At 40.2% G+C, this 72,089-nt stretch overlaps 1 protein-coding gene, 1 non-coding gene and 1 pseudogene across 2 annotated transcripts; 1 reads left to right on the top strand and 2 right to left on the bottom strand.

Annotated features, from left to right (window-relative positions):
- The first annotated feature begins 27,074 nt into the window (after positions 1–27,074).
- Positions 27,075–57,459, top strand: HAS2 (hyaluronan synthase 2). The gene is made up of 4 exons (XM_032415844.1): positions 27,075–27,693; positions 40,333–40,959; positions 53,041–53,142; positions 54,652–57,459. The coding sequence occupies exons 2-4, from the start codon at positions 40,333–40,335 to the stop codon at positions 55,579–55,581; spliced, it is 1,659 nt and encodes a 552-aa protein (XP_032271735.1). The 5' UTR covers positions 27,075–27,693; the 3' UTR covers positions 55,582–57,459.
- On the bottom strand, positions 49,831–49,933 carry LOC116639637. The gene has a single exon (XR_004300887.1). It is a non-coding gene; the product is annotated as a U6 spliceosomal RNA (small nuclear RNA).
- A 5,417-nt stretch (positions 57,460–62,876) lies between the features above and the next one.
- LOC116639345 lies at positions 62,877–63,052 on the bottom strand (annotated as a pseudogene).
- Between the last annotated feature and the right edge of the window lie 9,037 nt (positions 63,053–72,089).

Below are 72,089 nucleotides of genomic sequence, written 5' to 3'. Positions count from 1 at the left end.
GATATGGAGAGTCATGTTGGAATGCGGATTTCCGAGGATCCCTAAGATGTGCTCTTAAGTGCTCTTCAACAGATGAGCTTCTTAGAACTTTTTCTTATCTCTTAGGAAAAAGAGATAATTTTCTCTGTTACGTTTCCGGTTTTCACATGTGATGACTTGTGAAGAAGCTATAAAGCCATGAGGTCCAACTTACTGTTTAGGACAGTAGTACTGTCGAAGAGGGCAAATTGATAAGCTCATGAAGTTTGGGAGCATAAAGATAACCAGGAACGTTCATTCTGCTCTTGAGCCTGAGAAGCACTTTAAGCACAGAGTCTCAAGGAAGAAAGGAGAAAAACCACCCTTGCAAACAGGAAAATGCTCCTTTATTTAGTTAAGTCTACAGAAATCTCAAAAATCCAGAACACCCGATGGGTTGAAATGTTTGGTCCTGCGGACAATGGAATATGGGAAGCAAAGAGTCAAAATATCACAGAGCTGTGGCATACCTTAGATTTCAAATCCAACACTCCTGTGTTCCAGATGGTGAAGCCAAGACCTGGAGAGGTGGAGTCTGTGACTTCAAACCTAGTTCCAGTATAATGACATGCTCACAAATCTAACACCTATCTTAGCATCTCAGTAAACTTAGTTGTTTATGGCCATCATTAACAGAAATAAGACTGCATGTTAACTAATTTATTTGCTTTTGACTGGAATTACATCAGCTCAGTGTGGTCCACTGGTTTCCCATGCTAAAATGAAATAATAATGTCTGATGAATTCAAGATGGCCTAATGGAAAGAGTATGAGTTTAATCCTGGCTCTATTAATCTGTCGTGAATTGAAGAAGTTACTTAAACTCTCCAAGCCACAGCTTTTTCATCTATAAAACAGAGATAATTCTCACCTGCAGGGTTAACAAAAAGATTTCAGATAATGTATGGAAAGGATCCAATATGGTGTTTGGCAGTGTTTGTGCTCAACAAATAGCAATTATTATTATTGTCGTCATTAAATAATAGGAAGGCAAATTCCCGACTTGAAGAAGAGAGGACAGCTCATTGAATCATATCTCTACAAACAGTCAAACGACTCGTTGCCAACTTTTACAGAGAAACTTCTTTTCTGTGTATAAAAACCTTAGCTTTTTCACCTGGCAATTCATAGTCAAGCCTCCACTTAATCCCCCAACTCCCTGGAGGAGGTGCCCCTCAAACCTTCTTGTCCTAAATTACCCAGTGTTCTTGGATATACTTCCATCCCACATACATTTGTTGTGTTCCAAATATTTCTGCGGTTGCCATGGTTTCTAAATACTCATTTCTAATCTGCAGCAGAATGTTTGAACTGAGAGGTTACCAGTTAAGGTAGGGACAAGGCAGGCAGGGGCTTGTCACACTTTTTAGGTTATTCAATACAACGTGGTCTCAAATTACCAGTCGATCCTTGTATTTTCCTTTTTTATAAAATGGGATCATTATACCTATTTCACAAGTTTACTGGAGGAATTACATGGACAAATGCATGTTAAAACATGTAGCTGGCAATATATCCCGTGTTTATTCTTTATGCCCAGGCTGTCCCATCATAAAGACGGCAATCCTACCAGTCTGGTAGGCAAACCTGTCCTTGGCACGCAGACATCTTTTCCTCTTTCTTCTACTCTCCTCTCAAGCAGCTAGTCCTCCCCTTTTTTTGAACCACAGAATTATATGTAATTGTAGCAAAGAATAAGGGGGCCTTTTATAACTGGCTTTTATTATTACTGGCTTTTTTGCTCCATCTAAACGAAGCTACCGAAAAGCTTTGAGGAACAAGAAGAGGTCCCAGAGAGCACGGACCGTGTCGCTTAGTCAAGTCTATAACTCCAGAGCCGGGCCAACAGTCTAGCATTCAGTGGGCACTTCATATGTGTCAGGAGTCGGCATGTGGCTCTAGAATCTGAATTTGCAATCTTAAACTTTTCTTGCTACCCTTGGACTTGAGGCAAGTCACTTAACCCTTGTCCATTCTGTTTCTTCATCTGTAAAGTGGAGATAATAGTAGCACTTTCCTCTGTATTCTGTTGAGGATAAAATGTAAAATGCCTATATTAAGTGGTCAATATATTTTACCTATTTATTGACAGTTATAATTAAATAACTATTAAAATAGCACAAGGAGATAAAATAACTGACAAGCAATGCACAAGTAATTTGATATCATTTAACCTGTAGATCGAGAGTTAGATGAGCAAGGGCCTTGGGGACCCTTTGACTCTTTTATCAAAGGACACCCCAGCCAAATGACATTCTTCTTTGTCCCCACAAAGTCTCCCTTGTGCTGCCATGACATTACCTTTGTTCCTGTATTTCATTCCACTTTGAATGCCTCTTCCTTTCCGGCCTTTAGAAATTATATCCTCCTTTCAAGATACAAACTTGCATGCAGAGACCCGCATGATGTCTTCTTGGATTCCCCCACCAACCGCCTTCCACGTCCTTCTCTCCCATTCCTTCCAAATACAACAGGTCATGGGTCTCCCCATCCTCTGTTACTCCCAGGCAACCCGCCCACACTTCTCTCACAGCATTGCATGGACTTGCCGGATTGGCTTCGATGGCTTATCTCTATTAGAGTATGAACTTCTTGCCAGCAGGGTTGGCTTCATTTTTTATCTCCCAGAGTAGGGAACCTGGCAGACCTCCGTCCCATTTGGTGGGATCACATTGGATTGATTTAGTTGGAACTAACAGCAGTTTGTGAAGTCATTTGCTTCTGCTGCTTCTTATGTTCTTGTGGATGCTTTACTCTAATTACCTCTTACTGGAACTATATTGTCAGTTTAGTGTCTTTAGATGGGAAATTAAAACAACAAACACGATCCAGTGGGGGTGGGGTTGCCTTAAGGGTGATTAGAAAGGATTTGAAAGCAGTACTATAGAGACATGCAAATCAGTACCAAGAACCCACCCCACTTCATTCTCAGAGTTTTGTAGTTTGTAGCCTTTTCTTTAGGGAGGAATCAGTCTGGTGCATTGAGCACAAGGGTTGGTCTAACAACAAGTGGACTGGAAACATGTGTGAACTCTCTAACTCTTTGGATGACTTTAATTGTGAAAGTGTCTTCTGGGAGAGCCCAGCCTTATCCATAGGTTTGGTTTTGAAAACAAGTGGGAGGACGAGAAAGCCGTATTGTTCACATGTGTTTGAGTTTATGTGAGCTTAAAAGGTATTTTTTTAAAGCATTTTATAAAGGAGATTTTAAGAAGATAATCATTTTTTGTAAAAGAATACTTAAAAAGGAAATGCTTAATGATTAAGAAAAGCTTAGGAAGGGGTGTCTGGCTGGCGCAGTTGGTGGAACGTGTGACTCTTGATCTTGGGGTTATGAGTTCAAGCTCCATGTTGGGTGTAGAGATTACTTTGAAAAATTAAAAAAAAAAGGGGGGGGGAGCGCCTGGGTGGCTCAGCCGTTGAACGTCTGCCTTCAGCTCAGGTCGTGATCCCAGTGTCCTGGGATCGCGTCTCACATCAGCCTCCCTGCTCAGCAGGGAGTCTGTTTCTCCCTCTCCCTCTCTGCCTGCTTGTGCTCTCTCAAATAAATAAATAAAATCTTAAAAAAAACCCCAAAATCTTAAGGAAAAAAAATTAAGGGGCACCTGGGTGGCTTAGTCGGTTGGGATTCTGCTTTCAGTTCAGGTTGTGATCTTGGGGTCCTGGGATCAAGCCGCACATCAGGCTCTCTGCTCAGCGGGGAGTCTGCTTATCCCTCTCCCTTTGTGCTCTCCCTCACTCTCAAGTAAATAAATAAAATCTTTAAAAAAAATAAAAAAAACACCAAAAAAGCTTAGGAAAAAGACTCCCCTATTTCTAAAAAATATCTGTACATTAAAAATATCTCAGTGTACACTGGTACCATATTTTTAATTTTTTTCCTTGAAAAACATTTTGAACGCTTCCTGATTTTTAAACTATCTTTAAAATAAATAAATACCTTTTTTCATCCATTACAAAGTGGCATTTTAAAATTATATAAAAATTCTCATAAAATATTTTTTACTTTGGGAAAATTATGAGCCATATTTAAATTATGCAAATAATTGTAATGAATTCATCACACCTTGAAGATGCCACAGGTTTTGAAGGCAGGGGACCACATGACCCTGGACCCCTTCCATCACTGTGGGTCCTTGATGCTATAAAGACAAGAAAAGGGTCCTGTCCTTACTCTCACTCTATTTAGAAGAAACCAAGGAAAGTGAAAGAATTAAAACTACCTTCTAACTACTGACAGCCAGGAAACAGGGAGCATTGGAAGCAAATAAAAATCTTTGTTTCAGGGGCACCTGGGTGGCTCAGTCGGTTAAGCGGCTGCCTTCGGCTCAGGTCATGATCCCAGGGTCCTGGGATTGAGCCTCACATCAGGCTCCTTGCTCAGCAGGGAGCCTGCTTCTCCCTCTTCCTCTGCCTGCCTGCCTGCCTACTTGTGATCTCTTGCTCTCTGTCAAATAAATAAATAAATAAAATCTTAAAAAAAATAAAAAATCTTAGTTTCAGAAACTCCAGCTGACCAAAACATTTTATTGATTTTGCTATTTAAAAGGCCAGAGATTCTAGGGATGCCTCGGTGATTCAGTCGGTTAAGCATCTGCCTTCAGCTCAGATCGTGATCCCAGGGTCCTGGGATCTAGTCCTGCATCGGGCTCCTTGCTCAGCGGGGAGCCTGCTTCTCCCTCTGCCTGCCATTCCCCCTCTTGTGCTCTCTGTCTTTGTCTTTCTCTCTCTCTGACAAAATAAGTAAATACAATTTAAAAAATAAAAAATAAATAAAAGGCCAGAGATTCTAATGGCCAAATGGAGTTTACAGTCTTCCACTAATCACATAACTTCCAGTTGGAGCTCAGGTGGCGTGACGTTTATCAACAAGGAGAGGACACAGTTTCTTTCTTTGAGCGTGCTGTCCTGGGTCAGTGACTTAACACGCAGTTGTCTCAGCCTCAGTTGGCTTTCTTCTTCGTTTTCAGAGTAATTCCTGTTTATCCTTCAAGAACCAGCTCAAAAGTTACCTCCTCTCTGTTTTTTCTATTTGCCCCCACACTCCCAACAGTATTACACACATTATCCTCAAGGATTCTAGTACACTCCAGCATGTATCTTTATTTTTTTTAAGACTTTTATTTATTTATTTTTTAGAGAGACAGAGAGTGAGTGGGGAGGGGGGAGCAGGGGGAGAGGGACAAGCAGATTCTGCGCTGAGCGTGGAGCCTGACATGGGGCTTGATCTCACCACCCTGAGATCATGACCTGAGCCGAAATCAAGAGCCAGACACCCAACAGCCTGAGCCACCCAGGTGCCCCTAGCATGTATCTTTATTATAATACATAGTATCAGATAACTAAAGGTTGGGAGTACCTGGCTGGCTCAGTCAGTAGAGCATGGAATGCTTGACCTTGGGATCTTGATCAAAGAAAAGGGGAAAATGCTTACTAGAAATTAAAAATAATTAAAGGGATGCCTGGGTGGCTCGGTTGGTTAAGCGTCTGCCTTTGGCTCAGGTCAGGATCCCAGGGTCCTGGGATCGAGTCCTGCGTCAGGCTCCCTGCTCAGTGGGGAGCCTGCTTCACCCTCTGCCTGCCATTCCCCCTGCTTGTGCTCTCTCTCTCTGACAAATAAATAAATCATTAAAAATAAATAAATAGAAATAATTAAAGGTTAATGTGTTACTTATTCTGTAAATATGCAATTTGGGGTATGTCTGACTATATTAATACATGTATCGTTATTATATATCTTGTTTGGCATTCACTAAGGATTGCCTCTTGAGGAACCAGAAGGCCAGGTTTTAGGTCTGTCACTAATTATGTGACCCTGGGTATGTTGCTTAATCTCTAGAATTTAGTTTCTTTAGCTACAAAATGCTAATTTGACTATATAACTACAAAGATCCTTTTGGGCTCCCAAATTCTGAGTTTATAACATCATGTAAATTAAAATATGTGGTTTTGTTCTCTCTTTATTTCATTTCATTTCATTTATTTATTTATTTATTTATTTATTTATTTATTTATTTTTTAAAGATTTTATTTATTTGACAGAGAGAGACACAGCGAGAGAGGGAACACAAGCAGGGGGAGTGGGAGAGGGAGAAGCAGGCTTCCCGCTGAGCAGGGAGCCCGATGCGGGGCTCGATCCCAGGACCCTGGGATCATGACCTGAGCCGAAGGCAGACGCTTAACGACTGAGCCACCCAGGCGCCCTGTTCATTTCATTTATTTTTAAAGTAAGCTCTAGGCCCAACATGGGGCTTGAACTCATGACCCTGAGATCAAAAGTCAGGTGTTCTACCACCTGAGCCAGCCAGCCACCCCGACTTCCCTTTATTTCAAAAATTAGAAAAGCAGAGCTCAGAGAGCATTAGCACTATTCATGGTATTTAGGAAATAAAGCTTGGTGTTTCAAAGAACAGGCTCTAGAGATGGAATGCCTGGGTTTGAATATCACTTCCACTGCTTGCTTGCTCTGTGATTTTAGGCAAGTTGTTTGAACATTCTGTGCTTCTTTTCTTATCTATAAAGTGGGAGATGATGATGACATCTATAAGATAAAGGTTGATATAAAAATTTGTTAGTTAGCATATCTAAAGTGCTAAGAACAGTGCCTGATTCATCAGAAGTATTAAAGGTCAGTTCCCACCCTTACCCAACATCTCACAACAGTTAACAAAACAGAGGGTCTAGGAACCAAGTCTCCTGGCCACACAAACAGTGCATTTTACACTGTATCACATGCCCTCTAAAAGAGTGCTTTAATTAAGTACCAACATACACACACACGGAGACTGAGTTCGCTATGTATTCTGTGTTGTGCTAAGCACTTTACTACCTTTTCTCTTTATTTCTCACAGTGATCCTATAAGGTGAGTGTTTTCAGTCCACAATACCTTACCTGCAATTCCAAAATGAGAGAAACTCTGAACACTGAAAGTGTTTCATTATTCATTGGATGACTTGACTTGAACTCCTTTAGAGGCAAAAATATGACTTGAGTTGACATAAAGCTATGAATAGGCTTTATTCCACTTAGTGTGAACATGAGTATGATTCACTATATTTAATATTTTTTTTAATGGAGTGCTGTCTCAAATCCCCTGAGAATGTTAACATACATTATTAGGTTGTTAGATAATATATAGTGTTTGCACTGCATTGCCTTTTATTATTCTAAACTTCTTCTTCTTTTTTTAATTTATTTGACAGAGATAGAGAGAGAGAGCACAAGTAGGGGGAGTGGCAGGCAGAGGGAGAGGGAGAAGCAGGCTCCCTGCTTAGCAGGGAGCCCAACACGGGGCTCGATCCCAGGACCCTGGGATCATGACCCAAGCCGAAGGCAGCCTGTTAATGGACTGAGCCCCCCAGGCGTACCCCAAAACTTCTAAATTGTATCTTTTTAGGATGATGGAAATGTTTTATAACTGGATTGTGAGGACAGTTGTACAATTCCATCAATTTCCTTAAAAAATCATTGAATTGGGTATGCCTGGCTGGCTCAGCCAGTGGAGCATGCGACTACTGATCTTGGGGTTTTAAGTTCGAGCACCACATTGGGTGTAGAGATTACTTAAAAATAAAATCTGAAAAAAAAAATCATTGCATTGGGCACATAAAATAGATCAATGTATATAATATATAAATCGTATTAATAAAAAAATAAAAATAAAATACTTTAATAAAGCTATGTTCGAAAGGCCATTACAAAAAGAAAAACATGTTTCATTACTAGGAAGTTAATTAAGGAACACCTGTAACAACTGATCATGGTGTTTGGGGTTTTAGACTGAAGCTGGACCTAGCTGATAAAAGTACTTGAGTGCTATTTACACAGGATTTGAATCTGTAGTGATGTGAGTGAGTAGTGTAGCAGTTTTCACAAAAGAGAAGGAAACCACACACACATACACAAAATGAACTAGAGTAGTAAAAATAATTAATGAAAAGTTAATGAAATTGAAGAATAAGTCCAAATACAACCTCTTTTTCTAATTTTTCTTGAGTCACCCCATTCCATCAGAATTCATTTTCTCCCTCTGAGCTTCCATAGACTCTATAAGGAAACTTAATAATGCATTCTAGTCATCTGCATTTGTTATACAGAACTGTAAGCCGCTAGACAGAGAGGATAGTTTTATCCATTTTTGTATTACTCATGGTGTATGAAAAATGCTTAACTAGGAGTCTAATGAATATCCAAATTATATTGAACCACCTTCTCAATAAAACTTTCTACATAAAGGGGCACCTGGGTGGCTCAGGCAGTTAAGTGTCTGCCTTCAGCTCAGGTCATGATCTCGGGGTCCTGGGATCAAGCCCCCTGTAGGGGTTCCCTGCTCAGCAGGGAGACTGCTTCTCCCTCTCCCTCTGCCGCTCCCCCTGCTTGTGCTCTCTCTCTGTCAAATAAATAAATAATTTTTTTTAAGTTTATACATAAAAACTATATATTTTACTTCTAAATTCCAAAACACAGCTGATCCCGAGTTTTGATTAAGAGATTATAGGCCATTATCACCACAACAGTTTTACAAAAACAAAAGGTTGGTAATGTCAAGTTCCTTGCCCAAGATGACACAGCTGTTAAATGGTGGAGCTGGTATTCCAATCTGTGTCTGGTAAACTTAGAACCCAAACCTTCATCTGCTTCTCTTGAAGAAATTTGTAACTGTGGGTACAAAACTAACAAATAAGTAATCTCTTGATATAAAAAAAAAAATCCCCTGTAATATATCAGTCAGTGTTATAGAAATTTAGAATTTCTAATTTTCTTAATTTTTTTGGTTAGAACAGTAATCAACCTACTTTCTACTCTTCAGGACCTACAGACTATCAGAATACTCAAAACTATTGAGTTTTTATTCTTTTCTTTGTCTACTCTCTTCAAACTGTAAGCATTACCTGAGCTAACCTCAACAGCCAGAATTAGATAAGATAGTACAGGAAAAAAAAAAAAAGGAACATTTATCACCAATTGGGTTTTCTTTTTTATCCAACTCTTTAACAAATTATCTCCCCAGACCCATCTTCTCCTCATACATTTGGGTCCCTTACCATGATGTGAGGCCACAGGATGAACTGTCAGATTTGAAAAGCAATAAATACAGTACAGTCCAGTTTCCTGGGAAAGATCAAATGTTTTGAGTTTGACTTCCTCTCTATCCCTAAAAAACATTTCAGAAGGAAAAGACTGATGGATTCCTCATTGGTCTTTTTCCTTTGTATGTTTTGTTAGATTTTTTTTTTTTTTTTAGCCAAGCTGTGAAAAGTTGTTGTTCATTAATGAAATGCAGAAAGTAGTCAAGGTCCTTTGAAGTTTAAAACAGCATCTGTTCCACTGTCCAAAGAGAGTAGAGAAATTAATATCTCCATCACATGGGTTTCAATGTAATTCAAGTTATTACCACCCAGAAGTTGCAGGTGCAAGGATATAGCCAGCTTTGTTTTATGATACATATTCGTGTGTGTGCATGCATGCGTGCGTACGTGCACCCCTGTGCAACATGAGGATCAGATCTCATAAAAGGAATATTTTAAAAGGTAAGTTACAAATACATTCATATTAAGTTAAAATTGCTCTTTGGATGGATTTTTCTCAGTTACCTGTCAAAGCCATTTACAGTTCAGTCAATAATGATCTAGGTCTTGTAAGAAAAGCAATAAATACAGTGCAGTCCAGTAGGAAGGAAAAAATCTAAATTTTGTAGGAAAAATCTAAAATTTTCTAAGGGACAACTTAACTTTTTCAGTCCAGCTAATTGAAAGGGATACATTTAAAGGTGGGAAATCAAATTTGAGCAGCATATAAAGAATTCTTATCTCACTTGTCCTTCCCAATCAAGATTTAAAAAGTTAGAGTATTAAAAAATTAAATAAATATTATATTTTAGTTTAACTTTGCATGTAAATGCACTTTAATTTGTCAGTCTTTTGATGTATAGTTATGGCATTTTGGAGAAGAGAAGAAGCATAAGTCAACTCATCTATGCCATCTACCTTTTCTGAGCCATATCAGTAATTCAACTTCTATAATTTCAGTTTTGGTTTCCATAGGGCGGAGTGAGAACTCTAGAAACACTTAGAACATCATCTCAATGCAGAAACCGTCAATATATTTAAAAGTTTCTCATCCATACCTAATTTGATAGCCATTATTTCAAACAACATTAGTTTTTATAGATCCATTTATTCCCCCGACACACACAATGTTCTATTAATTTATGTATCGTTTATTAAAGTAATCACAATAATAATGGCCAAAAAATAGGGTAAGCTTCTACTTCTAAGAAGACAGAGTAGATAAACTTTTCTTTATTTCTCCTACGAAGTACAACTAAAAACCTCGGAAATTATATATAAGATAAACAGAAGAAGACCTTGAAAAGTCTGTTTCTGGAAAACAGAAAGAATATAGACAGAAAAAATAAAAAGAACAGAGCCATAGCAACCTGTGGGACTGTCACAAAAGATCCAATATTTGTGAAGAGGACATTTTTATGACAATTATAAAAGGTGGAAGTTAAAGGGACACAAAGGGGAGGTAAGGTTTTTACATTTCACTCAAGCTGATAAAATTTCAACACCACTATTCTGTGATAAATTATATATATATATATATATATAATGTAGTATCTACAACAACCATTAAAAAAGTTATATAAAGATATGAACCTGGGTGCCTGGGTGGCTCAGTTGGTTAAGTGTCTGCCTTTGGCTCAGGTCAGGATCCCAGGGTCTTGGGATTGAATCCCACATGGGCCCCTTGCTCAGCGGGGAGCCTGCTTCTCCCTCTCCCTCTGCTGCTGCTCTGCGTCAAATAAATAAATAAAATCTTTAAAAAAGGATATAAACTGAAGGAATTATAAATGAATCAAAATGGAATTAAAAAAAATGTTTAAGCAATCCATAGGAAGGAAAGGAAAAAAGACAGAAGTGAAAAACAGAGAGAAGAAAAGAAAATTTCAAATGGTGGACTTTAAGCCCCAACATATCAATAACATTAAATGTAAATGTAAGTTACACCAATTATAAGATACAAATAAGCAGAGTAGGTTAAAAAAAAAAACACATGATGCAAGTATATGCACTCTATAAGAAACTTACTTCCAATATAATGATACAAGTAGGTTAAAAGTAAATGAATGGAAAAAGATAAATCTTATAAACAGTAAAAGAAAGTAGGGGCACCTGGCTGGCTCAGTTGATGGAGTATGCAATTCTGGATCTTGGTGTTGTGTATGAGCCCCGCATTGGGTAGAGATTACTTAAAAATAATCTTAAAAAAAAATTGAAAGAAAGCAGAAATAGCTGTATTAATATCAACTAAAGTAGATTTCAAAGCAATAAAAATTACCATGTAGTAAGAGGTATATTATATAATGATAGGATCATAGGGGAAGAGAAGAAAAAATAAAACAAGATGAAATCAGAGGGAGACAAACCATAAGAGACTCTTAAGCATAGGAAACAAACTGAGGGTTGCTGGAGGGGAGAAGGGTGGGGGGATGGGTTAACTGGGTGATGGACATTAAGGAGGGCACGTGATGTAATGAGTACTTGGTATTAAATAAGACTGATGAATCACTGACCTCTACCTCTGAAACCAATAATACATTATATGTTAATTGAATTTAAATAAAAATAAATAGATTTTTAAAAAAGAGGTATATTACATAATGATAAAAAGATCAATCTACAAAAAAAATTAATCCTAAATGTGTTTGCATCAAACAACAGAGCTTCTAAATCTGTGAAGGAAAAAATAATAGAATTGAAAGGAGAAACAGACAAATGCACACAGTTAGAAACTTCCAATATTGCTCTCCCAACAATTGGGAGAACCAGACAGAAAATCAGAAAAACAATACAACTCAACAACACCATCAACCAACACTATTCACACTCCATTCATCAAGAGTGGAATATATTCAAGTGTCCACAGAAAATACTGCTAGATGGATCGTATCATGGGCCATAAAACAAGTTTCAAAACATTTAAAAGAAATGAAATCATACAAAGTGTGTTTTCTGCCACAGTGGAATCAAACTAGAAATTGATAACAGAAAGGAAAGAAAACCACCAAACATGTGGAAACTAAACCACATACTTTTAAATAATCCATGGGTCAAAGAGGAACTTTCAAGGTAAATAAGAAAATATACCAAATGGAATGAAAATAAAAATACAGCACATCAAAGCATGTGGGGAGTAGTTAAAACAGTGTTGAGAGGGAAATTTATAGTTCTACATGCCTGCTTTAGAAAAGAAGAAATATCTAAATAAGTATGAGAGAAATTTTTTAAAAATTCTTACATACTAACTTAGATTCACTTATATGTTCTTAAAATCCCACATTTATTTTACTACCAATACTGATTTACAAATTTATATGACTAAGAGACAAAAAAGGATATTTTTAATTGCCACAATAAATAAAAAATATAGGAAACAGAAGTACCTACAATTTTACTACTAAATAGAATAAAGTAGCAACTGATATTAAATTGCTATTGTGGCTTTCATTTGGTGTGTATTATCCACCGTTTCCAAATTTCTATTCTTTCTTTCTTTCTTTCTTTCTTTCTTTCTTTCTTTCTTTCTTTCTTTCTTTCTTTCTTTCTTTCTTTCTTCTTTCTTTCCCTCTTTTTGGCTTGGCTTTTTTTGGTGTTGTTGAAAATATGTCTGTTTCGGGGAAAAAAGTGATAGAGTTCTGTGTGCGTTTGTGTGTGTGTGTGTGTGTGTGATAGGCAAAATGGAAATCTGGCTTTTTATCTAAGGAAACTTAATACATTTAGGTCTACTATATTGCTATTATAATTGGACTTCTAAAAATACAGTTGGACTTATTTTTACCTCTGGTTTCATATGTTCTATTTACCATACAATTGTATTTGTGAAAATAAACGACCTATTTTTATAACATTGATTTTTTTAAAAAGCTTTTACTAATTCCAGTTGATTTTTTAAAGTAAGCTCTATGTCCAATATGAGGCTTGAACTCATGACTCCACGATCAAGAGCCACAAACTCTACCAACTGAGCCAGCCATGTGCTCCAGAAAAATGACATTTTATTTATTTATTTATTTATTTATTTATTTATTTATTTATTTATTTGCCACAGAGAGAGAGAGGGGGAGACTACAAGCAGGGGGAGTGGCAGGCAGAGGGAGAAGCAGGCTCCTTGCTAAGCAAGGAGCCAGATGTGGGACTGGATCCCAGGACCCTGAGATCATGACCTGAGCGGAAGGCAGATGCTTAACCATCTGAGCCACCCAGGCGCCCCCCCCCCGCCTTTTTTTAAAAGATTTTATTTATTTATTTGCCAGAGAGAGAGAGGGTGAGAGAAAAATGACATTTTAGATCTGTGCACTCTGCATACTTCACAGTGGTGGCTATATATGGAATTAATCTATGATCGGAAGACCTGTATAAATACTGAGGACCTGAACAATGGACTGGTAGGTGAGTTACAGAGGGGAGATTAGATTTGAGAAGTGTATGAAATTAAAACAACTTGAGTGTTCATTGAAAGAGGCAAGTGGCAGACAAAAAGATGACTTCCTAAACTCTAGCTGGGAGGACGTACCAGCGGGTATCACTGCACAGCATAATAAATGCAGTATAGTTGCCATTCCTCTCCCTAGAGGTCCTATCCCTTGGGAAGGGTCCTCCCTGTGGAAGAATTAGACTTTCCACCCGCTTGATGTCAGTTTTGACCATGTGACTTGTTCAGACCAATGAACTATGAGCAGAAGCACTTCTGAGCACAAGCTTCCCGGATTCCAGCCTCCTCTACCACCTTCTCTTTTTCCTTTGAATGTCCCAGGCAGGAGCTGTTCTCTCAGCCTAGACACCAAAATAAAAGCCATGAAGCAGAGCCTCAGTCAATCACACAAATACAGTGAGAAAGAAACCTTTGCTTTCATAAGTCACTGTGATTTGGGGTCATTTTTTGTACTGTAGTAAAACAGTCTCAGCTGACTGATATATGCAAATAAGTTTCCTTATTATCCTGTAGGATCCCGTTATTTCTATTAGCTGTAGGCATTGATGCCACTTTTCTCCTAGACTCAAGACTTGCATGAATGGTATGATATATATTAAGTGAATAAAGCTTTAGAATATTTGAAGTCGGGACTGCCTAGTAAATTCTCCCTCTATGGTCAATTTATTTAAAGAATGTGGATACATGTGCGGGTGGGGAGAAAGAATTTATATATATCTGTATGTATTTCTTTATATGTTTATATTGTTATATAAATTTGTCTTATACATTATATATAATTATATTTATTTCAACTTGAGATTATTTTTATAGCAAAAGAAAACATTTTTATGTTAGTCTCTACAAAGAATAGGAGTACTTGTGAAAGAAGCACGATTTACACCAATTTGTTTAAACAATTATTTTTAAACCACAATCATTTTCCCCTACTGATCCTAATGACACCATTTCCCCCCAAAATAAAAACTCTTAGCCTTTAGATTAGAGCCCATATTTCAAAATATAAAAGGAGTATTTGGAGAGAGATAAAAGAACAAAGAACCTTTGAAGATTGATCTAATCTTACTTGGGTCAGTTAATGTGGATGTTTGGGATGATTAAAATTTCATCTATCAAAATAAAAATAAGCCAGTGACAGTTATTGTTAAAGAATAATATTTTGTAGAAGATATCAGCACTAGACTCCCTTTCTTCTTAGCTCCTTCCCTCCTTGTATATAAATATGTATACGTTTACGATCTAACACATACCGGGCAGTATGCTAGATACCAGGGATTAGTCAAAGAATAGGGCAGAATCTGGCCCTGCCTAAAATGAATTACACGTTTTTACTTAAAAACTATTGCCTACTTAGGCAGCACACATTGCTTCCTCATCGAAACAAGTGACAAGATTTTCAACAAACTTGCAATCTTCGCCAAATGAAAAAATGAATCGCCCTCAGGTGTCGCTGGTTTGTTAGAGGCCATTGAAGAAATAGAAGGTTGTTCTTCTCCCATTTGTGTTTTCCCACTGGCAAAAGGAGAGACCGCCTGCACAAACAGTGATTCTAAGAAGCCAATACCTGTGGCAGAATTCTTCATTAGGATGCAATGGTGGAAAACCATTATTTAGTTAAAAAGCAAAGTGGTGTATTTGAGAAAACACTAGACTGGAGGGAAAACAAAGTGTGGGGCTCCTTCCGTACGTCAGGTAACCTTGGGCAAATCGTTTCTTCTATCCGAGTTCTTCATCTGCAAAATAGAGGCAATGAGATCAGCTTTATCTTTTCATAGCTTTGGTAAGAATATCAAATCAACACAGGTAATGGGGGTCCCTGGGTGGCTCAGTGAGTTGAGCGTCTGACTCTTGGTTTCAGCTCAGGTCATGATCTCAGGTTTGTGAGATAGAGCCCCCCCTAGGCTCCCCGCTCAGCGGGGAGTCTGCTTCTCTCTCCTTCTGCCCCTCCCCACATTCTCCCCCCCCAGCCTATGTGCTCTCTCTCCCTCTCTCTCAAATAAATAAAATAAATCTAAAAAAAAAAAAACCCCAAAACTGCAGGTAATGAAGTGTGTCACTGCAAAGGTACCTCACTCTTTTGATTTTAAGCCTTATTATTTCCTTTTTTCTTTTCTTTCATAGGGTTTTTATTCAGGTAAACAAGTAGCATAAATCCAGATGGGCTCCTCCCAGAACTTCCAATTACAGTACTGCATTAGGTCAGTTATATAAATAGATATTAAGTAATCAATTGCTAATTTACTGATGAATTTATTTATGTAGCCAATATTTATTTAATATCTATTATTTTTAAGGTTTCACATCGGGCGCTCCAAGAGATACAAAAGTGAATGGCACAATTGCTTTGATAGGATAGAAACTCAGGGCGCCTGGGTGGCTCAGTCATGAAGCGTCTGCCTTCGGCTAAGTTCATGATCCCAGGATCCTGGGATCGAGCCCCACATTGGGCTCCCTGCTCCGCGGGGAGCCTGCTTCTCGCTCTCCCACTCCCCCTGCTTGTGTTCCCTTTCTCATTGTCTCTCTCTCTGTCAAATAAATAAATAAAATCTTTAAAAAAAAAAAAAGGATAGAAACTCAGTTTAAAGAATTTATCCCAAGGGGATAATTGTACATGACTGGAACTGTTTAAAGTGAAGAACATGTCTTACAATATTTTTTTATAATAGATAACAGAGAATAAAATAAACAGTGAAGAAAGAGAGATTGGTTAAATCAATTCTAAAGTAATGCTAGCGTAGAATAATAGTCATTTAAAAAGACTATGTAGATCTCTATATCAATAGAAAAAAAAGGTACAAAAGATCAATGTTCCTCTTTGTGTAACTTCTATACATCAATCCGTGAGTCTACATGAAAAAATTGGCAACATTTCTGAGTTTTTATTCTCTTTATGCCCTCTATTGCGGTGTGATTCCTTTACAACAAATAAGCATACTTTCTACAAAAATAAAAAAAGCTCTTTTCAAAGAACTGAAAGAAAGTGAATGGTACAGGACTAGTCTTCAAGACATCACAACCAAACTAGTTTAAACACATAACTAGAGACTTAGTAAGGGATAAGTCTGATAGAATAGCGTGGAGTTCCCTAAAGAATATCAAGCCAGGCAGAGACAGAAAAAATATTTTAGGCAGAAAGGACAAATAGAGTATAAGTTACTGAGATGGAAACAGGCTCTATCTTGTTTACCACGAGTACACTGGTGTTAAAGAACAAAAAGTCAACGAGTAAATTTAAAGATCTAATTGGTTTTATTAAGTGATTCATGAATGGGGCAGCATCCCATCTAGCAAGCAGAGGGGGGGTTCTGAGGAGGTGTACAAAATAGGTTTTTATAGGAAAGAGGTTGGGTGAGAAGTTATTAGCAAAAGAAAGTATTGTTCCAGGCAAGGTCACATTCCCTTAGGGAGAAGGGCAGGGGTTCTTATTAGGTGGGTTACCTCATTTTTGGGGGGGGGATGGAGAGGCCCCATGTGATAGATTACCTCATTGGTGTTGATCAGAAAATTCCTGACTGACTCGTTAAGATTTACATTTCTGGGGGAAGTTGAAACTGCATTGAGGTTAGTTAGGTATTAAGCCCAGGTTTGGTGACTTGGCCTCAGTGACACCATTTTGGACCTGTGGTTTTCTTTTTAACTCTATAAATGGAAAAGTGTGCTATCAGGTTGGAAAGTTTAAGGCCAGATCAGACTAAGAATTTGGGCCTTTGCTGAGTTGACAATGAAAAGTGGTGATATTTTAGAAAAACGATATACTCAGATAGCACAGTGGAAAATTTTAGTCTTGTATGGCTGCCCTGGTCTGGCTCCTGGCCATACCACCCTTAGACTCAAGCAGGAAAGGCCTTATTTCTGAGCCTACTTCCAGGGCTAGCAGAAGCTTCTACCCTAGTTTGGAGGGCAGAGGTCCAAAGAACGGTGCAGTGGTGCCTGATGTCCGGAACTGTGGATGCACTTGGATGTGTAAGCTGGTATTCAGTGCATGTGTTCAAGGCCCATTGTCACCATTTAGACCCCAAGACCTGACATTTACTGCCCACCTGCTTACACTTACTAATGTTTGTCCCACATTTTTCCTTAAGCTCTTCCTGCCAGCTTACCTCTTAACTCAGCCAAATGAAACCCCAAGCCACCCCTCAGGTGATGGTGACTACCCTGGCAAGACCTCGAGCCCCACCAGACCCCCCAGACTAGCGCCTGGGCGGATGGACCATGGAGTGACCTCTGGAATGACCCACCGTTACCTTTACTTCATTATAATACTAAAATCTCCACCCAAGGAGAAGCCTCAGCCTCATTTACATAATATACAACATAAGTGTAGGCACGTTTTCTTAAGGTGCATGGGCCCTCTTATGCTGGCCTCTACATGCTATGGCAAGGCTTCCCTATCTAAATATTCACCGGAACCCTAAACAAAAGGAACCCATTCATCCTCTTTTGGGGAGCCATGGCTTTGGAAACCATTCTGTGATCTCCTTATTTACTGCGAATAAAAGTTTTCTTTGTACAACTCAACCCAGTGCAGTTTTTGACTCACCAAGTAGTGAACTCACGTTGGTTCGGTTACACGTCACATTATAGAATGCAGCCAGGAGTGGGAAAAAAGAAGTCAGTTTGATTTATAAATATTAGGCATTTAGATGTATGGCGTGTGAGCCTTCCTTAGTACCCTTGTGTTGGGTCCTGCAAATGCTAGCGGCAAGACTGTAGGATAGCCCATAGTAGATAATCAATAAACTTTTGGGGAATGAATACTTGGCAACAATGGACACAATAACTCAAACTGAAGAGTGATGACAGAGAGTAGACCAAATTGGCCAGAATTTCCAAGAGAGAAACTCTTCTGCTATACTTCCAACTCAGTATAGTCAAACAGCATAAATTTAGTTATTTAGAAGGCAGTTGGGAAGCCATGTTTGAGTTATTATATTTAGAAATATGTTTTTTAATTTTATTTAGAAATTTAAATTTAATAAAGATGCAAAAAAATAGCAAATGTATCCCTTTTCTTTGCTCTAAAAACAGAAGTGTAAATATTTATCTCAGTTAACCATTTATTTATGGACACTCCTACCAAAGAAACTTGCCAGAAGCCCGGGCATAAAAATCCTTGGTTCAGTCAGGCCTGAATCACTGACTCATTGTGTGGGACCCAGGGCAAGAGGTCACTTGACCTCTCAGCACTGCAGAACATTCAGCGGGAAACATAGGTGTAAAGCAAGGGTGTGCTGAAAACCCGATGCTCCATCTAAATTGGCTTCTTTTGGTAAATATATCATGGGAGAAAAAGAACATTCAATTCTTTCAAAGAAGTATTTTAAATTTGGCTTTTAATTCTTAAATGTGGGGCTTCTTATAATGTAGGTGGACTTGGTGAATACTTCCATAGCAAATTCCTTATGAACTGCGTACTTGCTGCTGGAACTCAATTAGTCCCTTAAAAAGATTTTCTTCAGGAATTAAAAACCAAATCTGCAGCTTTTAAATCTTCAAGATTTGACCAGTTTTTAAACGTTTTGAATTCTGAGCAGATCTAGAAATATACAGGAGCAGGAAGCCTGCCAGAACAAGGGAGGGTGGACATCTCCACAGCAATGAAGGAACAAGTTCTTGGCTACTTGTCTTCCAACTTAACATTGTTTTCAATGACACCAATAATATGATTAACACTGTCTGCACACTTATCAGAGCCTAAGATGGATAATTTTATTTACTTCCCACATGAACTTCTAAGGTCAAGTTTTACTACTATGCCCGTTTTACATAAGAGAGAAACTGAGGCATAGAGAATTAAGCAGTTTGCCCGAGACTATATGGTTTTGCCCCAAACGGGTAATGCGAGGTTAGAGTTCTCACTTTCATACTTGCTATTGCCTCAGTGGTGGTAGAAATCACTGGATTCAGATGCAAGCAGACAACATACTGATGATATAAACCTCATCAAAACAAAAATGCTGTCATTAAAAGAGAAATTCTTTGGAATTCACAATTCAATAGCAGTTGTATTCTGCAAAAGAAGCATTTTTATTTTTATTTTTTAAGATTTTACTTATTTGACAGAGAGAGAGACAGTGAGAGAGGGAACACACGCAGGGGGAGTGGGAGAGGGAGAAGCAGGCTTCCCACTGAGCAGGGAGCCTGATGCGGGGCTCGATTCCAGGACCCCGGATCATGACCTGAGCCAAAGGCAGACGCTTAACTGACTGAGCCACCCAGGCGCCACTTTACTCTTGTTATCCAAGGAGAGTTAGGAACAAAAATCGAATCTTAAAGAACTATGTGTAAAAAGCCCAGGAAATGATCTCTCCATCTACAAACATCTCTAAAGCAGAAGTTTCCAAGCATCAGACTGCACAAGAATTACCTATGCAATTTTTCAAAATAGGCACGTTCCCAGGACTCGCTGCTATAGATTCGGATGAAGGAGGTCTGGGGTTTGGACACGGAATCTGTATTTTTAAAAGCAGCCAGGTAACTGCCATGGAGGCCACCCTCCATCCCCATGTGTAGAGAGTTTTTAAATTTTTTGTCACCTCATTTTTTGTCACCGGGTGCAGACACCCGGCTTTTCAAAACAAACAATAAGGCTACTTCCCAAATTGCTTAATTGGAAGCTTGACAAATTTGGTGCAAACAAACACCAGGTGCTATCTGCAAGAGGTGAGTCAGGACCCAAGTCAAAATGTGTCCTGGTTCGTGGTTTCAGCATAATACATAGATGGAACCCTGGCCCTACTAAGTTCTCAAAACCACAGAGATCTGGGTTGAACTTCGTAACTTTAAAACACTCGAAAGAAAATGCTGTGGGTGAGAACATTTGCATAATTCAGAAAAAAAATGTAATTCTTTCGAGTAGCAGCTCAGTTGCGTTTTATCCCCAAATTATCCTGATACCTACGGTAGGCAGGAAGTGACTAATGCAATGCGTGGAGTCACACCTCTTAATGGTATTTTTAGGCCTGATAGCGGCAGGACCAGCCCTCAGGTGCCATTGGAATGGTAATTCAGCTAATTGGGTCTTGGAGCTAACACCTCTCTTGGATAAAGGTAGGAAGTCTCACTTTACTGAATGGGTTCAGGGTTTTTCCTCCCAAAGATTTCAGCCACCTGTATTTGAAGGCAGGCTTCTTAACCCACAAAGTTTGCAATCACTTTGGGATGTTGTTGTTTTCCTAAAAATACAAAATCAGGTCTCAATGCCCGAGGACGGCTAAATGTAATGGATTCTTGAAAAACTTTGTATTTCCAAGTTCATATTCCCTTTGAAGGGCTTTCTCCCAAATGCCTAAGATTCCTTTAATTTGAGATTTCCCGTCCCCCAAATTTATGATTTAAAAAGAAAATTAGTGTGAATCATTAGAGAAAAGAAAAGGCTCACTTAGTTTTCCCCCCCCTTTGTCTTCTTTTTCAACCTTGAAGTATATGGTGTGGTTTACAATGAATTAGGAAGATGCAGTCTTTCCAAAGACTGAGTAATACTTCTTTGGAACAAGTGGATTTTCAGTTCCTCCATGAACAGGTTTTGGGGAAAGTAATCTATGAAACTCCTGAACTAGTATGAAAAATTTTGAGCAAGTAATTCACTTTTCTGGGAATAGAATCACTTTTTTTTTTTCATTACATAAAAAGGATCTCTCCACCAAGAAAACTGTAACAACTAGTAAGAAATAAATTAGTTTGTAATAAATAAGAATAAGAAATAAATTAGTTTCTAGAAATTAAGCATATCCTTTTTAAGATTTTTTTAAAAGGCTGGAAAGTTTGTTAATCTTCTCAGGAATAAGTTGAAATCTCCAAGGCAGATAATTTAAATATTGTGACTACTTACTCTAATTCCACAATTAAGACTATTAGCAACTGCTTGTGGACACCAGACATTATAACCTCTTCTCCTTAGTCATTATGATTAAGACTACTAAAATATCAAAGGACAATTAGACTACAGGCTTCCGCCTTGAGTAGCACTTTCTGCTTTTATTGATTTGTCATGTAAATTACAAACCCTTGTTGACAGAAATTGTTGGCATTTAAATCAAGGAGGTTAAATAGTTCTGTCCTTTTCTGTAATCTGAGTCAGAAAAATGCAAGTGATAAACGTGTCCTTTAGGCTGTGTAAAAGAACTTGTCTCCCCTCCAGTCTGAAATACATAGGAGTCTGGATGTAATTTTAAAAATTTAAATAATCCAATAATATGAAAGTAAAGCTCCCCTATATTCAGTGATTTAAGGTAAAGTTCCAAAATATAAAGCTTTTTTTAATTAAAAAAATTACATATAAACATATATTAAGTAAACTCTACACCCAATGTGGGGCTGGAAGTCGCATGCTCTACTGACTGAGCCAGCCAGGCACCCCTCTTTTTTTCTTTTTCTTTTCTTTTTTTTTCAAGATTTTATTTATTTATTTGACAGAGAGAGACACAGCGAGAGAGGGAACGCAAGCAGGGGGAGTGGGAGAGGGAGAAGCAGGCTTCCCGCGAAGCAGGGAGCCCGATGTGGGGCTCAATCCCAGGACTCTGGGATCATGACCTGAGCCGAAGGCAGACGCTTAACGACTGAGCCACGCATGCGCCCCATATTTTAAAGCTAGTTTCCTCACCCGTGGAAAGACATGCTAGAGAGCTGTGAATTGTGCAAGACAGTTGAATCACAGATCTGTACCTCTGAAACAAATAATGCAATATATGTTAGGAAAAAAAAAAAAGAAGATAGCAGGAGGGGAAGAATGAAGGGGGGGAAATCGGAGGGGGAGACGAACCATGAGAGATGATGAACTCTGAAAAACAAACTGAGGGTTCTAGAGGGGAGGGGGGTGGGAGGATGGGTTGGCCTAGTGATGGGTATTAAGGGGGGTATGTTCTGCATGGAGCACTGGGTGTTATGCACAAACAATATATCATGGAACACTGCATTAAAAACTAATGATGTAATGTACGGTGATTAACATAACAATAAAAAATTTAAAAAAATCAAAGAAAAGAACCATAAAAGTTCAACCTTAAAAAAAAAAAAGACAATTATAAATAGTGTCTGATGAGAAAGGAATTTTTGTCCCTTTTCTTTCATTTGCATAATCCCTAAAGCAAACCTCTAATAATACTCAGTATCTAATTTGAAATCATCAACAATTGATAATTTACTACTCTGATATAGTGAGATGTTCAAAAACTATAATTATAATAAGAAATAAAGTACCCTCTTCTACCTATATCAATGAATCAATAAGCATTTTGATCTCTTCCAATGTGTTCATTCTAAAACCCTGGGTGTCTGATAGATGCTTCCATATCTCCCCCTATCCACATCTTCAAATTTAGTCATAAACATAGTTAGCCATGCCCTCTTCAAAATTTGGTCTGAATTAATACTAGAGCCTCAAGAGTTTAGCCTTGGAATTAACACTAAAAGTAAGAAGTCCAATTTCCATGTGATTACTGGAAACTCCTTCACATCATCCAAACTGGGATCTAGAAAACTAAATTCCAGGTCAATCTCTTTCCATCTTTGCACAACTCAGACTCAGAGTTCTGTATCTTGTAAAGCTGAAAAATGCTGTGTTTTAATCCCCACTGGGGTACAGTCTTAGGGTTTAGAGAATGTTACATCTCACACGTACACGGAATAATGAAATATATCAACATTTGGAAAATCTGCGTAACTCAGTGAAATGGTATTTTCCAAAGAATCAATTCAGGATATAAATTCATGAGTGGTTTTAAAAGATGCATTTAAAGTGTAAGCTAAACCAACAGATTTTAATGTAACAGAGTACATACAGTTCATTCCTGTTGTTTTAGATACAACATTGCAACTTGCCTTTATAAAATTACTGTGTTGGGGTGTCTGGCAGGCTCAGTCCCTAGAGCATGAGCATGCCACTCTCAGAATCATGAGTTTGAGCCCCACGTTGAGGGTAGTGTTTACTTGAAAAATAAAAAAAATACTGTTTGTCAAGTTTTGACATAGTATCAAAGACTATCTAAAAAGACTACTAAGATACTTCTCCATTTTCCAATTGAAGCCAGATTTTTTTTATATACTTCAGTCAAAACAATTGGACGATAAAGCAAATATGAGAATCCAGCTGTCTTCTATTAAGCCAGCTAGTAGAGATTTGCAAAAATGGAAAACAATGTTACATTTCACACAAGTGTTATTAAGTTGACAGGCCATTGTGTTTGTTATTGTTTTAAGTGAACTAATAAATATTTTTAAACTTTTCAGTCAGCTTTTATTTCTAATATGGTAAATATTGATGGATATGACCCATATAAACAAAGTTCTATGAAGTCCTCAATAATTTTTAAGTGTATAGAGGTGCGTGACACCAACAAGTTTGAGAACCACTTATATATAGAATTGTGAAGGTTCTAAATCCTTTTTCTGGAACCTGCCTCTCAGACATAAGGAGCACTTCTTTTGTGATGCAGGAAGGAGGAGATCAGCAACAATATACTGCTAACTCACATTAACTGAAGTAAAACTCTTACCTCCAAAGTTCTTTGCCACATTGTCTTGTAGAGCTGAAAACGTTGGATAAGGTATGAGTTAACCTGAAACATCCGTCAAAACCTGAAACATCTGTCATCTTCTGATCCAAATGGCTCATGTTTAAAATAGAAGTTAAAATTTAAATTAATTTTCAAATTTTATTTAATTGGTTGGTGTCATAGCTTTTTTGTGAAACTGGATCTCATGTCCCCTAATCTGTTGCTTGTGAATCAGTACCGGATGGCTGGTAGCCCTAATTCAGGCCTGGGACTCAGAAAGGAATTTTGGTTAAATGCGAAGGTTTGGGTATATCCACGGGCACACAGAATAATTCAGTCCGAGAGAGTCAGCGAGGGGACAGCAGAAAGCGGAAGCAGGTCAAATAAATGAACTTGGGATAAAACCTGAGTTAATGCTTACCAAGAAAAATGTAAAGAATAGAAAGCCAGGAGAAGGGTGCTAATGTTTTTTGAATACGCACAATGTTTATATTAGAAACCACTGTGTTACGTGAGGAACCACTGGCTACATTACCTCAGAGGAGACGTTAGGCCCTATATGAATCTCTTACTATAATTTAAATATACCATCATAACAACTCTGTAAATCAGCTATTTTCGTCATTTATCAACTAGGAAATAAAAGTCTAGTGAGGTGAATACACTTCCAGGATCACACAAACGGATTCCACATCACACAATGCCACATCAAAGAAAGGGTTTGAATTTCAGGTCTCTCTTATCCTGGATCCTCCCTAAGAAAATCCGATATATATATATATAATATTCTACCCTCAAGAACTTTCATGTCTGGCTTTAAATTGTACTGGCCTCTTCTCTACTCTCTTGAGGTCGGGGGAGCTGATGCGTGGACGTGTAATGAGCTTTTATATTCATCCATAGTCAGGCAACGTTTTACTTTTTCTTTATGGGCCATGAATTATAAGTACAAGGGGACAAACAACAAATGTGTTTTTGTTTAATAAAGAAACCCCGTTTTACTAAATGTTCTCATTGCTGGAACTATTAGCATGGGGACAGCTAAATGCTACTAAGCAAGAATCCGCAATCCTGCATTACATATAATATTCATGGAAATTTAGAGCTAAGGTTAAGTGTTCCTGTGGGGTCCCACAGCTAGACACTTGACACCCACGATTTTCACCCCACCCCTAAATAAGTTTAATCCATATTATATGTAAGAGTACATAAATTAGATAATATAGTTTATTTTATTTTTTTTAAAGATTTTATTTATTTATTTATTTATTTATTTATTTATTTAAGAGAGCGAGAATGAGAGAGAGAGAGCACTTGAGAGGGGGCAGGGTCAGAGGGAGAAGCAGACTCCCTGCTGAGCAGGGAGCCCGATGCGGGACTTCCCGGACTCCAGGATCATGACCTGAGCGGAAGGCAGTCGCTTAACCAACTGAGCCACCCAGGCGCCCCTAGATAATATATTTTAAATTACAACTTAGCATTTAAAAACTACCATACAACTAAAATTCAAGAAACAGGAGTCTAAGTGGGATGAAATTGTGCTCTGAAATTTAAGCCAGTTCCTCAAGAGCTGAATCACCTAAGGCAGCGTTCAAACAAAGGCTGAAGCCTTGAAGGTTTGTAGGGGAAAATTAGTAAGTGGGTTTCCCCAGAGCAGTGTGAAGTCATCAGGCCCGGGTAATGCTTCCCAGAGGTGTAACCGCCGGAGGAGGGGGCGGTGCGGGCGGAAATGCGTGGTACTTTGCAGGTCGGCCCCTGGGGACTGGGTTGGCTGACTACCTGGTATTGCCATTAAATTCTTGACCTCTAAGCACATCCCCTAACACCACACCCTGCACGACTTGTTGAAAAGCATCGTTTCTAGTTTTACTCGACTTTTCTGTTTTGACTTGTTCACTATTGTCCAAAATATGTGATAAGGAGCAAAACCCCACTTTTCAAGGCCTAGCCGAGTTCCAAAATAAGTCCACACTTCAGAGAAACCTTGGAAGGCAAGGAAAAAAAGAAAGAAAGAAAAATCTCTTTTTACCCTATAATAATTACAGCGGAACCGTCAATGGCCAAATCGGTGAATTTATAAATTCACTCTCATTTTTTCCTAAACAGTGCCACCTACTGTCCATTTTAAGTCATCAGGAGACGTGTTGGCGAGGACCATAGAGAAATAAGGGGAAAAGAGTAACCGGGGAAAAGTAACTCTTCCCAGCTTTAGGGCATTTGGGGGGGGGGGGGGGAAGATTGAGAAAAGAGCGTGTCAGAGCAAATAGCAGCATTCTGACTCGGTAGCTTCTTAGGCTCGCAAGAAGCAAAAGCCATTCAAGCCATTCTCTTGGAAATGGCTTTTACTCATCGCGCTACGTCCGAGGTCTCCAGAGCACGATTTTTATTTTATGTTTTATTTATAATGCGTGCTGTTTGAGCATTTTTACATTAGGGGTTTAAGTTAAGAAAAAAAAAATATGATCATGTTTCCACTTTTTCCGTCACCCAAGACGGAAACGTCTGTGTAAGGGAGACTCTGACACTTGACATCTGCTCAGAAACTTTTGAGCTCCTGGGAAGAAAGGGTTAACATGCGGTAGACCTGTAGCTGATTTTATTTAGAGTCGCAGCCGGCTTGCGAATTTCCAGGTGGGTACACACACACACACACACACACACACACACACCCCAGCTATCTCTCCCCTGGGCTGTTACTTAGCCTAAGGGCACCATTTGGCCTTAAAGCAAATTAGTGAAACAGTGTGGGGAGTTTTTCGCGAAGAGGGAATCCTTGTAACTCAGACTGGAGTTCAGGGATGTCTGCAAAGCGCGGCCTCCCCGCTCCACCGCTGGAGGGAAGGAGGGAATCAGGTGGTGGCCAGCATATGTGCAGTGCATTTCTCTGCACACGTTAGCAATCAAGTTAATTGAATTCATTGGAGTTTAGAACCGGCCTCTAGCTCAGAGAGGGCTTTGAATGGCCAATTTCTCTTTCTTCCTCTACCCCTCCCCGCCTCCCGCCCGCCCGCCCGCCCGCGCTCCCAGTTCCCTCCCCTCCGGGTTCCCCAGTCCGCACCTCCCTTCTCCACTCCCCTCACCCCCCACTCCCTCCTCCGCCCTATTAAAACACCCACCAGCTCACTTGTTAAGACCCCCTTAAGTTGGAGGAGGCAGAAAGGCAACAACAGCGAGGAAGGAGAAGTCAAAACGTCTGGAAAGAATTACCCAGTCCTGGCTTCCAGCAGCCCATTGAACCAGGGACTTGAACCAGCCCCAGCCAAAGACTTTCTCCCGATTCTGCGCTTCCTGGGTTCTGCTGAGTCTTCACCGGGCTTTTCTTGATACGAAAAAGAAAAGACTTTCCGATATCAGGGGAGGGGGAACTGGAGCAAAAAATAAAATAAAATAAAATAAAGTTAATTTATTTTTAAAGCACAATTTTTTCTTTAAGAATTAGACTGAAGTGCAACGGAGGTATTAAAAAGAACAGTAGTGAGATTTCCTTTTAAAGTGGGGAGAACCAAACATTTAAGACTCCCCCATCCTTTTTAAATGTTGTTTTTAAATTTTTTATTTTTTTTGGCCGGTCGTCTCAAATTCATCTGATCTCTTATTACCTCAATTTTGGAAACTGCCCGCCACCGACCCTCCGGGACCACACAGACAGGCTGAGGACAACTTTATGACCAAGAGCTGAACAAGGTACGTTACACTGGCGCGATATGGTGAACCAGGAGGGCCCCCCGAATAGGCCAGGGAGAGGGAAGAAATTATCCACGTAAGTGTTAAATAATTGTAAAGCTGGTTTTCGACAGGAAAGTTTGAGGTCTGCCAATTTCCAACAGGCTGAAAATCAGGGGATATTTCAGATCACTCTCAGGCTTGGCACCCTGTCTTTTCCCATCCCTGCGGCGCTCGCCCGAAATCCGCTGCCTTTCTGGGAACACAGGTAACCTCTCTGCCTGGGAAAGACCGCACGTCCCGGGATGTACTTTTCCACTCCTCATCTTCCGGAGCCGCAGAGGGGCTCCCAAGTCGGGAAACAAGAATTTCCAGTGCAAAGAAAATGTATTCCGCACAGCCGCTCCCCCATCCCCTTGCCCCTTCCATCCCTTCCCTTCTTCCCCTCCCCCCCAACCCTACGTGGGGAGGAAAACCCTGGAACAGCCCAGCTTTTACTTTTAAGTGGGAAACCCGCTTCTTACTTGGAAAGCAAAGGGTTAAAGCGATCCGGGCTCCCAGCTCCGGAGAGCCAGGACCCCCGAGAAGAAGGGTCCTTTGCCACCTCCTCGCAGCTACCGGCCTCGCTCGGCCACTCCCACTTTCCCGGGCTTCCCCTCCTTTGCACTCCCCGGACCCCAGGAAAGTGTCAGGCTGGGTCGGCCCGGGCTCTGCCCGGCTCCGGAAGCCTTACTCGGGCCAGGGGTCCCTGACGCAGGCGGTGGCACTCGGGGACCCCAGAGGGAGGAGGGCGCGCGTCCCTCTCCTCGCCGCCGCCCGGGGGCAGGGCGTGCGTGGGGACCGCGCGCTGCAGCGCAGGCAGCTGCAACGTCCCGGGAGCCAACTCCGACGTGGCACCGAGCACGCTGGCGCTCCTTTCCGCAGCTGCAGCGCGGGGCCCGGCGGGTGGGGGGCTTGGGGGTGCCGTCCCCAGCGCCCGGCCCGGAGGTGGGAGCCGGGGGCCCTCGGGAGCCGGGGCGAAGTGGGAGGCGAGCCAGAGGCTGGGTTGGGATGGATAATCAACACCTTGGGCGGAATTCGTCACGCTGGTTCCCGCCCAGCGACAGCCAGGGCTCCGAAATGGGTCCCAGGGAACGGGAGGGCGGGTCTGAAAGGAGGGTCTGTGTGCGGGCGGGATGGGATGGCGAGAGAGCCTTTTCCCTCCGGCCGTTCAGACTCAGCTGAGGGGAAACGGCGCTGAAAGGATAATTAAGGCTGGGAAGAGGGGCTGGGAGCGGAGAGGCTGTGCCTGGGGAGGAGGGCTTACGAGACCCGGGTCCTATTACACCGGCTTAGGTGCCAGCGCCTCTCCCTCCATCCCCCACCCCCAAACGCCCGCGCGGGGGACTTGGACTCAGCGACCCTGCGCGCCTCCGGGGCGAGCGAGCTGCTGCAGCCGTGCGCCCCGAAGGTGCGTGTAGGAGCCCTGGCCGCCCCTCCCTGGCCACTTCCCCCACGCTTGGGGACCGTTGCAGCGGGCGTCTCCCGAGCAGCTGCCCAGAACCGCTGGGCTCCAACCCACGTGGCTGGCCTGGGATTGCCTTTGACGTCACACCCTGGGGGGAGGTGTGACGCAATAGATCGGGAAGCTCTGATTGGCTACGAAGGGCTTCCCCGAACTGCAGGCCTGAGTATATATAGACTTTCAGCTCTGAGTTTAAAGTGAAGGGTATTGGTAGCTGGGCTTTGCTGAGGAAGTGAGGGTGACCGAAAAGGGGGGGAAAGCCTTCACTGCCTATTGTAGATTTCAAGCTTTTCTCCTCGCAGATTTTTTATTGCAGTGAAGGAGTTGGGTAATGTACCTTTGGAAGCGTTCAACAGGATTATGATTTTTTAGAAAGGTAATTTTAACTTTTTAAAAGGTCAACACATATTCAAACATTTTCAATGATGAAAGGTTTAAAATTAAAATGTGTATTTATATAGATTGGGCTAGGACAAATATTTATGCCCTTCAAACGGTTTGTAGATACGGTTTTAAATTTACAGAATAAGATTGAAAAGAATACTTAAATTCTAAACATTTTCTTTTCATTCCAATGTGTGCAAATTGACTCATTCATTATATTTTCGCTGCGTTTTTCTAGATGCTAAATAAGATTACTCAAACTACTGAGGTGCTGCATTTTTATTTTTACTATTATTTTTATTTACTATTTATTTATTTATTGGTACTGCATTTTTAATACCCATCATGCTCATTGCAGGTCTTTTCACTACTTGGCTATTTTACATTTTCAATAGAAGGTTAACTCTTTAAAGTGCCTATTATAGTATTTATATTATGTCGTGTGTGAGTTTGCAGTTTTGGAACAAGTATTCAGAATTCTAGGTCAACATTTCTCAGTGATAGCTTTGGAATTAGAATATCAACACTCCTGTTCACTTTTTCTTACTTATGTATTTCCTGAGTTGGGGGAATAGAAAAATGTCTTGTAGACATATTGGCAAACGTATTACCTGGTATTGTACCTAGAACTAAATCTTTACTTTACCAGAGAAAGTTAAGCAGCTTCGATAAATTAAGGTCTTAAATCGGTGATTAGTCTCAAATTTGAATGTTACTCTCTACAAATCAAAGATGAAGTAGCTGCCATCCTGGAACACAGGAATTGAGCAACAAATAAGAAATAAGAAACTTCCTAGAAAGTAAGTCAGATTGAAACTAATTGTTTTTGTTAGGTTTATAGAAGAGCCTCATAGTTTTGAATTTCGTAAACACTTTGATACATGGTTTCCGTACCAGCTTTCTTTTAAAACAATTTTTTTAAAGGTCTTATTTATTTGAGAGAGAGAGATAGTGAGAGAGAGCATGAGCTGGGGTGGGGGAGGGGTAGAAGGAGACGGAGAAGCAGACTCCCCACTGAGCCGGGAGTTTCATGTGGGACTCAGTCCCAGGATCCCGAGATCATGACCTGAGCCGAAGGCAGACACTTAACCAACTGAGCCACACAGGTGCCCCTAAAACAGTTTTTTTTTTTTTTCTTGAAATTTTAAGCACAGACCATTCACAGATTCATTTATCTATTTTTGGAACTGTGGGGAAAGCCCTTATGGATAATGTGTAGGTCCCCTTTGGCAAAGTTATATTACAGTGTTATTTTTTAATTGCCGTATAGTTCACACACAAAGTTACATTAGTTTTAGGTGTATAACATAGTCATTGAACAAGTTTGTACTTCATGCTATGGTCACCACCAGTGTAGCTACCCAACCCACCTCATCATCCAACAATATTACAATACCATTGACTGTATTCCCTATGCTGTACCTTTTACCCCGAGACTTATTTACACAGTTACATTTTTTTTCAATCTAAGAACAAGTGGCTTGTTACGTTATTAGCTTCCTGACTTTTGCGTAATGTGGGAGTGATGAGTTAACAAAGCAATTGGAGAACAGAGCATAAACTCCACTGTCCCTTTCTGGGTTCTGTTTTTTGTTTTGTTTTGTTTTTAATCCAAATTCACTCAGGTTGTGTCCCACTAAGAGGCTGCAAGGACCAAGCCAGTTGCAGCTGGTATGACAGCTGAATGGGGGAGACAGCTCCCTGTACAAAGATCATTTCCACCCCAACTTGGTTTTAATCCTTTCCTCTCGAGGGCCAATCTGCATAGAATAAGTATCACCCCACCGCATATACCTTAAATTATTCAAGTATATTGGAATGTCATCAACATATACAGATGTATAGAGTTTGTATATATATTGCCTTATCCATAATCTATCTTTCCAAGTTACGCCCAAGGTAGGGCTTGAACTCATGGCCCTGAGATCAAGAATAGCATGCTCTACTGACTGAGCCAGCCAGGTGCCCCTCACCGTCTAGGAAAATGTTGCTGATATAGGAGTCAAAATAAATATAAAGAGGTTACACTCTTAAATATTTTTTTTAGATTTTATTTATTTATTTATTTATTTATTTATTTATTTATTTATTCATGAGAGAGAGCAGGAGTGAGCAGGAGCACGAGCTGGGGAGAGAAGCAGAGGGAGAGGGAGAAGCAGGCCTCCCCACTGTGTAGGGAGCCAGATGTGAGCTGGATCCCAGGACCCTGGGATCATGACCTGAGCAGAAGGCAGACCCAACCGACTGAGCCACCCAAGCGCCCATCTTAAATATTTTTTTGAACTTAAATAATAAAATATTTACAAAAGAATGCCTCTAAAATGCATAATTTTTACTGCAAATTTTTAAAAAGCAAATAGGATGCAGTTCACATTTTAATGGAATTTGTCGTACAAAAAAAATATACTCAAAGAAGTCTTTATAAATAACCATAGTGTAAGGCAAAATATAATAGGGCCCATAAAAAAGTAAAATAATAGCTACTGTTTATCACATGTCTAATATGTATCAGGCACTGAATTAGATACTTTATATACATTATATCTAATTCCAGCCCCCATAAAGAAAATTTTGTAATTAAAGGAACCTTGCCTCAGAATGATTAAGCAACTCAATCAAAGTCACAGTGTTAGAGAGGAGTGTGGATGCAGTTTAACTCAATACTTCTTGAATGTAATGCCCCTGAGCTGAACTATGCTGCAGCTGGACTTGTCAAGTTTTATGGGGGCTTACACTGAGGAGAAACCACATCTGAGACATCAGAAAAGATTTCATGAGGAGACTTGGCATTTGTGGTTCGTATGGCTACGTGGGATTCTGACCTATGAAAATAGTGCCCAAGAGCCAATGGAGGACGAACATAGAGAACTAAGATTGCATGCCAAGCCTTTCTGCAAACTTTACCCTTTGCCATGCTGAATTTTAGGATGAAGTTTATGATGGTGAAATTCAGGAACCAATAGGGCAGTTGGGAGAAGTGGCATCCTAGGAGTGATCGATCAATACTGATGGTACAAATGAAATCTGAAACCTACAGCTCTGGATCCAGACACAGCTGGGGTGACAAGGCCTTTGAAAGGCCTATTGGCTAACCTTGCAAGCTTACTCGCTCCAGGGTCTCTGCTAGGATCAATGCAGTGGGACTGGAGAGACAAAGGCCAACTTCAAAGCCAGAGAGGAAGAGGAGGTCAGAAGGGGACAGGATGAGGGTCATGTGCTCTAATATGTCCCAGAGGGTAATGTGCTGTAATGTGAAGACTATTGAGAGGCTTCATTTGGGTACTTTTACCTCGGATTTCTGGTTGAGGACAGTAGCAGAGGTAATACAAAGGAGGGATGCTTAGTGATACAAATAAATCATTTAAGTTTTCTTAGACTTTAACCCAGTGATTGCCAAACTTTGTTGTAATTAGAATTGCTTAAGATTTGAAAATTACTCATGCCCTGTTAACACCCCATAGCAATGAACTCAGAATGTTGTGGAAGCCACACATGAGTAGTTTTTACAGACCCCACTAAGCAATGTGGATGTACATGAAAATTTGGGAACCCCTGCTTTTTACCTTCGCTCACCATGCCTTCCTAATCCCCCCTTAGCAGGCAAATGGCTACAAGCAGAGTATGTCTCATATTACAAAGAAGCAGGTTTCCATGCTCCTTGGCTAGTGTACCTGCCTAAGTTAATATTCTTAATTCTAATCATTCTACATATGACTGGAGGCCTAGCCACCCCAACCCCAGCCCCCAGAATACAACAAGTTAGGGGTAAAGAAAACCTGTGTTCTAGAACCAGTTCTGCTATTTATGAGATGTGATTTTGAGCAATGCATTCGCTAGGGAAATATTCTTTACATATCTCCTTTTGGCCTCTGTATGTGTAAATATTGGCTGCAAATTAAAAAGACAGCAATCTAGTCTTCAGTGGGTTTTAAAATATAATGAGGGAGAGGGACAAGTGCACTTTATCATTTAAGTTACTCTTTCTTTACATTAAGACATTAAAGCTATTAGTATCCCATTGAAGCTGGGATAAATATATATATTCCTTGCCTACATACAGTAAGCCTGCAAAAAGGTTGCATTCCTGTTTTGCAGATGAGGAAATAAGGCTCAGGGAGTAGATAGATGCCAAAAGGAATTTACTCTTTGTACTCCTCCTTCAGGTGAAGAGCATGCCCACATTGCAACATACATTCGTCCTTATAGACACTCAGCTATGGGTGGTAGTGATATGAAAATAAAGTTTCAACCCTATCCCTAAAATTTGAAGTTCAGAGATATTGATTGCGTAAGGACACATGGCTCATTCACAGGAACTGTCATGTAGTCCGATAGCTAAAATGAGGCAGAGCTTGGGCTTCAATCCATTTCTTCCCAGTCCAGCTATGCTCACTATGTCATGCTCATCCCTTATTAACTAACAGTGGATTAGAGGGAAGGGGAGTCAGGCTGATTGGGTAGTTAGCAGGAAAGAAACTGTTGGTCTTTTTTTTTTTTTTAGGTACTTAAATGAGTTCTCTCTTTTAATTTAAAAATCTGTTTTGTGAAGTCCATATGATTATTTCCGTTTTATCTTAGATGAAGAAACTGAAGATGTCTAGTATTATGTAACTCACTCAGTGTTACCACGCCATTAAAAGGAAGAGCCCCGAATCTGTCGCAATTCAGTCTGGTTCCAGAGACGTGGAGGCATGCATGCCACACACAAGTATATATACACACACACACACACACACACACACACAAGTCATTAGAAACAAACACAGAACAGTATATGGATCGATGGACAGTGAATAGTGTAAGAGTACCAGATTTGAAGTTGGTAAAAGATTATCTCATTATCCCCCATGCCCCAACCTTGACCCCTGAATTCATAAGGTTCCTCAAATTGTAACTCGCAGTTTCTGGAAATGCTTTTGGAAGGCCATTTGCCTTTTTTGACTTTATCATCCTGAGGTCTTCACTAGCTGGTCTGGTACTCCCGACAACCATTACATTTAGATAGCTGGGCAAGAAATTATTATTATTATTTTTAAAGATTTTATTTATTTATTCGTCAGAGAGAAAGAGAGAGAGAGAGCACACAAGCAGGGGGAGAGACAGGCAGAAGGAGAAGCAGGCTCCCCACCAAGTAAGGAGCCTGATGCAGGACTCAGATCCCAGGACCCCGGGATCATGACTTGAGCCGAAGGCAGACGCTTAACCAACTGAGCCACCCAGGCATCCCTGGGCAAGAAATTATTAAAAAATAAAGGAAAAAAACCCTGCTGGAGGAGAGGTACCCTTAAGGGTTCAACATATATTCATCGGCCCTGCAGCAAAGATAGGAGAGGGACCTGTTCTTAGTCTGCATTGACTGCCCGAGTCCAAAAGGACTTACTCATTTATTCAGCATGCCTACTATGTGCCAGACCCTGTTTTTGGTACAAGAACACACAGTTGATAGAGATCATCAAGTCCCTGTAGCCATAGAGTGTACATAGGGCTAGTTAGAAAATCAAGCAGAATCCGGGGAGCAGGACAGGGAGTGAAGAGAGGGAGGAATCATTTTAGAAGGGAGTGGTAAGCTAAGACCTCTCTGAAGAGATAGCACTTGGCCCTACTCTCTGTAGCCTTTCCCAGATGCTGGCGACTAATTTGAATTCACTTCCTCTTCTCCCAGATCCCAGACAGAAGGACCACTTCATGAAGCTATGGGAACTCAGTTCTTGCCACTGCGCTAGTGCTCTGGGAGCAGCTGTTGTTCTGGCTCATCCCACATTGCCTTCTGGTTAATAAGAGGTCAAGGGGGAAAGAGGGCTCTGATACCCAGTGACCTACAGAGTCCAACTTGGGGTATGTGAGCTAACAGCAAGGTTTCTATCTGCTCTACAGGTGGAACAATGAATGCAGGAGCGCCTTTCTCGTGGTAATAAAGCAGGATTTTGGCTGCAGGCATGAATAGCACTGCTGTTGCTTAGACGCAACCACCGGCTTTCTTTGGGATAAGGTCATTCTATGTCCCTTTCGGCTGCATCCACGTAGAAAAGTATATGAGCCCAGAAATCCTCCCAGAGTGTTGGCTGATCTTGTATCTGTTCCTGACTGTCAATTCCCCATTTTCCATAATAGCAGGAAAAGAGTTTTTTTTTTTAAGATTATTTATTTATTTACTTGAGAGAGAGAGAGAGAGCACAAGCAGGGGGAGGAGCAGAGGGAGAGGGAGAAGCAGGCTTCCCACTGAGCAGGGAGCCTGATGCGGGGCTCGATCCCAGGACCCCGGGATCATGACTTGAGCTGAAGGCAGACGCTTAATGACTGAGCCACCCAGGCGCCCCAGCAGGAAAAGAGTTTTTGAGGTTCATTTCTAACATTTCCTTACACAAGGAAATGTGGTATTAGCCAGAGACAAAAGGATGCTGCCTGTTGTGTCTTGATGATTCAAATCCATTCAGCAAATATTTACTGAGAATCCTCTAATCTGGCATTATGCTACCATGTGGACCCTACTCCTGGTTTTGGGACCATGTGGACAAGTTACTTATATACTTAAGAATCTTGGTTTCCTCGTCCTTTGAGATGAAGAATACATTTACCATTTAGAGTTATTAAGATTAAATAGGATCATGCGACTCAACAAAGCAGACAAGACTTGCCCCGGTGCCTGAAGCCTAATGAATGGTGAATGTTAGCTGATATAACAATGATGCCGATGACGATGTTGATGCAGAAAGTTACATGCATTCATTCAGCAAATATTTACTAAATATCACCCATAAACCAGGCAGTGTTTTATGTCCTTGGGGCACATTAGTGAAAATAGATTTAAAAAAAAGCTGTTGACTTTGTGGAACTTACATTATGATGCATCAAGGTATTCTTTTAACACTTGGCTTAGCTTAGAATTTACTGTGAAGACTAGTACTTAGTGAATCACTGGTATCAGGTCTAGTATCAGCTTAAAAATCAATTAAGTTTTGATTTGGGCAAAAAATCCAAGTTTTATGTTTTAAATACTTGTGGAAGGTGGATTTCTAAATCCTCTTTCCATGTAGCAGTAGCTCTTATGATCCAGGATGGAACTAACCATATTTTCCAATTTAACAGTAAAGCCATATGTCTGACAAGGAGAGTTTGCTTATGAAGCGGAGTATCTGAATTGAGGATTGTCTCCGAAAGTCTCACACATATGGTGCCCATATCTATGAAATTGCCCCCAGGGCGGGGAGTTATAAAACAACACACACTGTGTGTCACTCCTGGAGATCAATGTATTCCCTCGGTAAAGCTTGCTCTGAAATGTGCCTTTTGCCCTTTGGCCTGGCCTGAGATGCTACATGTGTCGTAACGGGCAAGAATAGGATACATGGCAGAAATATAAAGGTTCGATTTTCACCGTGTTGCAGCAGTTTACTAGCAACTTTTCCCAGGCTTCAAAGGGACATTCTGGAGACTCCTCTGATGTAAGAGGGTGTTCCCACTTCAGCTGGGGCCAGCAGATGCTATGCGAACACTCTCTTTGTCTACGTGTGCTGATAAAAGCAAGGAAAATGTGAATAATGGAAAAGAATGGCAGGCAGTTCTTTTGCTGGCTCTGGTGATGTTAAACACAAGCTAAACACACACTTCAGCTTCTCCCTGGCAGAGTGTTGTAGCCCCCTTGAAATTTTTCACTCTTGTGAGAATGACTCATGTCTTGGAAATGACAAGTTCCAAGTCTGGTGCTCCCCGTACCTTTAGGCATTGGTTAAGGTGCCCGTTGGCAGTTTTCGGCATCCAGTCAGCTGTTTTAATTAACCAGGGATGCTGTGCTCTCTTGCCTTTCACTGGGAACTCCCCATTTCACTGATCCCCAACACCAAGAATTTTCCATTGTGTTGGGATTACCTATATCAGCCTCTGATGTCCTACGTAAGTGCTGGAAAGGAGAGACACATCTAGGTATGTTGTTTTAGCTTCCTCGTTAGCCGATACTTTGGTACTTTAAACTGCATCATGATTTTGGTTTTTTAAAACCCTTTCATAAACACTTTGATTTGGCTCCTCATATTATCTCCACTTAACAAAAGAAAATAATGCCCACAAGCTAGAATCCTGGTCTCCAGGCTGCTTTGCATTACCTAGGTTGTATTAGTTAGGGTGAAATGGACTCAAAATTCATAGTGGGCAAGCAAACAAACACAAACTCAGCAATTAATTCTGGCTGCCTAAGCATCCAAGGCAGGTCTTCCTGATTGGTGGCTGGCTCCCTTCCACGTGGCAGTTCGAAAACCAAGATCCCTCTATCTCTGGGCTCTGCAATCCCCAGGGACCTTGCTGGTCTGTGCATCAAACCTGCAGAAGGGAAAGAGAGATTGCAGGAGACCCGCCCTCAAGTCCCTTTTGAAAGTGGCCCATCTCAGGTTTCCAAAAGCTGGAACACCAGGGCCAGCCACCCCAAGCCATCTTGTGCTTAGGAGAGGAAACACAATTATCCACTCAGGACCACCTCAGTGTGTAACTGTAACTACAGTGTGTAAGCACTGGAATATGAAAGGTGCCTCTTGGATCTGAGTGACGTGTTGGCCACACAACAGGTAACAACCAACATCATACCAGGTGCTGGGTGGACATTCAATTTTAAGTCAGTTTGGAGTCGGAAAATAGAAATAGCGCATCCAGCAAGGGACTTTGCAGAGATAATTGCTTACCTTAAGTTTCCACTTAAAATAGATTTACTTACGTTTCAAAAGCTGGTTGAATTCAAAAAAAGGTCAAGTATTAATTATATATAGATATGACAAAAACCCTGAATTCAGTGTAAATGATTGAAGATGGGGACGCTGCATTTCTACCAATGATGACCTTCATTATAGTTCGTTATTGGAAGAGGAAGAAAATAAATTTTGGGGGAAAATTGTTATTATGGCTTATAATAAGAAATACATATTTGATCTTCATCTTGTGCCTGGCACAGAGCTTCTAAAACCCTTGGTATTTTTGAAGTGAGACGGTAGAGGTGTCTTTTGTTATGTTAATGGTGACTTTAAAAACGGTCTAAGTAAGGGTGGGGACTGGTGGCTAGTAGAACCAACCATTTGATAGGAGGACTGGAGCATCCAGTCCCACCCCCAGACCTCTGGGGGGTAGAGAGGGGCTGGAGATTGAGTTCAATTGCCAATGGTCGATGATTTAATCAAATATGCCTGTGTAATGAAGCCTCCATAAAAATGCAGGAGGAGAGAGTTGGGAGGGCTTCTGGGTTGGTGAACACAGAGATTTGGGGATTGTGGTGCTCTTGGAGAGGCGTAGAAGCTCCGTGCCCATTCCCCAGACCTTCCATCTGGCTGCTCCTGAGTTATGTCCTTTTATAATAAACCAGTAATCTAGTGAGTAAACAGGTTTCCTGAGTTCTGTGAGCCACTCTAGCAAACTAATCAAACACCAGGTGGGTGGGTCTTGGGAACCTCTGATTTATAACTGGTAGATCAGAAGTATAGGTCACAACCTGGGCTTGGGACTGGTATCTAAAGTTGGGGAGATGGGGGGCAGTCTTGTAGGACTGAACCCTTAACCCGTGGAGTCTGATGCTATTGGGTAGATGGTGTCAGAATTGAGTTAAATTGTGGGACACCCACTGTTGCCTGGAGAATTGTTTGTTGGATATATGGGAAACATCCTTCCCACCACACACTGGAATGGGGTCCAGGAGCCCCCAAAGACAAACAGAATAACAAAAGTCTACCAGGTAACTCTTCTATGTTCAGCTTTGGAGATACTTAAGGAAATACAAAAAAGTTGTCCTCCTATACTCTCGTTGTTCAAAACCTTATTCAGGAGTTATATAAACCCTAGGGAGGAGTACATAACTGGCTGCTATTAAAAGCTGAAATGTGTTTCAGGTTTAATGTATTACAGCTTTCAGAGGTTGGGGAAATTCACCTGTTGAAATTAAGCATGATGCTATTTCTTCCTTAATTTATGAATTATTTCTAAAAACACTTATTGAGTGCTTACTGTGTTACAGTGAGGTTTCTGATCCCCAGGATCTAACCATCTGGTGTTAGTGCTGGTGGATGGAGGAAATAGACTTCTGAACAAAGGAATGCAAATCAGGATTACAGGGGCTTGAGAGATGTATGTACAGGATCCCCAGGCATAAAGAGCTTTTAATGTCAACAGAGATTTGGAGTCTAAACTCCTTCATTTAACGGATTAAAAAACCTGAGGCTCAGAGAGATAAAGTGACTCTCTCAAGGTCACACAGCTAGTTGTTGGAAGAGTTAGTGCTAGAATCCAGGTATCCTGATCTCCAACCTCAGCTGGCTGCATGGAAATTGTGAGCTGAGGGATTTGCATTGAAGAGGAGATGAAATTTAGCAAAATTTCCTATGCATTTTTCACTGGTCAGTATTGGGAGGTCGGGGGCAACATGGTGTAGGAAGAAAGAATGCCTTGCTCACTAGGACGATTAGGTTCTACACCTAGCTATGACCACCTACACAGAGTGCATCCTTAGTAAATGATCTAACATACTAAAAATAATACTTCCATGTATTTGTTGAACACGTCATGGTTTTCAATAGGACCTTGCCACCATCATCTCATTTGATTCTTGAAACAGCCCTCTGGGGTGTACCAGAAGGGCATCCTTATCCCTATTTTGCAGATGAGAAAAACACGCAGCTGGTTAAGTGAGAAAGTGAGGTTGGAGCTCTCGGGTACTTCTAGTCCAATACTCCCCATGATGCCATGTTTATAACAAGTACGGGACAAGAGTGGTTAACCAAGAGTATCATTTGATTATATTACAGATGCATTGTGAGAGGTTTCTATGTATCCTGAGAATAATTGGAACCACACTTTTTGGAGTGTCTCTCCTCCTCGGAATCACCGCTGCTTATATTGTTGGCTACCAATTTATCCAAACAGATAATTACTATTTCTCTTTTGGACTGTATGGTGCCTTTTTAGCATCACACCTCATCATCCAAAGCCTGTTTGCCTTTCTGGAGCACCGAAAAATGAAAAAATCCCTAGAAACACCCATTAAATTGAACAAAACTGTTGCTCTCTGCATCGCTGCATACCAAGAAGATCCAGACTACTTACGGAAATGTTTGCAATCTGTGAAGAGGCTAACCTATCCTGGGATTAAGGTTATCATGGTCATAGATGGGAACTCAGAAGATGACGTTTATATGATGGACATCTTTAGTGAAGTCATGGGCAGGGACAAATCAGCCACTTATATCTGGAAGAACAACTTCCACGAGAAAGGTCCTGGTGAGACGGATGAGTCACATAAAGAAAGCTCGCAACATGTCACCCAGTTGGTCTTGTCCAACAAAAGTATTTGCATCATGCAAAAATGGGGTGGAAAAAGAGAAGTCATGTACACGGCCTTCAGAGCACTGGGACGAAGTGTGGATTATGTGCAGGTAGGTTTCCGAATTCCTGCCAGGGCAAACATACATTTAAATAAAGCAGCTTTTGTATCTCTTCAGGCATATGCTATAGCCCATCCTTGTCCCTCTGAACACAGTACTTCTTTCAGTTCATTTGAAAACAGCGTGACTGCTGAAAGCACATTTTGAAAGAGAGGAAAAAAATCTTGTGTAACTGTTAAGACTATCTACGAAAATGCTTAACTTATGCAGTGTTATTGGTTGGAAATCAAGATTATTTTGAACAGGAGACCCTTCCTTCCTTCTCATTCCCTCCCTTACCTTCTCTGCCCCCTTGGTTCTGCCAAGTCAAATCCAACGTCATTTTCCACAGTCTTAAAATCTCCAGCCTTGTAAGAAAATAGTGTCTGCCGAGCAGAAAGGTCCTGAGAAAATCTGCAGGCTCAAGAGATGGCTATAAAACGTTTTTCACAGAGACTGGGCAAAATGGGGGTGGTGAGAACAATTTTGATTTAAAAGGGTAAGGAATTCAAAACTGAGAGACAGAAAGAAAAGGAAAACAAAAAAGGGAGAAAAACAAACACACACAAAAACCCTTCCCAGAGCAAAACCGAAGTAATGTTTATTTCACTCCCCAAACAGCATTACCTCACTCACTGCACTTGACCTTTGAAAGCATTTGTGATGGTGTTTGCTCTCATGAAAATGAGACAGGCTGTGTCTGTCATTAATTCCCTGACTGCTCGCCCTTGGGTTTCTCCCCTCTTAGTTCTCATTGAAGCTTTCTTCAGAATGTTAGTAGGGTCCCTGTGAATTTGCTAGTTGCAATTTTCTTGCAGATAATTTAGTTAGATTTTGGCCATGATGATGTGGAAAAGGGAGACCTATCTCTGATCTAAGAAAATCCATTGGGACACCCCTCCAGTCCTCTAATAGGTGAAATTCTGCTTTTCAGGAGACCTATCATATACTTTAGGGGCCTTGATTGCCACAAAGTCATGGCCGGTGGGATGACAGGCTCTGTGTTATGGGATGGGAATGGGCACTGGTTTCAGAGTCTGTTGACGGAGATGGTAATCCAGGCATTGTTAACTGGATGACCTCGAGCAGAACCACCTCCCCGAACCTGAGTTTCCTGCATAGAATAAACCAATCTCATAAGGGGTTTAAGATTACCATGAGGTTAATTTTGGTTAATAGCTGAAGAGTTTTGAGGCATTTTTTTTTTTCAGTTGATACCAATCTGCATATTAATATCTTCTAGGGAGTTGATAGAGTTTTACTCCCAAGTTTCTCCTATTCTCCTAATTTCTAGAACTGTCACAGTTGAGGTACTTTCTAGTTAACTCAGGACATTTTTATGTATTTTCATAATGCAACTTCAGGCCCAGGTAGAGGATGAAATGATCCTTTTATTTATTTATTTTAATAAATATTTTCTCTCTCTTTTTAAAAAGATTTATTTATTTATTTAATTAATTTATTTATTTGACAGAGAGAGAGAGAGCACAAGCAGGGGGAACAGCAGAGGGAGAGGGAGAAGCAGACTCCCCACTGAGCAGAAAGCCTGATGTGGGGCTCGATCCCAGGACTCTGGGATCATGACCTGATCCAAAGGCAGATGCTTAACAGACCGAGCCACCCAGGGGCCCCTATAATGATCCTTTCAAAGGAAGTGATGGGATGGCTGGGGAACTTACAGAGGGTTTGAAGAATGAAGCTCTGAGCCTAAAATGAGGAAGCATGTTTTGATATTTTGCCTTTAATTCTAGTTGAAACTATTGCTATGTTTGCTATTTCTAATCAAGATGTCATTGTGAGGGTTTCTTTTTTCTTTTCTTCTTCTTTTTTTTAAGCCTGTTCCAAATCCCCTTCTCCCATCATTCTTGTTTTGAATTTTGTTTGTATCCTTGACAACTTGACATTGTGCCTGACCAGGACAAAATAACACAAACTATGAAATGTTAGAGTAGGCTCCTTGCTAGAGCCCTAATCAGGCTCTCAGAGAGACTGACCCAAGCAGCAGCTTTCCCTGGGCCCTGAATCCTGCTGGAACTCTCAGCCCACTCACACAAATGTGGAAAACCTTTTGGCATTCTGAAACCAGGTGATTCCATGCTGCCATCCCTCATCACATCCCCCAATATTTAACCATGTGTTGCCTATAAAAATGGAAATGTCATAAAGTTCAAACCAGTACATTCTCACCATCCATTCTGAGTGACCCAGGGTCCGAGCATTGCAAAGCAGAAGCCACAGAAAGACAAAGGAGAGGGGGTTCAGCATTACAAGTGACTGAATGTGGAGAGCAGGTTAGCCACAGAAAGAAGGAAGTCAAGTGTAGGTGCTCATACACAAGAGAAAGTAGGGCTGGGGCAGACACAGGACCATCTGCTCACATGCTTGCTAACCTGGCTGAAGACACTGCTTAGCTGTGTGGACACGACCAAGACGATTGGTCTCCTCCAGTTGCAGTTGGGTCTTGGACACTGGTTAGCTCTCTTCCCACTTGATCTTGAGTAGATGTCCTGCCTGTTGCTTCTCATGACCAATTATTTCATGCCTTCACCATTCTCCCAGCGCCTACCCAAACTCCTTCCTCCCTAACTAACACATGGCCCTGCCTCCTACAAGAGAAAATCAAACGTATTGCTTCTGAATGCTATCAAGGTCTTCTTTTCTCTTCCTTTTTTACAGTCGCAAAGGTACCCAGCTTCACTTCCTATCTCAAGGTTAACCTTTCTGCATACATGCCTGGGCTCTCTGGGTCACCTGGGCTCTCTGGTGCGGCTCCCTCTGGTCTCTGCCAGAGCAAGGCCCTACTACCTGTCCCTCCACCTCTCTCAGCTCTCCTGTTTAGTCTTCTCGACCTAAAGCCAATCAGATACCTAACACTGACCTAGAATACGGAGAGAAGCTTTAGTCTAGGAGAAAGCCAGCGTGGTAGCAAATTCACCCAGGATGTTAGTGGCTGCTTTCGGAGATAAAGAATACAGGAAAACATAAGTAATGAAGTGGGTAAAGAAGGAAATGAGAAATAAAGAGAATGGGGAAGATTTTCTGAATTTTGAATCAAAGTGTTTTCTGGAGAGAACTTTTTTTTTCTCAAAAAGAGACAGATTCTGATCTGTCTCGTATGGTTTAAGTAAGGTAGGGCAAAACCTTTCTTACTTTTGCAAAATAGTACTTCTATTAGCTTTTTTATTTACTATAGTAACACATGGTGGTGGGTTTAAAAATACGGAAAAGCACAATGAGCAAAATTAAAATCCTCCACAGCACATACATGATGCACAGATTCTCAAATTTGATACTTGACAGCATATGCCTTTCTAATTTTCCGTTATTTTGAAAATAGTTTTCAGATTACATTGTATTTACTTTTTTTCATTTGTTTGTTACTTCTTCACAATGTCAGAAGACTTTTTAGGTGTACTTTGATACCTAGATTACATGATTTCTTTATTCTTATGTCCCATTACTGAACCTGGATAATACAACCTAAGTGGCCACTGATAACCATGTGACCAAGGTAACTATCATTATCCCCTGATGTGTGGTATTAGGGATTGTCCAGGAAGAAAATACATAAGAAGCATAAACATGTTCTACCAGGGAAGATTATAGGAGACAATTTTATGATTAATTTACTCTGACAGTATCCTAGGTATCCATGTTTCCTTTAGCAGGAGAAAAGTAAGACTAAATTATTATTAATTGTAGAGTTGACCTTCATTATTCATGGAGTCTGTATTTGTAAATTACCCCACTCAGTAAAATGTATTTGTAACCCCCAAATCAGTACTTGCAGTGCTTTTGTGATCATTTGCAGACGTGCAGAACAGCATAAAATTTGAGTCACCTGATGTGCGTGTTCCCAACTGAGGTCAAAGAAGACTGCTATAAACTGTCCTACATGGTACAGCACAGCATAAACAAGTAACTTCATAACCTACTTTGTATCATGTTTTTCACATTGTTGTGCTTTCTGTGGGTGATGTTGCTGTTTAAAATGCACCCCCGCCCAAGTGTAGTACTGGGCTAGTGTTCCTGAGCACAAGGCTGTGACTGCCTTATGAAGAAAATAGATTTGTTGGGGGGCTTGGATCAGCTGTGTTAATGACTCAATTGCATATAATAAGATGTATTTAAACAGGAACGCAAGTAAAACAGGGTTCGGTATTGATCAGTAGACAAAAATTTGTGACCAGAGTCTCAGAGGAACCCAGCCCCATATTTGTGCTAGAAGCAATTGTTTTGCTGTTCTCTAAGTCAGTGTTCATGGAAACTTTGTGGAACGTAACTGTCATGAATCGTGAGAATCAACTGTATGTCAAATTTGCTTGGTTCCTGTTTTCTATGGGAAGCCTAAGCAATTGAAATATTCCAAGGGCCGATGTTGAGAATGCTTTATGTCTTCTTGTATCATTCATACTAGAGGGTAAGTAAGATTAGAGTTCATTGAAATAGGAATGGGGAAATCTGAATTCTAGACTTAACTCTGTTGTTTTCTTGCTATGGTAGAACAGATGATCTTCGAGATCATTCCCAGCTCAGAACTCTAACTCAGTACGATTGGTTTTGTTTTTTTTTAAGTTTTTTCCGGTACAGTTTTAATTTCTCTGACATTTTAATTTCTTTCTAGCAATACACCTAGGCTTTGCAGGAGTATAATAAAAAAACAAAGCAAAAAAAAGGGGGGGAGGGTATCAGAATCTGCTTTTCACTTAGCAGTTATTATCATGTTTTCACTTTCATTTTTATCTTTTCATTTTTATTTTATTCTATCTTTTTAAGATTTTATTTTTGAGTAACCTCTACACCCAACATGGGGCTCGAACTCGCAACCCTGAGATCAAGATTCACAGACTACCGACTGAGCCAGCCAGGCTCCCCTCACTTTCATCTTTAATCTGCCCTTTGCCCCAAATTTGGATTCTTGAATGTAAGCCCTAAGTTAAGTGCCACCATAATGGGATTTCCTGACTCCCTTCTTTAGAATGAGAATTCCAACCATTTGGAATAAGGGTGTTTCATGGCTTAAGCCTTAGAGGTGACAACATTTGGTTTCCCACGTTCCCAGCTGGCTTGTCACCTTTGTTTTGCACCTTCTGTGACTTTCACTCATGTGTAAGCCTTCCTAAAAAGAAAAGAGAATGACCAAATGACTCCTTTTTTAACCTTCAGGTTTGAAGAGATTCTAGGTTGATGAAAGTCAGTTAATTATTTTACGACAATTTGGATAATTCATTCTACCAAGGCAGGCATATTTCTTCCTAATTCTTTTTTAAAAAAGTCAACAGAGAAGGGCCAAATTGCTTAGATGTCTATGATTGTCTTAGATGTTCATGGGCTAGATTTGAGATCCCTTGCCATAAACTCAATTGGTGTAAGAAAAGGTGGTCTTCCTCATCCTGCCTCCCTCTCACGAAAGATTATCTTTTTCTTTCTTTGAGGATATTTTTTTTCTGGAATGGTTTTACTAATTAATTTCAAAGTGACTTTTTAGCTCTAAAGTTCTTATATTTTATGATTTTGTATTTGCCACTTTAATCTGAGGCTGGTAAATTTAGCTGTAGGCTTACTTGTAAATTCCATTTATCCAGAATCCAAATAAATAGAAAATCAAGATTTTTAAAAATCGAAAGTACCATGCGATATTGATAAAGTCCTACAAGTTTGTTATAATAAAGTTAATTACCATATACCATGAACTTTTGAGTGACCTTGTTGGTTATATTGGAGAAATTTTAAATTGTGTGCAATAGTCTATTTTTGTGAAGGTTATTTTCCATTCTAAATTTTTAGTTTCCCCCATCTCCTGCATGTCTATGGTCCCATCCAAATTATGTACCCTTTTTCAGCAGATAATTGAGTTCTCAAGTCTAGATTTAAAAAATAAAATTCTGTCCTATACATTTAGGTACTTAACAAAACCAATTTTAAATAGTATCACGTTCAGCAGGTTCAATGTCAATGAGGTATGAAGTCAAGATGCAATACTTTTATAAGTCTTAATGGGTCCAGGGTCTACCCTTTGCTCGAGGATGAACTTTAACACATTACACCCCAAGGGTACATTCAAGGCTGTACGTGAATACTAAGCAGCTGCAAACTACTCTCTATTTTTTTTTTCTTTAATTTCTTTTCTCTAGTAAACAACCCAATCTAAGGATTTTTACATTGCCTGCCCAGAATTCAGTTTGCCTAACTTGAGCTTATTGGGTATCGGAGTAGGCATCAGTTTCCTGCTCTCCCCGTGTGCCTTCACTTATTTACAGTGAGAATAAGAAGGACCCCTTCTCATTGGATTAGTGTCCTCAGTTGGGGCAGAGCTCTGTTTTTGGTTTATCACTTCTGGTTTAGGTTGATCACTTTATGCCTTCTTTTTATTGAGCATTTACTATGAGCTAGCCATTATTAAGTGCTTTACATGTGTTATCGAATTAATTTACCAACACAACAAACTTTAGGTGGATATGATTGTCCATATTTTTCATCTGAGCAGTGGAGGCTTAGGAAGGTGAGGTAAGGGCACCAAGGTCAAGAATCTAGTCCAAGTTTATGTAAACTTGGTGAATGGTGGATTAAGGCAGATCTGTTTCATCCTGATATTGGCATAGTGCTTTCTCTTCCACAGTGGTGTGTTTCCTCTGGTATTCTACTGTTAAGGGTTCAGGAGACTGGCACCATCTTGTGTTTGCTAGTAAATAGCTATTTGTGATTTTTTTGTTGTTGTTCTGGCCTATCCCTTTTCACTAGAGAAATGTCCTCAGGGAAAGGAAGGGTGAAGGAAACTCCATTTACTTCGTGGTAAAGCTGTTCAGGAAGGCTGGTAGCGGGGTCATGACCAAGAGTAAATTCCACACACTACAGAAAAAAAGTTTCACTGGGTCAAGGTTGAGATGAAGGGTCAAGCCTTGCAAGCAGGCAAAGGATAAAGGCAGTAGCAACAGAAGGGGTCCTGATTTATTTTCAACCTGTTAACTCATTGAAGGCAGCCAGAGTAATTAAGATTTTCTCTTAATCTGTGTGGCTCTCAATGCCCTTTGAAGTGGTATGGGGCTGGAAGGGGGGGGCAGTGGGGAGATCCACCAGGCAGTCTGAAAGGAAACACGTTAAAAAAAAGTGAAACATTAAAAAAGGTGAAACACAGAGACTCAAGATTTTATTTTAGTCTTGGGTCTTAGAATTTGAACAGCATTTGGCAGAATAGGTAACAATATTTCTAAAGGAGAGTTTTGTTTAAATTATAGTGAGGTAGATCAGTGAGATAAGTTGGAATGAACTTAAAGTCTAGTAACGTATGTAATAGACTATAAACTAATAGTTTGTAACTGAATTACAGACAGTTGCAGACACATTTTAATTTGTTCATTGTGATAAGAGATCCTCGATAAGTAATCAATTCCGATGGTCATTTTAGAGAGTCTCTGCTGAGCCATACATTTGTGGTAAGGATTGTCATGATCCCTTAGGTTATGGGTTTACTTAGTGGGTACAAAAATGTAAAGATTATTACCTTATACTAGTGGTGGTCCTTTTCAATTTACAAGGGACTTTGATATGTACTGTTTCACTCCAGTACCATTCAGATGGCAAATGGCTTGTTAAAGTTCTCAGAAATAGTGAGATACAGGCCTCAAGACTTCTTAATTCCGAAGGCATTTGTCCTTATAATAGGCGAGTCTTGGCCAAAGAAAAAAATCTACTTTACCTAATGTTTTATAACTTTTATGCCATTACTGTTCCTTATACCACATAAAGATGGAGGCAATGTTTAAAAAAAAAAATCCACTAGAATTAAAATTGGGTTTAGAACATATTTAATCTCAGGGTTTTTTTGTTTGTTTGTTTTTTGTTTTTTAATTTTATGAAAGAGAACCTTCCCCCTGCAACCAATTATTTTAGTCCCAGGGTTGGCAAACTTGGCTTGTAAAAGGCCTGATAGTAACTATTAGGGTTTGCAGGCCATATGGTCTCTATTACAACTATTCAACTTTGCTGTTTTAGTGTGAAAGCTGTCATAGATGATATGACAATGAATGAGTATGCTTGAGTTCCAATACAACTGTACTTATGGATACTGAAATTTGAATTTCATGTAATTTCCCTGGGCCACAAAACAGTATTTTTTTGAAATTTTTCAATTATTTTAAAAGGTAGAAACCATTTTTAGGCCACGGACCGTATCAAAACAGGGGGCAGGCTGGACTTGGCCTGAAGACCTTAGTTTGTGACCCCCTGTTTTAGATAGGGAGGAAAGAGAGGCTGTTATCTCCCTGCTGCAATAGGGCAGGAGGAAGAAGGAGGAGCAGTGGTCTGAGGCACGTCAGCTGATGATTCTGTGGTTAAGACTGAGGTGGCTGGTTCCTCCCCAAAGTGTCTTTTCGTCTTGACATTTTCTACTCATTTTAGTGACAACTCGATGATTTTGCTTCATTTCCATATCTCCTAGTGAGAAATCTTAATGACTAGTGATCATGTGGTTTAAACAAATTACAGGGAGACATTCAGTGTGGACAGAGAGACGTTTTGATTTGTTCTCTAATTGTTTTCCTGTGTGTAAATCACGGCCTGTAGTTTGTCCCCAGGTGAGGTCAAGCTCTATGTCAACTGGTGTATGTCCCTCACAGTTTCTAGCCTAGAGCTAAATGGCCAACATTTATGAAATTACATCCTTGTTATTAATTGGTGGGGAGATGACTAGAAATCCTGTTCCCACTATACTGGTTTTCAGAGGGGCTAAAGTCACTCTTTAGATAGTAATAAATACATACTAGTAGGTCCATGAACATACATGCTGACTGTCTCAGATGATAGCTTTCTAGCCGGCATTCTGTCACCAAATAGCATCCAGAAATCCAGATTTTGAACTTATTTCTCTGTTTCTTCTTTTTTAAAAAAAATATGGAATGCTTCACAGCTTTGCATGTCACCCGTACTCAGGGGCCATGTTAGTCTTCTCTGTATCGTTCCAAGTTTGAAGCCAGTCACAGAAATTGAACTTCTTTAAAGCTCTTTCATCCTGCTATAGCAAATCCCTGCCCAGGAGACTTCCGGGAGCTTTCCCTTCCGACACAGTTCAGCCCACCATGAGAACAGTCTCTCTCAGAGAACTGCTGGTGCTTTGCTGTTGGAAACTGGGAGGGACAGGACCAATTTAAATATTCAGAGCCTCAGACGTTTGGTTCTCCCTTAGTCATTTCAAAGGGGCAGTTCCCTTGGCTTGCCTGTGCTCACAAGGCGGAGTTACTTGAACATTAATTCTAGATTGCCCCCTTCCTGTTGTTTTTAGTCTTATTTTAGCTTTCCGGTTTTACCTTTCCCAGCCTGAGTCAATAGAGGTGGGTGTGGCCATAAACTCAGGGTACTGGATTCTAAAGGTGGGTTGAGCTCTTGCCTTCACCCTCCTACCCTCATGACGGGCTGGACAAGCTTGCAGCCATCCATATACAAACCAGGGATAGGCAAGGCACAGGAGAAGCAAAACGTCACTTTTGGAGAAATTTGTTTAGGCTTCTGAGGTTTGCGTACAAACCCAAGCGTTAGGAAAATCCTGTTTTCTACAGCGAAAAACTAATGCCTCCCTGTTGCCTAAGTAAGTGAGATCGTGCCGGACCAAAATAGAATGGTAAAAAATGAAACTAAACAAAATAAACGGTTTTTGTTTAGCAAAGGAACACTTTTAAGTCAGTAAAATAAAATAAAAAATTCAGATGTTAACTCTAAAATTATATGATTAGTTAAATCCAGAGAGGTTATAACTGAATACCCTATATACTTCTTAATTTACAAGTTTCAATAATGCATTTAAATTGCTATTTTCACCAACATTATTCATTAATATATATTAATTTTTTTTTCAGAAAATATAGCTATTAGTAAACCTGAGACAGACATTTTTTTTTTTTTTTTTAAGATTTTATTTATTTGACAGAGAGAGAGACAGCCAGAGAGAGAACACAAGCAGGGGGAGTGGGAGAGGGAGAAGCAGGCTTCCCGCCAAGCAGGGAGCCCGATGCGGGGCTCGATCCTAGGACCCCGGGATCATGACCTGAGCCGAAGGCAGACGCTGAACGACTGAGCCACCCAGGCGCCCCGACAGACACATTTTTTAAAATGTTGGAATTCCTTAGTTATTTATGTGAGGGACTCATGCTATATATATAGAGAGAGAGCGAGAGAGAGAGAGAGAGTCCCCTTCAACTCAGTTTATGCTTCTTGTTTTTTTTTTTTTTCCATTCAAAACTGGTATATCAAATCCCTACTATTTTAATGAACTAGTAAGGAGAACTGTAAAAATAATTACTTTTTATATAAATAAATAGGCTAAATCTTGATTAAATCCATCCAGGGTAGTCAGTGTTGATGGCAAAATAATGGGAATTGCTGATAACTCTCCAGTCTCTATTAATTATGTTAATTACTGTTTGGATGGGGATGTGAAACTGGTTCATTACAGGTCAACTCTGATCAATTTTTATCTACTAGGCTTTGCTGCAGTCCCCAGAAAAGAATACTGTGTCTTACTGGTATTAATCAGGGATAGAGAAGTGGGAGCACTTTTCCTACTTGTGATTGTCTTTGATCATGTTGAAGTAGCTCTGTCCACAGGTATAACTCACCTGGGGGTAGTAGCCTTTCTCAGCTGCCTCACTCCTTCCCTCCCTAAGAGAAGTGATTTAATCTGACTGGTGAGTATAGGAGAAGAGAGAGCGGGCTCCTCCTTCCCCCTTTCTTCTGGGAGTGGGCTTCCACCAAGAAGCTGGCATCTTCCATGCTTTTAGAAGGGAATGCCCTTTATCTGCAGGAGAAGGCTGACCCACTTAGATGCTATTTGGACTTGATAGGTCTGTCTAATACTGGAAAACATGATTATGAAGCTTGCTATTCCACAGGTATAAACTCTGTTCTCTGTATTAGCTTTAGGATTATACAGGTGCTATTTTGGTTAGTCATCTCCCTTATTCTTTTGTTTCATTTTCCAACTGGCTTAGAAATCAGGCTGGAAAGAAAAGTATTTATAACCCTGCCCCCTTGGGCCTCCAACAGAACTGTCTGTCAGAGGTTCACTAGTATAGACTCATCCCAATAATTTTCTTGAAATTGTAGTTTGGTTTTGTTTCAGAATTGCTTTTTTAGACCCATATAAAGACTGTTTTTAAGAACAACTATTAGCTTGGGCGCCTGGGTGGCTCAGTTGGTTAAGCGACTGCCTTCGGCTCAGGTCATGATCCTGGAGTCTCCGGATCGAGTCCCGCATCGGGCTCCCTGCTCAGCAGGGAGTCTGCTTCTCCCTCTGACCCTCCCCCCTCTCATGTGCTCTCTCTCGCTCTCTCACTCTCTCTCTCAAATAAATAAATAAAATCTTTAAAAAAAAAAGAACAACTATTAGCTTTTCTAGAATGGCTTATGATAATTTACATTTGTTTTTATGTACAAAGGGCTAGATGAATACTTAATGCTTTAGAATAAGAAGGTGGTCTGCATATTATGCTGGTTCCCTTCCTAATGGTCTATCAGCAGCTAAGCTCAGCTCATATGGACATCTTGCTTCAAAAGTATATAACCAGACGTAGGAGAATTGCTTTCCTGTCTTTTAGTCACCATATTAAAATAGGGGAGGGAAATTATTGTTAAACATGCCTCCCTTTCAAGACTCTCATAGGATTTTCTGACCACCATTCAGACCTGAGGGATAAGTTGCCTAAAGGACTTATTTAAGGCAACAGCAACAGCAATAAAAAGAGTCCTCTGTGATGACCAACCTAAGATGTTTACTAAGTCCTGGAAAACTGGGGTGTTACCTGGGGCATAAGACTTCCCATTGCCAAGATGAGGAACATCCCTGGTAAACCAGGACAAGCTGGTTAGCTTGCAAGACCTACCTAGCACTTGGGCTGTTCTATCCAGCTGTGCCGTTTACTTCAATTGTGAGCTTGCTCTTTGCATTGGTCATGACGTAACAAACGGTCACCCCTGAAGTACTTGCTTCCTGAGGCCCGGTGCCAATAAAGCTGACGGCATAATATGTATGCCCAATTTTGACGGTAGGGACCACACTCCTACTTCTTCCTTTTCTTTAACTCATTTCTACTTTCTGCTTTGCAGGTCTGTGATTCAGACACCATGCTTGACCCTGCCTCATCTGTGGAGATGGTGAAAGTTTTAGAAGAAGACCCTATGGTCGGAGGTGTCGGGGGAGACGTCCAGGTGCATATGGGCTTCACTTTCCGCACGAGTCACCTTTAGTTATACTTTTACTCGTTGATTCATTGAACATATGTTTACTACACACCAAACTCTCTGCCAGATGTTCCTTTGGTGCTAGAGACACGTTAGTATGTGCCTTGGACCCACTTTATTGCCTCTTTTCTTTCCTACATTGAAAAAAAAAAAACAACACAGGATTTTTTTGCTTAACCCTGTGATGTAACCCTTGTCTGTTGGGCCTGATAAGTTATATATAATTAATTTAAATGTGTAATGATTTCTACCATATCTTCTTGAACTTGATGTTCTGGTAAAATCTGATGTTGGAGTTCATTTAGTTGCAAAGGTAAAAAAATGGAAGAACGGCTGGGGATGGATTCTATATTTATACCTTTGTATTTAAAAGCTGATTAATACATGGTTGACTAAAAATCCAAATTGGAATACAAAGGAAGAAAAGAGAAATAGGAACTCAAATTTATACTGGTAAGAAAGGCAGAGGAACAATTAATTAATAAGTGGGTTTTCTGATTATGATCTATTTCCCACCAATAATTACTTATTTCCCATTATTTGCTCTAAATGAAGAAACAGTTAATGAAGTAAATATTAATAAAGGCAACTTGGAATCTGTGGGATGGGAAATGAATATATATGTGAATATGTGAAAATATGTGAAGATTAAAATGAGTGCTTTGCAAACACGTGATCAAATTTTAGCAAAAGGTGAGAAGCCCATGGAAACTTGACTTTAAAAATTAGGTACTGTGTTGCCGTATAACCCATTTTATACATGCATGGTGATAGTGAAGGCAAAGACAATGCCTGGAATAGACAAACAGCCTGGTGATAAAAGAGGAAGCATGCAAAATCCAGATGAGAATCATGCAAAATTGAGATGGAGGAAAGAATTTAGAAATATTGCCAAGAAAAAGCTGATAACTTTCAGTAGCCTTTACATAGAGCATTATTTTTCAGGACTTAAGTTTTGGGAAGAGGCCAGAACAAACAATTTAATCACTGGCATTGCATAAAAGAGGGAAAGAAGGAGAAAGAAAATTAATGGAATTGAATGAGTTGGAAATTAGCCAGAACAGGGGAGGATAGGGCTTAAAAACCTTCACATTTTAGATGGGAGGAAAGAGTGGGAGGATTCAGGATCTGCGAACTGGAGCCTAAAAACACGTTCAATATTATAGCATAACAACAAGGAGAACAAAAAAAAAAAGCCCTGGACAAGAAAGAGGACAGAGCCATGAAGTAGAAAAACTGTTGCTCCTCAAGGAGTTCCAAGGCAGGCCCACAATTTATCAGATTAATCTAGTAACACAGAATCAGAGAAAATAAAATATAACCGTGTCAAAAAGAAGAAGGACACTAACACAGGAGTATCAAACAACAAACCTCACTCTAGGTAGTAACCTCACGATGGCGCAGATTTTGTTGGTATTTTAGCTGGGGCTTATGTTTTATTTATTCGTTTTTTTTTTTTTTTTTCCCTTCTTGCAGATTTTGAACAAGTACGATTCCTGGATCTCCTTCCTCAGCAGTGTGAGATACTGGATGGCGTTTAACATAGAAAGGGCCTGCCAGTCTTACTTTGGGTGTGTCCAGTGCATTAGTGGACCTCTGGGGATGTACAGAAACTCCTTGCTGCATGAGTTTGTGGAAGACTGGTACAATCAGGAATTTATGGGCAGCCAATGTAGTTTTGGTGATGACCGGCATCTAACGAACCGAGTGCTGAGTCTGGGCTATGCAACAAAATACACAGCTCGATCCAAGTGCCTTACAGAGACACCGATAGAGTATCTCAGATGGTTAAACCAGCAGACCCGTTGGAGCAAGTCATACTTCCGAGAGTGGCTGTATAATGCGATGTGGTTTCATAAACATCACTTGTGGATGACCTACGAGGCCGTTATCACTGGATTCTTCCCTTTCTTTCTCATTGCCACGGTAATCCAGCTCTTCTACCGGGGTAAAATCTGGAATATCCTCCTCTTCTTGTTAACTGTCCAGTTAGTAGGTCTCATAAAATCGTCCTTTGCCAGCTGCCTTAGAGGAAACATCGTCATGGTCTTCATGTCCCTCTACTCAGTGTTATACATGTCAAGTTTACTTCCCGCCAAGATGTTTGCAATCGCAACGATAAACAAAGCTGGGTGGGGCACGTCTGGAAGGAAGACCATTGTGGTCAATTTCATAGGACTCATTCCAGTATCGGTTTGGTTTACAATCCTCCTGGGGGGTGTGATTTTCACCATTTATAAGGAATCTAAAAAGCCATTCTCGGAGTCCAAGCAGACAGTTCTCATTGTTGGAACGTTGCTCTACGCATTCTATTGGGTCATGCTTTTGACGCTGTATGTGGTTCTCATCAATAAATGTGGCAGGAGGAAGAAGGGACAACAGTATGACATGGTGCTCGATGTATGATCTCACGTTGTTTGACGTTTGCAGTCACACACGCAGACACACACAAAACCTTAGTTCCTCTCGGGACTGTAGTCTTGTGGCATCCCATAATGCCACCAAAGGAGACCTATCACTGCTGCTGGGACTTGAACAAAGACGTTTCTATGGGTTTATTTTGATTCTGCCAAAGTAAAACAAGACATCAATGAGAAGAAACTCAGATTTAACCTGTTATTTCTATGAAAATGGGAAGCATTCTGTTTATGCACTTTTCCTTAATGTACATCTGCCTAACAGTGTTTGCCCTATATACCTCACTAGCCATGCTTTATGTGGGTTATCATGGAAGAAAAGGATTTTGGAAACTCAAGGAAAAGTTCTTTCAACGTATTCAACCTAACTTATGGACTGTGTTGATAGCTAATGTTTTTTTTTTTTTTTAGAAAGGATTTTCTGTTTAACTCTACCAAATGAAATGCCAAAGGAAATTTCAAAGGCCGTTGGCTGTGCTGTATTTTTATATAATTGTACTGTGTTTTAAAATTTTGTATGCCAATTTTTAAAACAAATTTTGCATATTCTATATTTTACTTCTCTGCCAAAATACACCTGTTCTTTTTTATTATTATTAAAATAGGTTCTGAAAAAATTCATACTTAAAAAAAAAAAATCTACCCAAAATGTGAAGCTTGGTTGACTGATGTTGTTCATGATAGAAGGAATAAAATGTTTCTCTCTCTCTCTACCTTTTAACATGGAATAGTTTATTTCTGTGAAAAGTATTTAAACTTTCAATATTTTAACTTTTTATTTTTTCATTTCTTTTAGAAAAGGCCAATATACCTGTCACACTTTGGGAGTAGAAATACATACTTATGTGCACACACACACAAAAAAGAAGTCATTGGAAATCAAGGCCAAAGGGGTAGAAAAGTGCAATTTTCCACAAGATTAAAAAAAAAGGGGGGGGTGGGGGAGTGCTAGTCCTTGAAAGAAAACACTGGGCAAATGTGGAGATTCTGGCAGTGTTTTCTCACGCTGAGTAAAATGGAAAGTGGAGAAAAAATCATCTGTGTTATTTGGACAAATACAATGCAGTTCATCGTTTTGTTCTGTGGCCTGAATTCACCAGATCCTGTTGACATTGAACATAACTGACCTGTCTTTTTTTTCAGCTTGCCAGTTCACTTTCCATGTTACTAGGAGGCTTACACGGGTGAGTTGGATACAATTGAATAAGTGTAAAAGCCTATAGATACAAAACTGGCACATTCGAGCTTGTCTTCTACTTCCCAGGGAGGATATTTTTTCTGGATTCATACAGATAATCACTCCATCTGTCCTGTTATTGGCCTACATAAATATGTTTACGTAGTCAGAATAATACCAAGGTTTAATAAGTGTATCAAGAATTGGCACATGAGAAAAATTGATGAACCAGGTACCCTTAACCCGGCTAATTTCACTACTCAGAGGGCCTCAGTTATCCAGTTTGACTTTTGACATGACCCATCTTGCCTTGTAGCTGGTGCTGTGTAGACTTGTGTTAAAAACAATCAAACACATGAGTCGTTGCATAAAGCATGTTGTGATGAAGTGGAGTATGAATGTGGAGAAGTGTTCAGCCATGTGCTTCTACCATTCTGCTTCCTCGCCATGCAGACGCCCATGTTCCATCTATCCTGCCTAAGAAAAAGCTGCACATTCTACCTTCGGAGTACAAAAAGGTACACACCATTCTGCAACTCAGACTCACAGTTGGGAGAGTTTGCGGGGAAACAGAGCACAGCATGCCAATAAATGAAACTAAAACTTGAGTTTGCCTTTTTAACTATTTATGTTCTAAGTTAAGCTTTGATAACTTTCAAATGTCAAATTCTCTCATTCTTTTAAAAGATTGAATTAATTGCCTGTATTTATTTTAGCAATTATTCAATGTATTTCCAGTATAGGATGTATAGTATAATTGATTTTTTTGTAAATAAAATATTTTTGATAAGAGTATTGCCTTTTTTTCTAAGGGAAGGGGGCATTTCAAACAAAACAAAAACTTTGTTTTTCTGATTATAGTGGAATAGATTTAAGAATGGGGTATGCGGAAAACAAACAAACATGCTTGGTCAAAGATAATAGAAGTCACTTAATGTTACTAATCATGAAGCAGAAATCCCCCAGATTGGTGTGGTTTGGAAATCTGGAAAACAGGAGAGAGAGAGAGAGAGAGAGACCCAATTAATATAACGCTTGTCTTTAATCTTACCTTCTACTTCCCTTGGAAGCAGCCCAAATTTAGACAAATTGTTTTATTCTGGTAATTCATCATAGTAGGGAATAAACATTTCCAGAAAAGTCATAAGCAAGTTTGTTTAATTAATTATAATATTTACAAATAATAGCAACGTCTTAAAGTAACTTCAAATCCAATAGAGAGCAATAATTAAATGAATTATGGCATTTCCAAACAATGGAACATTATTACCCATTAAAATATTCTCAGAAGATATGTGAAATTGGACAAATGTTACATTAAGAATATATAACCATTTTGTACAGTAACCTCCCAATTTTGTAAAAAATACAAATGTTTAAATGTGGTTATCTCTACTACTGGGAATATCACCGATTTCTATGCTGTATACATTTTTGTATTTTCCGAATACCATGATCCTGTATTGTTTTTATAATCAGAAAAAGGACAATAAATATTGCTTTTTTTTAAAAAGTGGGTTGGGGCATCTAATAGCATTTCCTCCATTTTCAGGAGCTTTGATGGTAATCCAATTTGCCACTCATCCCTCAAATTCATCTTATTTCCCGATTTTCTTTTTATTATCCTAAGAATCACTCTTTACTTTGGTACAGTTAAATTATATATATATATATAATATATATATATATATAAATATTATATAATATATATATAAATATTTATAAATATATATATAAATATTAATATATATATATATAAACAGTAGCCACTGAACATTATTGCCACTCTAGTGATGGTTCTAATCCCAATAATTGACTGATAAAGTCACTTGATGCTATTTAAAAGGTTGGTCAACTTCATGTAAAGGGCCAGTGAGTGTATGCTGTAGGCTTTCCTGGCCACGTGGTCAGTCCTGGGACTACTCACTCTGCTCTTACAGCACAAAAGCATCCACAGGCATTACACCAACGAACGTGTGTGCCCATGATCCGATAACCCTTTACGGACATCGAAATTTGAATTTGTAATTTTCATGCATTATGAAATCATTTCATATTTTTTTAATCATTTCAATATCTTAAAACCATTCCTAGTTTATCAGCATTACTCAAACAGGCAATGAGCCAGGTTTGGCCTGCAGGCCATGGTTTAATGGCCCTTGCTCTTTAGGAATCTACTGACTCATTTGTACCATTAAATACTTAACCCAACACCTAATTTTTGAGCACATACCAGGTGTCAGGGACTGCCAGGAGCACACCGTATAGACTGGCTATTTTATTTCTCCTATCAGTCCGAAGAAGGGGTTCCACTATTATTGCTATTTTACGGGTGAGGAATCAGAGGCTTAAAGAGAGTTGGTACCTTGAGATCATAAAGCTGGTAAATTGTGATGGTGGAACTTAGGGGCAGGCATTCTGATGTCAGACTTACCCTTTAAACAGGTAAATAGTCTGTGCCATCCATGGTCCAACAGTGCCAGCATGAGCTGGCCATTTGTTAGAAATGCAAATGCATGGCCCTGCTCCAGACCCGCTGAATCAAAATCTCAGGCTGGCCCCCAGAACCTGTTTAATAAGATCCCCAGAGGACTTCCTCACATTGAATCTGAGAAGCATTGCTCTCATCTAGTATCTTCTGTTTTCCTCAGACGAAGTATCGTCTCTGTGATAACTGTCCACTCAAATATTTGCATTTTCTTTTTGAGCTATTCAAATATGGATGTTGACAGACACCCGGTTTTAACGAAGTTTACTGAACACCTGTCATGAGCAAGAAATCAAAAGGCAGACTCAAAGAGCTTATAATTGAGTAAGAGCGATATGATAATTACACAAACATTTGGTGCAAAATGGAATAATAAAGGTGTGAAGAATGGCATGGGGATATAAAAAGAAGGAATGAAGTGGACGATTAGCTCTGTTAAGATAGGTTTCAAGATAGTGTGGCATTGAGGTGATTCTTTAAGGAGGTGCAGATTTGTGGGGACTCAGGACTTTCCAGATGAAAAAAATATGGGTAAAGTAATAAAGGTGTGATTTTGGTATATGTTCCTTTCCACAGAATTAACAAGTTTAATTAAGGTGGGGGCTGTATTTAACCAAGAGGGCAGACTAAGCTATAGAAAGTATCTTTGAGGGGCGCCTGGCTGGCTCAGTTGGTAGAGCATGTGACTCTTGATCTTGGGCTTGTAAGTTTGAGCCCTACATTGGGTATAGTGATTGCTTAAAAATAAAATCTTAAAAAAAAGAAAGTACACTTGAAGGTAGATCACAGAATACCATAATCCAACTGGGAGAAATACTAGAATGAGATGTTTCAGTTTGATAGGGCACAGGATGTGCAGATAATTTTGAATGGGGTGCTAGCAATATCACAAACCAAACTACATGATGGAGGTTTGGATTTGAGTGTCCCACATAAACAAGTATGATTTGGTTCAAGTGTGCTTATAATAAACTGGTATTGTTCTTCCAGGCACTTGACTACTTTCATCCCATTCCCTCCAGATCTCCCTCCAGTTACCCAAACACCATCTTTAGCTTCTTTTATATGCCTTGCAACCAGCTGGTCACAACTGTTTGATTCCCTGCTTGCTGGGTCACTCAAATTCCTCTCTTACCCTAGTTAAGACATTCTGTATCTCTTACTTGAACTGTTAAAGACACCTCCTAACTTACCCCTTTTCCTCATTTCTGTTCCATCCAATGGATTCTCTACATTTCTGTCACAATTCTCCTTCTAAGACCTAACTCTGAATACAAAGGTTTAATTTCATCTCATTGTCAACAAGATAAAAGCATTAAATCTCTATAAGTGCCTTCAAGGCTAATAATTTTCTGTTTCTACCCTCTCTTGAAGGCCTTAATCTTACTATTTTTTGGCGGTCCTACTAAAATAGATTGCTTTGGGGCGCCTGGGTGGCTCAGTCGTTAAGCGTCTGCCTTCGGCTCAGGTCATGATCCCAGGGTCCTGGGATCGAGTCCCACATCGGGCTCCCTGCTCTGCGGGAAGCCTGCTTCTCCCTCTCCCACTCCCACTGCTTGCGTTCCTGCTCTCGCTATCTCTCTCTCTGTCAAATAAATAAATAAAATCTTTAAAAAATAAAAAAAAAAATAAAAAAAAATAAAATAGATTGCTTTGCTCCCTCTTGCACACACTTTGCCCTTTACTTTAGTCAGCTTTCTTTCAGGCAGAAATTCTCAGAAACCTCAACATGCTGATGATGTTTTATGAATCTGCAAGGAAGGGCCATCACATGCAGAAATTTCCACACTTAGATGACTAGGGTGTCTGTTCCACAGGGATGTTAGGTCACATCTGGACTAACATTGTTATCTTGCAGAATATAGTTTAGGTAACACTAGTATATAATTCCTGACACCACAAGTTGGATTTGTTTTCACTTAAATCTAGAAAAAACATGCAACGCTTAAGCTCCTTATTTCTTGAGTAATCAGCTCCAGGTGCGGAGACCACAGGACTAAAGGGGAGGAGTCTTTAGGTTCATTTGACTCAGTCTTTGAGCCAAGAGACCGGCTCCTCTCCAGGGGTTCAGTTTGCCCATTTGCTGTCAGAAAGCTCTCCCCACTCTGGCTTCAGCAAACCCGGGTGACTTGTTTTAGCTCTGCTATTCAGGGCAACCAGGAGTTCAATTCTGATATGTCAGGGAAATGTTTGCAGAGTAGGTGAGACTAATGTTTGAAACAACTTGGCGTCGTATAGGGCACTGACTGAGAAGAAGCACAATGGCTTCATAAACTTCAGTTTATGGGAAGTTCAGTTTAAGGGAAGGTTGCCTTTTATCTTGGATTGAGTTGGGTTGTCGAGTTGAAAAATCAAATACAATCATTTTTTTAACCAGGTCAGGAGAGGATTGTACACATTCCCTCAGAAAGAACGGAGGCAGGACACATCCCACTTTTTAAGACAACACGTGATGTGTCTCTTCCAGTAAAACACAAAGAACATTGACGAAAGTCTTAAGGAAATAAAAATGTTGGAAAAAGGATCTCTGGGATCAAAGTTGAAGGGCTGTTAAATGAAGCTATCAGTACCATCCCTGTTACAAAGGAACTTTGAAGTTCATTGAGTCCAACTCAGCTGCCTCAAATCTTTGTTGAAATTGAGTCAGGACCTAAAGAAAGAGAGGGAGAGTGAAGGCTCCTTATCCCAAAGGAATCAACTGCAATCCAGTTGATTTTAGCACCGAGCTCAAGATTGCACAGCTGGCTACAAACCCTGAGGCTAGCATCTGGGTCTCTTCTATCCAGATGTTTTGGCCTGCTTTATAATGCAGAAAACCTCAAATTAGCAATTTCTGGGCAGCTACTCTCCTCTTAAATCTGACAGATTGAGGCTATGCTTCAATCCATTCCCCTCAAAGAGAGTCGTAAATTATAAGCTTTTCAGGTTTATGGGTCTTTGACATTTAGACTTTAAATAAAAAGCCACCCTGTGCTGTCTACAACAATACCTGAAATTTTCAGTACCATGAAGAAATATCTTAACCTATCAAAAATAGATCTTCTAAAGTTCTTGCCCTCAAACAAATCGTTGCCATACTACCCACTTTGGAAGTGCACAAGGCCAGAACAAGTTTGGATGTCTCACTTATTTTATATCTGGGCTTTGGCTGCAGATTGACTTAAACTGGAGAAAATTACCCCACTTCTTTGAGCCATATTTTCCTCATCTGAATAATAATGGAGATGATACATTTCAAAGTTACTGTGCAATCAAGACAGCCTATGAACCGTCCCTAGGAAAGATATTTGCCACATAACAGAAATTTAATAAAATTTTCTTTTCTTTTCCCCTCCTTCCTAAGCAACTAACTTCATTTGTGTTCCTTTCTTCTTCTTCTTCTTCTTCTTCTTCTTTTTTTTTTTTTTTCATTTGTTCCTTCCTTCTTAAAATTTCTTTCCATAGCAAACCACTGGACCAAAGGCTGGGACATTTAACTCAAATACGGAGGAATTTTACTTCTCAGAAATGCATTTTATCTTAACTTTTTTTCCAGGTTCATAATGTATTGTGGGGACTATCACATGATGAGTGGACATTAGCTTCTCCAGGCATGGGAACTTAACAGCTTAAAACACATTCATGTTGCTTTCACAGCTAGTGTGTTTTTAGACCGTAACTTGAAGTATAAGACCATCACAGCAAGACCTCCATATGTGGTCAGGACACAGTTCATTCTACCTGTGAGAGTATAAGAGTTAAATTTTTTTGGATACCAGTGAAATGGAACGGGGCAGCAGTTTCTAGACCTGCCATGATTTCAATCTTGCAAAAGGTGCCAATTCCACTGGTTGTGTCCTTCAGTGCACTTCAAAAATGCATTTTAAATCACCCATTTGGTGGCTTCTATCCAGACTGAAGATTTTTTTTTTTTTCCAGGAATAAGGGGACTTCTTTTCCTTTAGACACAAAGCAGGTAAACTGTTATAATTGCCTAGTATGTTCTGACTTCGAGAAGAGCACTTAACTCAATACAATTTTGTGTCTGACAAAGTAAATATTCTGTAATGCCTAAAACATGGTAGGGGGACCAGTAGGAGGAGCATGGCATTGACATCCGATGGATTTGGGTCCTGGCCCTCCCGTGTTTTGGTTGACTCTTAGTGAAAACCCCAATTTCTTCATTTGTCAAAGTCTAAGAACTCCTCTGCTACAAACCTCATAGGACTGCTGTCGGGCTCAATAAAAATAATAGAAGGGAAAGGCCACCGGAAATTCAGAAAAATTCTTCAGATTTGAATTCCTGTTATGAGTTCTGAGCATTAGGAGACGTTCATATTGGTTCCATGCAGAAGTCAGACTGGGGCCCTGAGTCCTAACGGACACTTTTTTTCATCCTTATTCTTACCACCCCAGCCACATTGCTCCATCCACTCTTGCTCCTCTTTATTTTTCCATGGAACAGTCGGTGTGAGATCATGTCATTCGTCTGCTTAGAAGCCTTCAAGTGTCTTCTTCTCTTGGGCTACCATGCTCCACAAGGTTCTCCATATTTGCCTTTGTTTCCATGACCTTCATGGAACTCCTATCTTTCTTCCTTATTACACTACACACTTGCACTCTTTCTGCTCCTCAGCCAAGGCAAGCTTGTTTCCACTTCAGGATCACTACCTGTTGCTATTTATTTGCCATGTAGGTCACCTCCTCAGAGAGGCCTTATCTGACCATGCTCACTAAAATGACATCCCCATTCCCAGTCACTTTCCAACACAGTATCCTGTGATTTTTCTCAACACATTTATCATTAATGGAAATGAAAATATTTATTTGTTTACTTGATTGTTGTCTCTCTCGGCACCTAGAGTACCAATAAAACCCCTAGAGCAGGGGGATAGTCTAGATTTCGGAGCCTAGAACTATGCTTGATAGATTGAAAGTGCCCAGTGAATATTATTTGAATGCACGCAGGTCTAAAATAATGGTGCTAAAGGCTCAACTTCTGTAAATCTTGTACCTGCCTCCCAAAACCAAATTTTAAAAAGGGATTTTCCTCTTCTCTGTTATTCATTTCCACAAATCAAGAACTTACTCAAGTGAGACCCAAGGAAATACTTAAAACTGGGTGACTTGATTGTATATAGACTGTGGATCCAAAATTGTTTTTATCCATGTTTTAATCAATATTGCTTGAGTGTGTATTAAGCACACAAACCAGGGTTTTACATTTTTTTACTGTCTTTGATAGCTGGCAACATTTTTTTTGTGTCTGGGTATCTGGAGAAGATAATTTTAAAAAGGGAAATACACAAATTCTGTGTGCATTGATGACCACAGCTATCACTTGCCTAATTTTCAGCTCCACCCAGGAAAAGTCCCACCCAGCATTGCCAAGAACCTAGGCACTGGATGGCAATTTGGAACCAGTAATAGTTTTCCACAAGTACATTTCTGGCAGAAGAAACAGCTAGAGATTAGAGAGTATAAAGAGGGCTGAAAGCTTCCATTGACCTTCTGGGACCTCGACTGAGGCTGCTTACGTAGCTGTGACCCCCATTAGATGGCCACTTTCCAAACTGTTCAGAACATTACTTCTGGGCATGTAGAGCTGATATCTCACTGCATGGACAAAAGCCCAGGCTGGACAAGGTCCAGTTAAGAAAGCATCTCCATTGGAATGATACTATCTGGCAAGGGACGAATCCAGTGATGCCATAGGTATTATCTGTCTTTCCTTTCTATGCCTGAGTCATTTCCTTCATAGACCAGATAACAGGCAGTCTAAAGAAATATAACTGGGTGAGAATCTGTATATAAACACTGAAATATTTCTTCAGAGTTGATCTAGTCCAGCTGAACTTCTGGAGTCAGACGGATATGGGCCCCAGCTATAACCTCATTCTCTTTCTACCATCATGAATGAGAACATATGGACCGGTTGTTTTGTTTTGTTTTGTTTTTTATTCTAAACCCACTGGTAACATCATTTTTCCCCCCTGTTTAAACTAACTTGACAGGTGTGAATGGTATAGTGGATGAAGGCTTAGATTTGGAGTAAAAATAGTAGATAATCATTTTAATTAAACTGATTCCTATTCATGACTAGTTCACCAGTCCTGATTAGTTTGCTCAACCTGTCACACCATCCTGTAAGGCCCACGTGAAGTAACAACCTACTCTGTGGAGCTTTTGGATAGTCACTAAACAAGTCAGTAACTCCATCTTTTATTTATTTATTTATTTGTTTATGTATGTATGTATTTATTTTTAAAGATTTTATTTATTGAGAGAGATCACAGAGGCAGAGGGAGAGGGAGAAGCAGACTCGCCACCGAGCAGGGAGCCCAATGCGGGGCTTGATCCCAGGACCCCGAGACCATGACCAAGCCGAAGGCAGATGCCCAACTGACTGAGCCACCCAGGCGCCCCAGTGACTCCATCTTTTATTTCTAAATGGCACTTGTATTTTCCAGTAATAATACCCTTAATATACTGTATTTAACAATTTAAAAGTTTCTCTCTTCTTCTAACAGGCTGTGATATGCACAAGGAGGAGGGCTATGTCTTACTCATCTTTGCAAACATATCTTACCAACATGAAATGCTTATCTACGGAGGACTTTGCATTTGCTGATCAAGTGAGAAATAATTGATCAATTGAGTGAATAAAAGTTATGTATCTTAGTTTAGCAAAAAATACAGAACGCTTAAGTCAATGACAAGTAAATTTTGGTTGAGTGCTTGCCAAATGACAAGCAGTTTTGAATACATGATTTCATTAACACTAAACGAGCCTATAAATTAAATATTAATACCCCCCCTTTTTTTAGTAAGGAAGATGTCATGAAACAGGGTTCAGGGAGTGAGTGCCAACTTCAAGACCTCAGAAGCAAAAAACATCTCATTTAAAATGAATTTGTTCACTATGTGGCCAAATTTGTGTTTCACTGAACTTAATAGAAATCAAGCTAAGTGGCATTAACCCGAGATATTCCTCAGAATAGTGACATTTGCTGTTCAACTTATTCATCTTCCATAATAACCCCATTGTATAGATGAAGAAATTGGGACTTGGCAGTATAAAAAACTTTTTTAAAGTCTATGATGAGGCAGAATTAATTCAAAACAGACTTGCCTCCTTCAAGTCTGATGTTCTCTCCAATTTCTCATAACCTCCTTACAATTGTTTCTTTTTCTATAAATTCTAATAGCGTTACATTAAATCATATCTCAATAAACACAATTTTTGCAGGGTGTTAAATAATGGAGTCCATTTATGTTATTCTGATTACCCAAAAAACAATGATATCTGTTTATCTAACAATATGCAGCTTAGAGAATCTAAAAGAATCTAAAGAATCTAAGATTGGAGTGGTTAAAAGCACAGGTTTGGGTTAAAGGTGTGAACTAGAATCCTACTCTGCCATTCATAAGATGGGTGACCCTGGGTTAGGTTACATAGACTCAATGAGGCTACGTGTTCTCATTTTTAAATAATCTTTTTCTTGAATGCAGTGGAACACGAGTGGCTAATCAGAGCAGAGAAGGAATGTACTGGAGTTTCTAATGAGGAAAGACCAGAGAGCCAGGCAAAGAACACGGTAGAGACATAGTAGTTCTAGATAAGTAAAGGAGAATTCTCATCCTGATTCTTACTCTTTCCCATGCCCACTTCCCACAAGGAGTGAGCTTCAGCCCAGTTCCTGTCTTTGTTTAAATTCTCACAAGGGAGATTCTGATTGGTCCACAGGTCCATTGTGATAGGTCCCATGATTACTCTTCAGCTAAGATTGGGCAGAGCTCTTCATTAGTCATTGCCATCAATTCTGTACACAGTAGAGAGGAGGTCATTCTCCAAAAGGTAGCAGAAATCCTCTTACCAAAAAAACCCAGGAATCCCCAAACACCAGACATCTATGGAACTCCTTCATAGGGTTATTGTGAAGATGGTGATGGAAAATCAGGAACTCAAAGGAGGGGAAGAGAAAGGCAGAGATCTTTGGTCTTAGAGCCACAGATTGCTTGATTAATACCAGTATTAATGAACGGGGTTTCATGATTTTAGACTCAATTTTAGATATTTTAAATTTTAAAAAGCCCTGTGAAATTGACTTATTACTATTATCATTAGTTGGGGAATCAGGAATTGTAAGAGCTTGACCTTGCCTGTTATGTTTCTGTATTTATAATACTTCCTCTATGAGGTTAAGGAAGATCCTTTGTAAAAGGGAGATACTGAAATATCAATCAGAAACATAATTTCAGGTCAAAAGAAACATCGGACATAATCGGGTCCATCTTCATCAGAGAGAAAAGCTGAAGCTCAGAAGAGAAAAGGGACTGGCAAAGCGTATTTTGTAATTATAGGTTTTTATCAGTTATATGGAGAACGGGGAACAAAAGGCCAAATGAATGAATGAGGTAACCTATAAAATCCTTTTTTTATACATGAGATTCTTGAAGTCAATGTGTGCCTGGCTGTTCTGTGGGCCTAAGTCATGATTTATACATTATGAAGATGAGCTGTATGTCAGGGGTCAGACCTCCAGAAGCAGTAGACAACCATTAACACTAAGCCAGTTCTCGGAATAAAAAGCCAAATGGCCTGGTCTATGAGCTGGGGAAAGGAAGTCGTGAGAGAGATGGAGATCTGGTCTGCGGGAAGAACTAACGCTCTCTAACTTACCTTCTGCGGACAGGGGTTTCATTTGTTCAGAGCTCACTGCTTAGACAAAGGAAGTTTCTTAAAGATGCCTAACCTTCTGTCTTTATTTTTGGAAAGAAAAAAAAAAAAGCCCAAATTAAAAATAAATAAATAAATAAATAAATAAATAAATAAATAAATAAAGGTTCCATATGCCATTATTACAGCTTTTTGGAAGTTTAACAGAGAACATGGCATTCTGGAACACAGAAGTACCCTGAGCTCCCTGTAACAAAGAGGAAGGACCCTGGCAAGCAGCCCCCATGACAAAGCTGTGCTCAAACTTTAGGCTTCCCTAGGGTTGGTGATGATGGTTTTCATTTAGGCCTGGTTGGGCCCCCCAAGTAGAAGCCTTCGAGACTGGTTCTGAATCAACTCTGTCATGCAGTACTTGGGGTGCCAGATTTGAGAAGAAAAAAAAAAAAAGGCAAAACAAAAAACATTCTCCAAGTCCAGAAAAGTTTGGCTCAAGCCTATGCATATAATAAAAAAAATAGCAAAGAGGAAAAGAGTGTGTGTTTGTTCTTATAAGATATGGAGTCAGTGCTTTTATGTATTATCAGACTTCAGTGTCAGACCTCAGTCACAGCTGTTGCTAAATGCATCTGAGAAAGAACTGGAAGGTGAGTACCTAGGGTGGGATTATGCGTATCTTTGCCTGACAAATCTGTGGATTTCAACAGCCCCGATAATTACAGGGCAGGGCAGCCCAAGCACTGGCTCTGACAGAGAGACTGGGTTCCACATTCGGTGTAGTAACTTAAGCCACCCTGGGTGTCCAACCTCTGCTCTCAATCTACCCTCAGAACAGGCTGTCCTCAGGCTTCGTCTACTGAACCCAAGAGGGAAGGGAAGGAAAGGGGAATTTCTGTGTGCCTCTTAAAACTCCAGCCGAGTTCAGCCTTCAAAAGGCAAATGAGAGCTTCCCATATCCCTGCTCCTGACCTTTCCTGCAATTCAATCTCCAGGAGTTGAAGGGTTTTAAATCAGTGCGTCTCCATCCTGTTTGGAGGGTGTCATGGGAATCTCCAAACAAAGTCGTATTTCACTTTTACTCCATCCAGCCTGTGGGAATGTGGTGTGAGCCTTGATCAGCTGTGCCAGTCCCCAGCACTTAGGTTTGGATGGCACTGTGCCCGCTCTCTGGTGGTGGACAGCTTTAGTGATTAAATTCAATTTAGATGCGGAGTGTCGAGGTTTTGAATACGAGCTGCAGAATCACATTGCCTCTGGTCAGATTTCCGCGCCACTACTTAAAAATGGCATCAGCTTCGTCTCGTTGGTTAAATCCCCAGTCTGTTTCTCCATCTAAAATAGAGAGATGAGAATAGCAAGCATTGGCTGAGTTCTTACTCTATGAAATATGTTCAAAGCACGATATGCTTCCAACTCATGTAATCTTCATAATATTCCTACAACGCAGGTACACTTATCATCATTGTCACCCCTGGTTTATTGAGAATAACAGGGCACTGAGTGATTAAATATAGCACCCTGGGTGGCAGGCTTGCACACAGTGGACAGGGATTTAAACGTAGCAAGTTTAGCCCCAGTGACACAGTGCCTACTTACTACGCTGCATTGCTTCTCCAACTTTGATGGAAAGGAACAGCATCTAATTCAAAGGGTTCTGGTGGTCCTAAATGAGCTCTGTATAAACGGTTGTAGCGCAGTGCCTGGACCATAGTAAACACTTCATAAATGCTAATGACCATTGATAATGGTGATGGCAGCATGACAGTTATGGGAATGTGATGACGCTAACAATTGTGAAGTTCGAGAAAATGTACATCCATCCTTCTCAACCACGTGTCACCTTCTTGAGGACAGGAATCCAGGACAGTGGAGTTTCTCATCCCCTGGAACTGGTGGAAAGGGAATGAAGCTCCCACCTCTTTAGAAATAAAGCCCTACCGTCTTAAAATAAAATCCCCCCGCTCCCCCAAAAGGGCTCCACTGTCCCTGGGTTACTGCAAAAGGGCGGGAAAGATGAAAAAAAGGAAAAGAGTCAAAGCAAGAATTTCTCTGCCCTCCTTCCCCAAATCTGACTGATCCTTCAGGCCCTGACCTAGGTGATTGCCACCACAAATTTGTTGGGCGGACCTTATTTTACAATTTACCTGATTAAGACATTAGGGCATGAAAGAGGTTAAGAAACCTGCTGAGATAGCACAACCGCCACCACAACCACAACCACAAGCTCTGAGCCACGGTTTCACCCAGGACCACGGTGCCATGCTGCTGCAGTGCTCATCAGTCACTGTAGGTAGAGAATAATTGAAATAAACCTTACAGCATCCCCAAGGTCAGCATCATCACTGACTCTTCACAGCGTTCTCTCATGTGACAAATGCTGATTGAGCATCTTGTCGATATGAAGCCTGCGCTGCCTGATGGCTTCCACCAGCCCTGCCACAGACCACTCAGCAAGTGTCTGGTCAGTGGAAAGCAGGGCTCCAGAGCCATTAGCAGGAGGCAGCTGTCCGGGAAGATATTAAACAAGGACACAGACTCATAATTCCCAACAGTTGGGAATCTGTTCTTTTAAATACCCTTCAGCTCCTCTTTAGTTCTCTGCAAGCAAAAATAGTTCAGTTGCCAAGAAACCTATGTGTGGTGATAACTTCGTGCTAAACAGATGTACAAATCTGTTGTTAAATGAAATTCTAAAAGATTGCTCTTTAATGCTTCAACTTATGTTTGTGCAATATAAGATGGGTTCATCATTAACACCCTAAAAATGTTTTCATGTTTAAATAATGTGGATTAAGACAAGAACACACTGATCACAGAATGCTAGGGACTAAATACTATCAATCTTATCTCAGAGACTGCATAGTTCAACGTAGGTTGAGAATATCGTTTCTCGGGGTGTTGGGTGGCTCAGTCGGATAAGCATCTGCCTTGGGCTCAGGTCATGATCCCGGGATCCTGGGATCAAGCCCCTCGTCCAGCTCCCTGCTCAGCGAGGACCCCGCTTCTCCCTCTCCCTCTGGCCCACCCCCAACTTATGCTCTCTCTCTCAAATAAATAAATAAAATCTTAAAAAAAAAAAGAAAAAGAAAATTGTTCCTGAGGCAAAGCTGTCATATTTCTAAGTTAGCTAAACCCAAGGCACACATTTTATAGAAGTAATTGATTTTTAGAATCAGTTTTCTTATGGGTTGAATTGTGTTCCCCCAAAAAGATACAGTGAAGTCTTAATGTCAGTACTCCAGAATATGACCTTATTTGGAAATAGGACCATTGTAGATGTGATGAAATTAAGATGACGTCATTCTGAAGTAGACTCAGGGCTTGGCTCAGTAGAACTGGTGGCCTTATAAGAAGAGAAGAGGGACACAGGGCAAAGATTTCCACGTGACGACAAAGGCAGCGATTGCAGTCTACAAACCAAAGAACACTAAGAAGTGCCAGCAACCATGAGAAAGGCAAGAAGCATTCTTCCCCCTGCCATTAGAGAGAGCATGGTCCTGCCGTCAATTTGATTTCAGACTTCTAGCTTCCAGGACTGAGAGAGAGTAACATTTCTGTTGTTCTAAGGGGCTCAGCTTTTGCTACCTTGTAAGAGCAGCCTTAGGAAATGGATACATAGGTCATTCTAAGAATAAAGACTAACCTGACTTAAGATAGAAGAAAAGTCTTCCCTGGGTTAGATATCATTCAGTATCTTAGTAATCGTATCGATTTTGCCTGATTTATTTATCTTGCATCCACAGTGCTTAACAAGAATTCAGTGAATGAATAAATGAATGCACTTTTTAAAAGATTTATTTATTTATTTTTAGAGAGAGTAAGGGATAGACTCTCAAGCAGACTGCCCGCTGAGTGTGGAGCCCGATGCAGGGCTCAATGTCATGACCCTGAGATCATGACCCATGAGATCATGACCCAAGCCAAAACCAAGAGTCAGATGCACAACAGACTGAGCCACTCAGGCGCCCCATGAATGCATTTACTTAAGGTGATGTCTTTGTCTGGATGTCTTCACTCCCTGACTTCTCCACTTCCCCTACCTGGAAGACCTTTACTCATCCTTCCTATCACACTTTGTAACTTTTTCAAGACATCCCTTTGTTTCCTGGATAGGAGGGACTGTGTTATCAACCTTCAAAACCTCCAAAATGCTGAACAGTTCTTTGTAGAAAACAA

The sequence above is a fragment of the Phoca vitulina genome, unplaced genomic scaffold (genome assembly GCF_004348235.1).
Source record: "Phoca vitulina isolate PV1807 unplaced genomic scaffold, GSC_HSeal_1.0 scaffold18, whole genome shotgun sequence".
In the NCBI taxonomy this organism is placed as follows: domain Eukaryota; kingdom Metazoa; phylum Chordata; class Mammalia; order Carnivora; family Phocidae; genus Phoca; species Phoca vitulina.
Note: the sequence above shows the minus strand (reverse complement) of the source record. Positions and strands in the feature narration are given on the sequence as shown.

What these genes read in the sequence shown, in the direction of transcription:
- HAS2 (XM_032415844.1), top strand. Translation starts at nt 40,333, where the DNA reads ATGCATTGTGAGAGGTTTCTATGTATCCTGAGAATAATTGGAACCACA. An exon ending in GAAGTGTGGATTATGTGCAG is followed by an intron (nt 40,960 to 53,040) that starts GTAGGTTTCCGA and finishes TCTGCTTTGCAG; the next exon opens with GTCTGTGATTCAGACACCAT. An exon ending in GTGTCGGGGGAGACGTCCAG is followed by an intron (nt 53,143 to 54,651) that starts GTGCATATGGGC and finishes CCCTTCTTGCAG; the next exon opens with ATTTTGAACAAGTACGATTC.